The following is a 72,089-nucleotide window of genomic DNA, read 5'->3' as shown; positions in this document are numbered from 1 at the left end:
TTTACAGTACTCGAAAAGGATGCTCATATTTACATACAATTATATAATGTATTTCTGGTTCTAGATCAGCCATAGATTACCACACATCTGTCACTTTTTTTTTCTGCATCGTCTTCTTGTAGGATTTACATTTGTTAGAGGGATTGAAAATTCTATTTATAAGCAATTACAATTTAATTTATTTGCAAAAAAATAAATATTCCTAAAGTTTTGTGAGAAATAGTTTTTTATATGTATTGAAATCGATAACTAAAACCAAATATTAGCAAAATTCGTATGTACCAATCATACATTCATTATATAAAGCCAAGACAAGTTTCATAATTTATATTGCATACTTTTGTATCCGATTACGAATTCTATGTTTCTTAAATTATTGTACAAATTTATCGTATTAAATTATAACATGGTGTTTTTATTTTGAAATTCAAGAATAAATTTGCATTTTATTATACTCTTATATTTATAAAAAAAAAAAAAAAAAACTTAATATATTGATGTTTTTGGATATACAAAATTTCTATATGTTCTATTAAATATTTTTTTCAGTTTTATCTAAGAAAAATATATAAATTTGAATTACATGAGAAGTTAATTACCAAGAATTCTTTTATGCTTTAAATTTTTATTACTTGTTATTATATTACGGGGTTGAGGCTTTTTTATAATAAAAATTTCCGTAAAGATTCTAAGATGAATTTAACATTTCTATTTTTTCATGTGATTAAGCACTACAAAAATCAATACTCTTATCCTAAAATCTGACAAAATTTGCTCGTGATTCGTTTTATATACCAATAATTTTGAAACTCTGATGTCGCAGTAAAAATTTTAAAACACCCATATCTTATATGGTGTTAAAGTACGTATATGTTCTATCTAGCCACAGACTTATTTCATCACGAAAACCTTGGAAAAATGATTTGTGTACTCAGGGAAGAAATTAAAGGGATCAAATAAATACGAGATGCAAGATTCCTATTTCCAGCTATATAATTATACATCAATCATATATAATAATTACAAAATAAAGTAGCTAAAAGTTTAGAATAAATAGTTCAAAATAAAAAATTTACATCAAGTTTTAACTTAGTCGGTTTTATGATTAGATTTATAACCGTTTACATTATTTAATTTAAGATATTTTTTAAACATTTTATATTATATTATGAATAAAGAAATATCAGAATTTTTATTGATTTTGACAAACTATTTACGTTCTAAAAACTAGTTTTTAATTTAAACACTCTCTTCATCAAACTCTTAAAATCAACAACTTACAATTATACAAATTGGAACAAAAATAATGCATATAATTATTTTTTACAAATACGTTTGCTCCTATATATAATATTCCTAAATACAACTTTTTACTAAATAACATTCGATTAGTGTTTTTAAATAGAGTGAAGCTTATATAATTATGCAAAATGTATTTATAACATATTCAATATTATTATTTTTTCTTGATAAAATAAAAAAGGAAAACTTTAGGGTTTTAATATTAAAAATTTAAATAAATAAACTTATAGTATATATGACCCTTTACTGTAGAACAACTCTAAAGTAGGATTTTAATAGCTATATCCTAGAAATAGTTTTTTTTTGCAAAAAAAAATATATTTTTCGCAACAAAAAAGAAATCTTATATATTCCAAACAGTATATAATCATTCTTTTACGCCTTTATATATATGGATCGTATGAAAAATACAAAAAAATATGTATAATTATGCACGTTATACCACATAAAAAACACTCCCTTTATGGATCCAGTTTCATAAATATATCCAATTCCTTCTATATTTAAAGACTATAGAGATTTTTGTCTAATATTATTATATATTTTTTTTTACTACGGAAAGGTGTGTAAATTTATTTTTACAGACAGTATATGCTAATTAAATTCATATAAGACGAAATTAGATATAAAAATGGAGTTTTTCAATTGTAAAAAAGCACTGAAATATTAAAATGGTACAAACAATTTATATCTTATGCTTTCTCATGTACTCTTAAATTATGGACAACAAATAAATCAAAATATAATGACTTAAGAAAAACAAAAAAAAATTAACTTCCCTGGTGTGATTTATAAAGAATGGCTTTCAAATATTCACTATATATTTGCAAAAAAAATATCGCAATATTCTACTGTTAATCCATCTACTTAAAATCTTATAAAGAAAAGAAAGATTCTACGTGTTTATGCTAAAATTATAGTATTTATGCGAATATAACCAGGCAAAATGCAGAATGCCATTTTCTTATCTTTCTGTTTACAATAATAAATCTTTCTATTTATTAATTTTGTAAAGTATAATGCTTTTTAAATTAAGAAAAAAAATTGTATCATGGATTTTTTTTTAACACATGTTCTTAGTGCGTATATAAAGATGTTTTTACAAAAGTAAAACAATATAATTTAATGTATTCGCCACCTTTACAATTCTTAATATATCTCAAATATAAAAATGGCTATTTTACTTGCATTATTTGTGTAAAGTAGATAGGTGTAAAATATTGGAAAAAAATGTAACTTTTCATATTACTAATTGCTTCTCTAAATTTATATACAAGAAGAAGGATTAGTCTTATGCAATATTATGTATAAAGCTAAGATATCGCAATTATAAATTGTGAAATAGATAAATCTTCTAAATTTTTGTGCAGTACTACTGTAACAATTTTATTAAAGTAAAAATATCGATTTATTAATTTACGTATACTTTTTTTTTAAATTATGATTAAGTTCACATTATCTTATTTTTATTTGTTATGTTTATCTTAGCCAAAAAAATATATTTAAACCTATTTTCTAAAATCTAAACACTTAATAAACGCAATTCTATTAACCATAAATAATACTATTTTTTAACTATCCCTTTTGCGAAATTTTATGTTTTTAATACAAAATCCAGTAGTTTCAATTATTAATGCTATATAATACAACGGTAAATGCCGCACATCCTAATAAATTCATTTTTTCCATATAATGATATTTTTAAGGAGCTATAAAATCTCTAATTATATTAATTCTAAGTGCTATTCTGTTTAAGATTACGGTTTTGATATAGAAATAAACTAAAGAATTATAAGAATTAATAGTTCTATGCTGTAAAAGATTTAGGTTTTATAGCGAAATAAATGCAAGAATCTATAAGATTATTAACTTTCATGCAAGGATCATATGAAATGGACGCCATTCAATAAGAAAATAAAGAAAACAAACAAATATTTAGATTTTTAAATAATAAAAGGGCTTGTGAAATCAGATTGTGTGTTGTTTAGATGATTTTGCTGGTTTTTATATGAAAGTATTTTTAATTACAGAATAATACCTTTTTTTATAAACTTTATAATATTCTTTTGCATAAAAGTTGTAATTCAATTAATACAATTTCTTTTCAAATATATTGTTAGCATCTCCAAATACGACTATATTTCTAGCAAAGATCTTAAGAAATCCGTCTTTATTTCTTTTTTTGTTAATATAATTCGTTTCAACCCTGCAACATAAATAAACAGTGTATCATCAAAAAATATAATAAAATATTTTCCGGTCAAAGATATTTTTTATTTAATATAATTCAAAAAACACATAAAAATACCATCAAACCTTTTTATATGATATATAATTTGTTATTTAAGATTTTTTGTATTTAAAAATTAGTTTTGGCTTTTTTGTTGTATATAATATATATAATTATATCTATTATTAATTATTACACAATCGATTAATTTATGCAAATTATGTGCAATTAATTCTAAAAAACTTGTTAAATCTATACTTTTTTTACATTTTTAGTTTTAGAAAAATAGATAAAAACTAAGTTAGAACATATAAATTATTATTTACGGGTACCAAATTTTTTTCAAACTTCTTAATTGTTATTTATAAAATAATCTAAAAATTATAGAAGCGTTTAAATAAATTAGAATTTTAAATAGTATAAAATATTGAGTTAATACTTATTACAATACGAATCCATTAAATTTTTTTATGGGAAGTATTTAAAAATTTGGAATAATATAAACGAAAATATATTTCAGTTTGTAAAAAAAAAGATCTGTCAATACAATATAGAAGCACCACATAGTAAAGCATTAGATTTAACTTTGCATTTTATCGAATAATTAAACAATTTTGAAACAATTTATGCACTACTTTCTGACACTCTATACAGGTCTTTTATTTATGCACTACTTTCTGACACTCTATACAGGTCTTTTATTTATGAATACCTGACGTGTTATGAAAAAACTAACATCTGTGATTATAAGAGCTCTAAAGGATGTTGAGTGCAATGCAAGTGCATATAATTTATCCTCTAAAAATAATAAGGAATAAAGAAAGAGCAGTGTACGATTATCGTAAGAAACGTAGCAGCTGTTAAGGACATTGAAGTGTGCAATTGTAGAATTTTGGCCGTATTTAAAAGCCTTAAAACTACATAATATTGTAAATATTAATCGGGTTAATAATTAAAACAGTTTGTAAATATGTATATAAAAGATATGCATTTTTTTGTTATAACACAAATACAAAACAATATTATTTTTTCAAATGTAAATTGTACACGGACATTTTTATCACATAAAAAATAATTAAATATAAGCTATTGAATATCTATTATATTTAGATCTTCAATTTTTTAAATAATTATTGACCATAAGTTCGCTAAATTTTTCTAGATATCCTTTGTATATTACGGATCGTAAACAAACTAAAAAAAATGTAAAATTGTATTGCATATCTTTATATACAACTTTGTGTTTTGTAAATTTATTATTAGTTGAATTATTTTTTTGAAAAATGATATAAATTTATCAATGGATAGAGTACATTGAATTATGATTAGTTCTTAATATAAGCTATTCATACTGTCGATACGTAAATCTTTTATAAGAAAAACTTGTTAATCGTGTTTATTAAAACATCTTTTATATTTTTTTATTACTTTTATGAATTAAAAAACTTTAATGGATGTACTTATAACTTAGAACAATCTTTAATTTTCATATTTAAACGCAAACTGCATTAGAAATTTCCCATCATATTTGAAAACTTCAGCATATTTTTTCTGTAGTAAACTTCTATAAAACTCAACAAAGAAATCAACGGAGGGCTTCGAATTTGGTGTGTTCTCCGATATACCTTTTTTGAAAAGGAGACTTCGTACTGTATACGGATTAAATGGATTCCCTTTATTTTTATTTAGAAGCAACATGTAAATGTATTTTTGCCTTTCCGTCATCTCTTTCAATTTTTCTGCAACGATTATATATTTTTTTCGTTTCAAAATGCTTTTTTTGCAGTTTTCCTCCATAACGTCTTTATCGTGAATTTCTTGTGAATTCTTAATTTCCTTGCTGGAATCTGTTAATTTTTCATATTGCTTTGCTGTTTTTTCCATAAACTCTATGAACGTATCTAAAAATTCATTGATTAAATCATCGCTTTCATTCTTGTGTGGGCTGTTACTATTTTTTATTTTCTTTTCTTGCTGAATAGCTTCAGTCTGTGATTCTGTAATTGTATTTTGTAGCGCTTCTTCAATTTTTGCGTCTTCTAATACCGGTTCGACAATAAAGCTATATTTAAACCAGTTTTCTTTATGAATTCCTCTAAACTTATTTTCTTTTTTGTCAAAAATGTACATAATATCATTTTTTTTGTCAGTAATACTCTCTTTACTTGATTGCGATTCATTGTCTTTTTTCAATTCATGTGAGCTCGATGATTCATTTTCACCACTTATAAAAGAATCAATACTTTTCTGACTTTCACTTCCATCTGTAGATTTTTTTTTATTAATTTTTCTATTTTTTCTTGCTTGTATGCTATCTGACGATTCTTCTTTTCCCTTTTTCATTTTAAAACAAATTTACGACGATTAACTATAATATATAAATATATTTGTGTAAGAGCCATTGGTTTTTTTTTGAACTAATAATAATCGAATCTTAAAAGGAGTAGACGGTTTTTCATGTTTATCTTTGATCTCAAATGATTTTTTTATCTGATTCAGATGAAATCAATAAAAAAAAGGACTTGGAGTTTCGCATAAATGCATTGTCTTGGTATTCATCATTTAAAAAAATTATACCGTCTAATAGAAATCATTGTTAAAGTATTAAATCACTTATGAACCTATGAATTCTGGTGAGACAAACAAAAAACAGTTAATACTAGTGAATATACGCTATAAACCGACGTTAGGTGATGTATCCGACGATAAAGAAAATAACACACATACATACAACAAATCTAACATGCTTGTTTAGGTAAAACAGTTTTAGGCAAATATGTTATATTATGTACATTTACCCGTATTATATGCCATATTTTATATTAGAAAGATAAAGAAAAATATAAGATAAAATATAGAAATAAGTTACCATCTGCTTTTATATGGAGCAAATCAGGTTCGAAATATCTTTTAAGTCATTCACAGCAAAGCGAATAAATTTGAATTGTTAAATTTTAAAAAATTATAAGAGAAATGTATATGTCAGATCATTGCTGTATGATATTGGCACGCTACAATATTGTAAAAAAAAGTTGTCTTTTATATAAATATTTTTAAGAATATACAAACAAATTTACTCGATGCAAAATTACAAAATGGCATATAGCAAACGCTTTTATATAAAGTTTTTAAATCGTATATAGCATTTATAAAAAACATGTTATGGAGCATTTTGATTTTTCATTCATTTATAATACTGTAGAATTATAAAATAAGACATTTTCGGCTGTTTATTACACTATGTTTCTATGCATAAAGACAGTTATTTTTAATTTTTTTAGAATCTTATTAGAGCAAAAAAATTATTTGTCATTTATGCAAATTGATTTTTTTTAAAATGGCATCAAATTTTTACAATATGCATTTTGCAAACTAAATACACAACAAAATTCCGACATGTAACATATATTGTCATGATAAGGATTTTTTGTGCTTTCATGTACTTCTAAAGCCAAAAAAACAAATTTTTTTAGTGTGCTTTATGCTTTAATAAAATTATTTATACAGTATATATACCTGAACGCCAGCGACGATTTGTAATGGATTTTTGTTAAAACACACCAAGATATTTAATTTGTATGTATATTAAACTCTTTTTATTATAAAATATACTATATATATAACTGCATTTAAATTATTGCTGTATTGTGTCTAAAATTATTAGAACTTATATATTGCATAAATGCAGAAATAACCTTCGAAAGCCACTTTTAAAGCATAAATTTTTGGCATTTGAGTGTTTTTAATACAACAACATATGCAGTCTTCAAATATTAAGTTATATTCTTTTTGCCGACAGAAAATTTAAAATATATAAATAAAAAATTTATCATTCTTTAAATGTGAAATCTTATTATCAAAAAAATGAATTGAAACTAACAAAAGCAATATTGAGCTATTATTATATATTTTGTTATAACTTAATATTTTCTAAATGTATTTTGTTCTTATGAATGTATTTTTTCATAAGATAATATTTATATAATCAGAATACTATATAATTTGTATCAAAAGGCAGCTTTCTAGATCCAATCAAAAATCTTATATCTTGTATCTCCTACATAACAACAAGATATGTGACACTTGATTTTTTTTTGATTTATGGCCCCTTTTATGTATAACGACTATCATAACTCCTTTTCTTTGCAAAAATAAGTATTTAAAATGTCTTTTTTTCGCGTATTCAAAGATGGAAATAAGTTTTATTATAAATAAAATTGAAGAAGAGAAAAAAATTACAGGACTTGTGGGACATATATACGAATTGCGCAGGAAAATGTTCGATGAGGACAATGTTATGCTTCCGTTTCTGCAACATAAATTACCCGGATTTAAAAAAAATTCACATTCAGTGGTTGATCTGGTTATTCTATCTATGCTGATCGAAACTAATATACGTCTAGAACAACCGTTTGAACTTTATAATGCTTTGATCTATAATGAAAAATATAAAAAATCTATTACAATCATCTTTTTAAAAGATGGTTCTGAACTTACAACGCCAAGAATATCATATTCTTGTACAGAAAATAATGCCTATAAATTGAAAAAGACATTAAATCCGATTGATATCTACAGTTGGTTCATAAATTTGCATGAAAAAAAGAAAATCAATTTTTTCTTTTGTATTGAAGATGATATGGAGTTAAGCGATCTCTATGATACTGTAAAATTTACTGATGATGTAAGAATATGGAATGAAATGCATCAATATACAAGGGATGCATATTTAAGTGATTTTCAAAATGATGAATTGTTTTCTATGAGAAATGCTGGAATTATTGTAAACAAAAAAGTGGAATTTAAAAAAATAATCAATAATATCACGAAAAGCTTTGATTTAGATGGTCTAAGTGGTGCTTTTAAGATAAGTGAATTTAACAAGATAATAGTAAATCCAGTCGTAAACATAAATATATGTGCCAATACGCAAAAAATATATAACCGAAAAATCTTGACAAAAAATTATTTTGTGTTTACTAAGAATGGCTCTATCAATGCAAGAAACTTGGGACATTTCTTTCTAGGATCGTTAAATATTTTATCAACTGAATATCAACTTTGGATTTTCATTCCACTTTGTAGTAATAAAGATGAGTTAGATAAAAAACATACAGAATTCGCAAATGAGTGTGCAGAATTTAAAAATTACTGCGAAAACTCGAATCAAATAAATTCACGCAATATTGTTGATAATATTTTGATTGATAAAAAGAAATGCACAGATGTTAAAAATAGCATAAGTATAAACGCAAACTTAAATGGAACCGAATTCTTACAGCTTATGTCATTTTATTTTAAAAAGAATGACTTGTCTCTCATAGACAAAAAGGAAGCATTCTTTTTCATCGAATCTTATGGTTCAAAAAATAAAATAAGGGCTGACAGCTTGTTAGAGCTAATAAAAATTTGTAGAAGCTCATTTTTGTTTGATTTAAATCACATATTCTATCTGGATATTGCTCTTAGTATTACACAGAAAACTAAAAGAAAGAAGGAGCGACATGTGGTGTTAGCATTAGCAGCTGAAAATTTTCATTATGATACAAAACAGCACATACACCATATTTTTGTATCAGAATTGATCACGAACTTCAACAAAAAGTTTATCAACCAAGGAAGAAAAAAGGATCAAGATTCAATATATCCAGAAACTTATTGGTGTCAATTATCTCGAGAAGGCTTTTTAAAGTTGAATTTGTATCAATCGCTAGGCTCATTTATTTGCCCTAGATCTTATAGACAGAATCTTATTAAAAAAAATAGTTTAAATAAATGTTTGGCGCTTGTTTTAAGCAATCCAAAATATGATTGTCTGAAGTCCCTAGATGATGTAAGAAAACAAATAGAAGTTGCGAGCAAAACACAAAATGAGTTAAGAATTGAAGTTTGCATTGATTCCATGGGATATGTAGAAACCGAATCAATTTTCAATGATATTTGCGATAAAGCAATTATTAATATTATAGACGCTGAAATTTTGTTTAATAGTATCAAAAAAAGTTTTGAGACAGTTTCGTCTGAACTGTATCATGATTATTCTACCATTGATTGTTTGCAGTATTTAATTGTTCTAGAAAACTTTTTTGTTGAAAAATACATCAAAGATTCTAGAAATCCAAAATATTTGGATAATTATTTTATGCCACTTTTTAATAAAGCAAATATCAAGAACGACGTTTTTGAAATTAACGAAAAACTGCTTAATGACGTAAAACGATTATGTGATGATGATTATGTGTTCAAAAAAAGATATGTAAATGTAAAAAATATAGTAATGCATTCAATAAGCACTGATATGAAGGTTCGAAATATGGCCATTGCAAACTTAGATTTACTTGACAATGATATTAATGTTATATATGATCTGATATATAAACAACTCGTTATAGAATTTACAGCAGCTTATCAAATAGATTTTGATCGCATATACCAACACGATGCAGATTATATTTCAAGTTTTATAGATGTTACTCAAATTTTAAGTGTATCTGATTATTTTCTTGAACTAATTTCTACCAATAAGAAAAATACGATTACGTTGTTTAATCAGCAAATTGAACTCATTCGCAAGGAAAAAAAACAAAACAACACCGCCATATTGTTGGGGCTGAAAAAAGCGCTATTAAAAAGAAACCATTTCTTTGGATTCAAAGTTTATAAGAGGGATCAAAATGATAGATATTTTTTGGTTAAATTGTCTACGAATGAAGTTTCAATTGATGTAAATTCGACTATTCAAATATTTCAAGACTGGGTTGTGTCTAATAAAAGACAAGATTTTGATTCAAGAGCTTTTTATCCACAAGAAATCAAGTTAAATGCATGGCTTGGATATAACAAATATGTCTGCAACATCGATAGTGAAATAGAACAAAAAAAAAGAATTAATTATACACCTATACTAAATGATATTAGATTAGGTATGTGCGGTCTTATGAACTCTCGCAAAGTAAGAAACATAATTCGACCTATCAGCGATACGCGAGTACAAACAGTCAAATCGATACGAGAAATAAGAAGAAAAGCTTCTTTAATCGATATCGATTCAATAAATTTTCGTGAAGTGATTAGAAAATATACCCCTTATCTTAACATGCCATTAAAAATGAGTCTTCAACTTGCACAAATGATTGATGCCTATATATGTAAACTTTCTCAGAGATGTTTTGAACCAAAAAATGAAATTTGGTATAGACATGAATTGCATTTTCTAAATATCGAATTAGAGGATGAGATAACCGTTGAAGAGTCGAATTCGTATCCATATGGTGATCAGCAGGAAACCGAACAGCTTTTAGTAAATCAGAATATGTTTAATTTACACGAAACAAGAAGTTATAGTTCCCCCGGATCACAATAAGAGAAGTAAATTCAGATAATATTAATTCTTTAGAACAGAACACAGGAACAATGTCGAATTTTACAGGAATAGCTTTTATGAACATGAACATATATGATCATATAGAATTAATCGATAATCATGATTATGATGATAGTACTAGAGAAATAGAGATAGATCATTCTTATGATTTCGACTGTAACATTACCAATGAAAAGATTGAATACGAACCGATTAGAGAAATTGCAACAAATGCAGATGAAAACTTTACAATTTCAAACATATCTAATTTTAAGACCCACGATATTGATCAAGAAATTAAAATGACAAAAGAAGCAAATGATATAACTGGGGACAAAGACGATGTTATAAAATTACTGCCAGAACATTTAAGAGGCGTAGAAAATATAAATGTGGGTGATATTAATTCCAATAATAGATCTTATTTACTGCCTACATCTACGCCGATTAACGAGTTCAATTGTATGAATTATAATGAAAGTGATATTATTAATACAGATAGAATAATAAACCAAGAAATCGAGTCGGAAAAGAATCGAACGTTTTCAACTTCGGATTGCGTAAATGTTCCAAAGAAACAAGAAAATTATGATAATAAAATAGCAGAATATCAACTAGATAAGAGTGCTGTTATCTATAATCGTGAAATATATGAAAAAAATGAAAATAAATCAATTGAGAATCTGCCATTATCGAGTACATCACGCAACACTGTTTACAAATCTGAGAATGAAGATCATCGTATTAAAAATTCAAAAACCAAACCAAAGCGTGTTAAACCCCGAGAAAAACAGAAATTTGCAAAAATTGATAGACTAAAAAGTTCTAGGAATAAAAAAACAATAAAATATTTAAAACAAATGAAGCGTCAAATTGGTGTAAAAGGAAAGCAACTCATGGAATTACTAAAAAATAAAACAATTAGTAACATTGATGACGCTCTAATAAATTTGGTTTTTTTTGAAGAATTCAGTCACATAGATAAATGTATTAAGCGATTAGAACAGGAGAAAAAGACAATATCATTTATTCCAACTCATGATCAGCCTAGTGATACAAGTGATAAAAATAGTGATAAAGATACAAATAATGTAAAAGATCGTAACATAATATTTATAGAAAATACCCCGAATACATATGAACGAGTTATTGACAACCTATCAGAACAAGAAAAACGAGAACAGGGACTTAAAAGAAATGATACTGAAAGCAAAAATATTGTTGCTATTTCAGAAAACCAAGAGCGTAGCAATATGAAAGATGTTATAGAAAAAAATCCCAGAAAAATTATTGTAGACTGTAAAGATATTTCTGAATCTGACTTAACAAATTTAAATGATTCATTTGAAAGTGCATCTCTGCATAAAAAATCATGTGACAATGAAACATTCTGTAATGAACTAGGCTGCTATGATGAATCTGTAATTGAATACATGAAATCTCCCAGGTCAAAAAATGTACATTTTTATTCAAATATATCTCGTTTAAGTTCCGTATATTTATCTAGAATAACTAACTTTTTCCATAGAAAAGGCGTTTATTTTTATAATGAAAAATCTTTATATCGTGCTTTTTTTAGATCAAGAGGAAAATTAGAATCTGTCGCGAATGCAATACCTCGTGAAACTTGGATACTCGTCTTGAATGAACTGAATTCTAAAGATTATATAGTATATGACAATGAAAATATTTTTATATCCGATGAGAAATAATGCACATGGAATTAAAATATATTATTCAAACTCTAAGAAATTCAAACATCGATAGAATTATTTCAAATCTATTTATCTATTTCTAAACTATATATCGGAAAATTTGATTATTAAATGTCTTTATTATAAATTTTAAGATATAGGTAAGAATAAAAAATTTTTGAATTCATAAGAAAATGATTGAATTAAGTTCATCCACAAAAAAAAAATAAAAGGGAACCTTTCGGGAATAATCATGCCTGTTTTAAATTTTAGAACAGTATAAAATTTTGCATTTATATAGCACTTTCAAGCTAATATAAATGTCATCTACTGAGATAGAAACAGCATTTTTATAGTGTTTCTACAGATCTATATATATTGTTTTTTACTTTACTTTTTTATTGCCAGTTATATAGTCGTTTATATAACTATCGTGAGTATTAGTGCATTAGCATGTGTTTCGACCTGTATATTTTTATGCTTTTAACCCATTTTGTAAAACTGCGCATTAGCATATTTAGTAATAAATTTCCACTTATAAATTCACATTATCAGTGTGTCGGTAAATTTCAATTACGATCTATAAAGGTAAACAAGTTCATTGTAATAATCTGTTGTATTAAGTATATGAAGCCTCGATTTAGCCGATTTTAATATAGAATCATGCGTTGTGATATTTTCATATTACATCCAGATTCTTGGCGTATATATAATTTTCTAATTTTATAATGATAAGATTAATTCATAAGACTCAACAATTAAAATCTTCTAAACATCGAAACTTACTTATTTAATTACAAAATACCATAGTTTATGTGTTCAGATAACTTAAAACGAATATTAAAATCACACGTGAGAATTCTTTAGATGGCGCTATGTTAACATACATAATTATATGGTCCAAAGGCAGCATAGTGGACATGTATTCTTAAAAAAAATGCATTATATAATGTTATTTGATTTCGAGTTTTTTTTGTTGCAGAATAAATCGCAATAGAAATAATATGTTGCATTAATCAATATAAATATGTTTATATAGCGGAGATTCTGTAAATATTTTAAATAAGCCGCATAAGAAATTTATTGGTTTTTTTGTAAATGATTTTTGATAGTTTATCGTTTACAGTCCACAACGGCGAAAGTCTTTTTAAAAACTTATTTTATAATCCAGAAAATGTTTGTTTTAAATTAAAAATCCGTAAATTACAGTTCATCGTTTTGCACAGCATAAAAGAACACTGTTTGTGTTGACAACATTTAAAAAGCAGCACTAAAAATTTAAAATTACATATAGAAGTTTACATGCCTATAAGTTGAATGCATGTAAACATTACAAATAAAGCGCATAAAACTACTCTAAAATTATATTGAATTTTTATTAAATTTTATAATTGCATGTCTTATTGTGTGGTCTAAGATATATCTTGTAATGGTTGTAGAAAAAGCATAAAATCAAGTCAAAAACATAATTTGGCATAAGAAAAGTATGTGTATTTGGTCTAACATATAGCGTTAAGGAAGTCTTGCTATATTTAGTATATATATCAGCGTTTGATACGATAAAGTTATCTTTTTAACTATAATATCTGTTCCAGACTATTTTTAATTTATATGAAATAAAATAGAATGTAATTTATTATAAAAAATTTTACATATTTTAAAATGTTTTTTCACTATTTTTTATTAATAAAAAGTTTTTTTACGTTTTTAAATGCGAAAACGACACATCAATTCCTTTCGCTTATGCATGCAGCACAAAAGAATAAATACCAAAATTTAAATAGCTTTTACAGTAGCATATTAAAAAATGGATATAAAACATACAATTCTGGAATCAGTTTTTTCACGCTAGCAGAAATGACGAGAAGATTTCTCTTTGTTGGTATAATAAATTATAAAAACAAACAATAAAAATTGTTTTAAAAATATGTAAATGTGTGTTACTACACATATAATCTGTAATCCCTAAAGAATGTTGCGTTAGTATAACAAAATGTTTTCTTGACGGAGATACACTCTAAATATTTTCTATCAGCTTTAGTAATTAAAGTCGTCAACATAAGATTACATATATTTTATAGATCGATTTACAATGAATTTGATTCTCAAAGAAAGAGGGATAAAAGATTTTTTTTACATTTATTATACGAAAATTTTTCCATCTTTAAGGCTTAGATCGCTGTATTAATATCTCTTTTTCCTTTAATATTCTCGGTTTTTCTAGAGACAGAATCTTTTTCATTTATAATATTGCAGGCTAAAAAATGGCCAAAGGTTACAAATATTTTTTCTGAACATATATAATTAATATTTTTTGATTATGAATGCAAATACAGTAATGTCTTCGATAAAAAATAATAGAAATCCTTAAACATTTTAATATACAAAATTAAAAAAAAATAATCTTAACAGAATATGGAAAGCTTTTTTTTTGCAAATATTACACAGAAAATATATTTAATGTTAATTGAATCCAATCTAAAAATATTTTGATCTCATAAAATATTTTGTTTTAAATATCAAGGTCTATGTATCACATCTATCAGTATTAAAATAAATATTGCACAATTAAACTAAAAATACATAGATATCATACTTGTAAAGTCCATTAGCTTCATTACATAAAGTGTGAAGTTTTTTTTACATATTAATTATTGCGTATAACATATGATAATATTATATTATTGCGAGCGAGAAGCAGTTATGACATCGAAATTTATTAATACGAAAAAATCTTTTCGTTTTGTAATATTCAAGCTGTATCGAACAGCACACAACAGACATGATTCTTAGTTAAAGGCGTTATAGAATTTTGTTTATTTATAAATTTAAAACAGAGCGTACTTGCAGATATAATAGAAAAATAATAAGTCGATAAGAAATGAGCAGTAAAAAAAATTCAGTTCACATAATTTATTTTGTATGTATAATTGAAGGATTAGACAATTTACAAATTTCTATATGCCTCTAAATATAAATTTATTGGTTTAATATATGTAAAATATTTATTAGAACTACATAAATCTTAAATTTTAACGAGATTTTATGTATATTATTTTTGTATTTTTGTTCTCTTACATAGCTAATTGCTTTACATGCTTAGAAAAGAAAAAAAATCATCTGATTATATAGACTAGATTACTAGTACCAATATTTAAACTCTTTACAAAGTCTATGCTATAGATGTCACAAAAAGTAATCATGATCTATAAAAAAATGATTGCATTATCTGAGACAGGGGAGTCCATAACAGTATAAAAAATATTATCATTTATAGCAATCAATAGAATATGAATCTATAAAGTTCCATTTCATTTTTCTTAGAAAACACAAAATTAACCATGCTAATAAATTATACATCTTTTTGAGACCAAATTTTGCATTTTTATTTAGATGATAAACATTCTTATTATGGCATAATAAATACATATATGTAATCCGATTATCATGGTAAAGGTTTTTTGTGTATATTACATAAACGTATATCGAAAATAACCATTTGTTTTGCGTAAATTACAAGATCGAAGGCATTTTAACATGTGGTTATTTCCAATTCAATACTCTTAACATTTCAAATCTCGATACTGCGCCACTTAGATAAGAAAAATTTCTATGGTTTCATAATCCATGTTAAACTATGTATCATAAAAGTTATCTCTTGGTGTTATCGTGTATAAGGAAATCTACCTAGTAATATAGAAAATGTAAAAATAAGGATTTTTTGCTGTAATTTTTATAATTTGTGATCTTCTCATGGATCTATTCCAAATCTAATATGTTATATATTACAAAATTGCAGTTTAATTTTAAATTTATAGACGATATTGCATACAACTACAGTAACAAATAATTAAAATTTAAGATTACGAGAATTTTAAATAATTTAATATTAGATCTAAAAATTATATCAAAATAATAAAAGAAATTTTCCTTGTTTTTTTATACGTATATAAAACATAAAATCTATGGAAATTATAGAATAAAATAACAAACTTAAAAAAAAATTTCTGAAACAAACTAAGCAATAAAAATTAATTTTTAATTATATATTATACAATTAGAAACGCTATTATAGAATTTTATGAATAAAAATTTTATAAGAATGACCATCTATTTTTTCATTTGTTTTTATTATAATTTGTAATATATACAATGTAATTTATAAAGATCTGTTTTGATTTTTAATACGAGATCTTCTTTTTTATATTAGAAGCATCATAAAAGGATTGAATAACCTAACACTATTTATAACATATGAAATTAAACACTATTGGATAGGTTTAAATTTTTTATGTATGTGAAAATCTCTTGTGTTTTGTTTGATCTGTTTTTTTTAAATAAAAACATCTTAATTTTTATTATAAATAGTATAATTTGAAATAAAATTGAGTGCACATATAGAAATAGATTACACTGTTTATGTATATTATGGTAGTTAATGCGAGTAATATATAAAAATAGCGTTAATATTTGTAAAATACCGCATAAACGTTTGATTTTAGTTTCTAAGCTTTTATATATAAATTTAGCTATAATTCGCTTTGTTTTGCAATTGATGTATTTAAAAATATCTTTTTTTTCTAATATACAGATTGATGACAAGAATATTTTATATTTGTATAATTTAACACTATTTTTCCGTGATGTGCGAATAAAAAAACATAATATTTAGGGTATAAATAAACTGCTAATAAAATAGTATGTAAAAATAAGTTTCCATCATGCGAAATGGAATTTTTATTATAATTATATATTTTTCATGAATATACATATCAATCTTCATATACAGTGAACAGCCAAGTAAGTTTTATTTTACTAAACAAAATTTATAATAAGTATTTATACTTTTGTAAGCGAAAAAAATTTGAATTTGCTGTATCGCTATCCTTTATGCTAAATTTTGCTAGAAAATTTCGTGCAGATGTTTTGTTATAAAAAGATAAACATAATAACATTTAGTTAATACATATATCTATTTTTATTGCTTTTTTGACAACTTTTAAGTCGAGATACTTTTACAAGGGTTCATTATATTGATGACTAGACATTCAATTAATAAATATCAAGTTTCTATGTGTCTAACTCGAATATAAACCTTCTACGGATAAGATACTTAGTCAAGCGTTAATACAATATTGCACAATAAAATCGCCAGCGCATAGTATATTTCCTTTATTTCGCATTATTAAAAAACAGCTAAATTATCTATTGTGAATATATTGATTTTGAAAAAGTTTTACATTCTTTTTGATGTTTAAAATTGAATGTTAAATGAATATTTTATTTCATTACGTTGCATTATTTGACAGGACTAATTTTCAAAGCAAATATAGAAATCTAGTCAGAGTTTTTCATTTTTAGGTTTCATATTGTTGCATGTGAAAATGACATGAATATATTAGAGTATAATAGCATAAGGTACATGATTTTCCCATGTGAAAACAATGCCTCATATAGGTTTCTATCAAGACAAAGTGTTATATTATTATAAGCGTATGTTAAACAAGTAACACACTTTTAATACTTATAATGTTTTTTTGTTGCACGTTCGATTCCTTTACAAGATATATTGCTTTATACTTTTAAGGTACCTATATTCGCGTGCGATATAGGAATCTTGATATTTTTTTATACTTTTAAGGTATCGTTATTCGCGTGCGAAATAGGAATCTTGATATTTTTTTATACTTTTAAGGTATCGTTATTCGCGTGCGAAATAGGAATCTTGATATTTTTTTATACTTTTAAGGTATCGTTATTCGCGTGCGAAATAGGAATCTTGATATTTTTTTATACTTTTAAGGTATCGTTATTCGCGTGCGAAATAGGAATCTTGATATTTTTTTATACTTTTAAGGTATCGTTATTCGCGTGCGAAATAGGAATCTTGATATTTTTTTATACTTTTAAGGTATCGTTATTCGCGTGCGAAATAGGAATCTTGATATTTTTTTATACTTTTAAGGTATCGTTATTCGCGTGCGAAATAGGAATCTTGAAATTCTTGTAAGCATTTAAGGTACCAATATTCGCGTGCGATAATGGAATCTTGTTCTGGTAATATACTTTTAAGGTACCAATATTCGCGTGCGAAATAGGAATCTTGATATTTTTTTATGCTTTATAGTTACCAATTCTCGCGTGCGAAATAGGAATCTTGTTCTGGTAATATACTTTTAAGGTACTGGTATTCGCGTGCGAAATAGGAATCTTGTTCTGGTAATAAGCTTTATAGGTACCGTTATTCGCGTGCGATAATAAGCACGTCCCCTTTGGATGTCCCCTTTGGAATGTCCCCTTTGGAATGTCCCCTTTGAAAATGTCCCTTTTGGAATGTCCCCTTTGGAATGTCCCCTTTGGAATGTCCCCTTTGAAAATGTCCCCTTTGGAATGTCCCCTTTGAAAATGTCCCCTTTGGAATGTCCCCTTTGAAAATGTCCCCTTTGGAATGTCCCCTTTGGAATGTCCCCTTTGGAATGTCCCCTTTGAAAATGTCCCCTTTGGAATGTCCCCTTTGAAAATGTCCCCTTTGGAATGTCCCCTTTGGAATGTCCCCTTTGGAATGTCCCCTTTGAAAATGTCCCCTTTGAAAATGTCCCCTTTGGAATGTCCCCTTTGAAAATGTCCCCTTTAGAATGTCCCCTTTGGAATGTCCCCTTTGGAATGTCCCCTTTGGAATGTCCCCTTTGGAATGTCCCCTTTGGAATGTCCCCCCTAAACCCTAAGCCCTAGGCCTACCCTAGATGGTATTTTTTTCCCCCTTTATTTTATTTTTGAAATTTTATAAACATGGATTTTGTCAGAAGATTCAAATTTTACAATGATTATAGACATGGGTTAAATAAAATCCATTTTGGACTTTTTTTTATAATATTTTTTTTTGCCTGATTTAATCGAAAGTTAAAATTTTATAATAATTATAGACAAGGAAATAAATTAAATATACACTGCAAATTAAATGATTATTTGATATTCTATATCAACATTAGCTGTTTTGTTTTCATGTTTTACGTTTTTCGTTGGATATAAAAGTATTTGTGATAATTATTTGCTAAGTATATATGTAAATTTGAATCTTAATATATTAATTATCTTTCGCTTCTATAAGTAGTTCAATCTTATATAATCAATATTTGCTTTGCTATATTTTACATATAATATTCTTGATTTTTGAATTTTTAATAAGAATTCATATAAAGATTATATATTGTTACTTTGTATGAAACTATAATTTATTATAAATATCACTGCTAATACTAGAATATCTTTCTTTCATTTATTTATTTTTTGTAATAAAGCGCGATTCTTATAAAAAAATTATATATTTACTAGAATTGATGAATAGAAATATATGAATCGTGTAATTTTTTAGTCTTTATAAACCTGTGTTATATTCTCAACAGGTTTCTTTTGAATATAATATAACACAACTGATCAAAAATGATCATTGATCGTATTTACCCCTTTTTCTAGATAAGAAAATAATAATAAAAAATTTTACCATGGTATTTCTCTCTATTTTACCGAAATTTTTTCTATAGAATTGATATTCTATTACATTTGTTTTTAATTATGCGTTTTTTCCTGAAAATATGACATATATTCGAAAAAAAAACAAAGCACTGTATATCCTTTTTCATATTTTCTATTTTAGTTTATCTTCTTAATCATCTCTATGATAACATTAAAATCTGAAAGTTAATGTCTTTATATTCTTATGTAATTAAGAATAAGAAAATTAAACTTAATAGAGATAATGCTATCATTTATAGGATATTTTCATGTTTTTATCTTTTTCAATGGTAACTATACTATTATTTTTATAGTTTTTTTGATTCTTTACTTTTTACGATCGCTTAATCCACAAAGTAGTTAATAATTTACTTTATTCTTGTAATAGCTATATAAATACTTTTTTTTTCTCCTTTATATTCTTTTAAAATTTTATATGATGCTTGTTTCAGTGTATTAAAAACAAAAAATATATTCATCCTGTTAAGGTTTTTTTGTTATAATTGAATATATTATCTTTGGATTGAAATATTCGAAAATTACGCAATTTAAGTAAACAACTCTTTAATAAAATTTTATGCTGAAGTATCGTTTTTTTATTTAAAATTAGAACTCCTGGATACCAAATGCTGTTATCAAATCATTCGATTTTTAATTATAATTGGATTATGAGAAAGAATAACTGCAAAGAAGAACATTTTTTATCCATTTTTTTACGGCAAATTGTACTTTTTTATTAATTATTTATAATAAAATATTCTTCTAATTTTATTTAAATTTTCATGCAGAATCTATATATTTATAAATCACCATAAAATTGTTAATGTTGGCTCAAATTATTATAATAATACATATATAAGTCTATAATATGCATCAAACTAGATTTTCTGGCTTTTAAAGATCTTCTCATTAATTGTTCTTTATAATATTTAAAACCATAAATTTTTTATATTGTTAAGATTATTTATTAAAAAAGCAATAATATGACTATTTTTATGTTTTTTATAATATACATATCTATTTCCTATTTATTTTTTTTTTAAGATTCTCTTGTTAAGAAATTATTATCTTTTTAAGTTTTTATTTTATTTTTCATATATATATATATATAAATATACTGGTCAAATCGAAATAGTTTTAGTGTTTAGTAATTAATAATATAAAATTTATTGGATTTATCTTATAATAAAATGAAATTTTGAAGTAACATATAAATAGATTGAAAATACAAAAGATATATTTTTCTATTTTCGACACCGGATATTATTATTTTTAGTAAATATTTTCGGTTTAATGCACTAATATAAGAATATTGTTATAAAAATTACGTCTCTGATAGAAATTTATGTTTGATTGTCTTATTTTACTTTATATAAATTGTTATTTGCTTAATTTTTGTGGCTTAATTCTCATATTGCTGCCAATCTTTTGGTTTTTTTTTATTTTTATAGACGGTTTTTAGATTTTCTGATTGTAAATATAAAACCTTTATGCTAAAAAAAACAGCTTTTTTATGATAATATTCAATTTTATTATAAATATTTCATGTGACATGTTATATTATCGATTTTCTATCCTATTTAAATATAATATGTCTGCAGCGAGAAGAGAAAAACCATATTATGGATCTTTTTTACGGCAAAAAGAAATAAAAATTGTATTTTAAACAAAATTTTACAACTTTTAGCTGAATTATGTCGCTGAATAGCCGAATAAGGGGTGATAAATATGTCTGCTAGCATAGAAAGAAATCCTACAATGATAATTTATGACATGATAAATACATTATCTATAGCTGGAATATATAAAAATCATCTTTTTGTGGATATATAGCCATAACCAACTTAAGTTATATTCAAGATTTTTTTGCCTTATAATGGATATTTATATATTCTACTAGACATAGCGAATATTTGTACATTTGTTTTGTTATTCAGATCAGGTGAATTAATTGATTTTTTGGTCAATTCCAAGTTTTATGTGTTGCCATATTTTTTTCTGTCTTAAAAGAAAACCTAGAGCCAAGGCCTGTTTGGTAAAAAAACCAATTTTATCTTGCTGATCGTATGTAGCTAAGCTAACAAACACATTCATACTATCTTATATTTCTCATTATCTGCGATTTTTTTATTAATTTATATATATCACAAAAAAAGGGATATTTTTTCTTATAATAAAATTAAGTTTTCTTATGCTGATTATCTTATAGAAACGCAAAATACGCAGAAAATCATATATTTTATTTTTTTCTTGTTTCTGAAACTTTTATGTGTGGATTAAGTCGACTATTTTTTTTCTTTATTTTAGTGGGTTTTTTGTGTGATAATAACTATCATATACACCAAATCGAAAAAATATGTTTTGAATATTAAATCAATATAGATTATGCTTGATTTATTTTGATTTGGGATTTTAGTAGAAAGTTTAAGGGTCCTATTATTTTTTTTCTGTTAATGATCAATTACATAAAATATTGAATATATTTTTATATCTTATATAATATTCAATTATAAAAAAAGATATTGATATCATTTAATTGAGTTTGATGTCTTTTAAATAGGATTTTTTAAGTATGTTTCTTATATACAAAAAAAAGGGATTGATAATACTAAACTCAGTAATTTATATGATTTGAACAATAGGTTTAGCTTTTATTTTATCTGGTAAAACAAGATAGTTGTTTTTTCTTCTTTTTTTTTCAATTATATGAAATTTTTTTGTCGTTCTAATCATCTAAAATACTAACTTGATCGATATCTTATAACATTGAGATAAAATAATTACTGAATATAGGAATTTATGTAAACTATACACACTCTTAGATAATATATTTCATCAAAAAAAGGCAGGATTTTGAGTTTCAATCTGCCTGCTAAAGTTTTAAAAACGTCAAATTTTATGATTTCTAATCTGAAGAAAGGTATTTTTGCAAAGCTATTCCAAGATTTATATGCTATTTGATATATATAGTCGCCCAAGCAGCTATAAAAGGTGCTTATTCTGTAAGTAGCTAAAAGAAAAAAGATTTTTTATTGGATTGAACTGCCGCAGATTACCTAATATAGGTTTCGTGATCATAAATTATACATTTTTCACTAAATACTGCTAAAAAAATTCAAAATGTGCTAAAAAGTTCAGCTAGGATAAAGAAAAAATGTACATTTTAGAATACAGTGTTAGTTAAATACATTGTCTAATGTAAATGATTGAAATGACATTTTTTCAGATTATCTATATATTTAAGTAGATTCATTTTCTGTTTTTTTGCCATATTAAATTTATTTATAATGTATTATCTATATGATAAAATAGTAACTAGCCATATTTTTATATTTTTCATGTTTAAAAAATGCATAATAATACAAAAATAATGAACATTTATATAAAATACGCAGTGCAAAGTAAATATAAATTACATTCCATTGGATTTGTGTATTTATAAACAAAAAATATTATAATTTGTATATAATAATCTATTATTATATTTATCACATGTTTATGTCCGTTTTTTGCAATCTTTTATTACGATTTATATATATTACTGACTCATATGTTCATTAATCATTTAATTTTCTTTAAATATCTATAATTTTAGTGAATAAAATAAAAATCGTTGACATATTTTACAAACTCAATAGCCTTTTTCACTTATTTTCAAATAAAAAAAAACATCCAAATCTATGCCAGATCGCATAAATATAACATAAATAAGTCATTTAATTGCAAGATTCAACCACTCTTTTGCTTAAAATTTCTTTAAATTTTCAAAAATTATAATATTATATCGAAAAAGCATTATTTACGTTTTTCGTCTTTTCTTGGCAGCTAAAAATCTGGATTTTATAACAATTTTTATTATTTAAATTGTAGTATATATGATGTTTTTTATTTTTATTGCTAATAGAATAAAATGTTTACAAAAGTAAATACGAGTGTGTATCTTATACATCAAAAGCTTATGTCAATTCGTGATGTGAAATTCTATTCGATTGACATAAAAAATAAACATCTTTGTTGTAAAGAAATATTGAAACACTAATAATCTCGTAGTTTTATACAAAATGTATATAAAGGGTTTTTTTTTTGCTAAATATCGAAGCTTTTTTTTTTAAATCCATGAATAATAAAAAAAAGTTTATCTATTGTATCGTATTGTAAAAAAACATCGAAAAGATAATGTTTTTTTCCTGTTTATGCTGATCGTGTTTTATTTCTTTATAAATCGCTTTCTAAGTCAAGCCAGAATAAATAGGTTTTTTTTTCGTTGTCAAAAATAATTTATTTCGATTTACATGTATAACTATCTCAAAATTTATATTTAATTGTATAATAGTATCTAACTCCTATTTTTTTTCTTAATAAAAAAGTTTGAATATTACTAAATAGATTATTGTATTTTTAACAGTTTCAAACGTTTCTTCGTATGTTTGACTATGTATGCCTTATAGATTCTACCTTGTTATTTTAAAAGACTGTGTATATTCGTATGCATAAAAGGTTGTTATCTATCTTTTAAAAAACAAAAAAATCGGATCTATATTTCTAGAGAAACCTCTTTACATGTTAAATCATAAATTTTTATACATGATATACTGATGAACTGTTTAATATGTCTTAAATGTACATTAAATATTATTTTGATCTATTGTTGGTAAAAGATTGTTTTTACCCATTTCTAATCGATATAACTATTTTTATTGCAGAATTTGTATACTGTTTCTGTTTTTATATAAATAAAATCAAAAATCGAATGTTGTTTAGAATTCATTTCTATGTGTAAATATAAATAAATATCTTGGTTTTTTGTACAAATTGATGAAAACTAGAAAATTTATTATTATATTTTACAACAATTTTATGTGCATTAGGTCCACTTTTTTTTATAAAGGACTTTATATTTATTGAATTATCTTCCATTTTCCAAAAATTTAATAGTTAGCCATTCAAATGTGAACATAAATTTTACATTTCTAGATTTAAAAATTCATGGTTTTATCCACATAAATTATTGAATTGTCATACATTTACTGTTCCACTAGAATATTATAGTGGAATTTACATATTTATAGAATTTTATTCAAGAATTATGGTATACTCCGAAGATTTATATTTTATAATTATTTTAGACGTGGGTTGAATAAAATATACATTGTAAATATAAAACTCTAAATATTATTTATATGATATGTTAAATCAAGATTAGCTGTTTTATTTTTATGATATACGTTTTTCATTCGAAATAATTAGATTTGTAATATTTATTTGCTAACTATTTATTCAAATTTACATTTTATATTTTAATAATATTTAGCTTCTATAAGACGTTTAATCTGTATAATTAATACTTTTTTGCTCTATTTTATAGATAATAATCTTGATTTGTTCATTTTTTTTAATAAGATTGCATATGAAGTTTACATATTGTTTCTTTAAATGATATTAATAAATAACCTAATGCAGGAGGTTTTATTTATTTATTTTTCTCTAAAAGGTGCGATTCTTTTAACAAAATTATATTATCTCTACTTTAAACGAATTGAATAAATGAATCGTTATATTTTTTGGTTTTTCAAATCCTGGTGGATATTCTTCAACCGGTTTCTTTTATATATCGAGGAATACTACTGAACATAAATAATTATCGTACATTTTATACTTTTTCTTGATACAAGGATAAATGTAATATAAATTTTACTATGATTTTTCTCTATATTTCACTAAATTTTATTTTTTTACGTTTTATATTTTTCTTTAGTTTTTAAATATCGCGTTATTTTTATTAAAATATGGAATATATTCATAAAATGAACAAAGCACTATATATCTTCGCCATATTTTATTTTGAGTAGATCCCATATAATCAATATGATGGATTAGTAAATCTACAAGTTGGTATCTTTGAATACAAAATACTATATTCTTATGCGATCGAGATCATGTAAATACGACTTCATTGTAACTATGTCTTTATTTTCTATGTTTTTTATCGGTTTTTTTGGTAACTATTCTATCATTTATTGTTTTTTTCTTGATTATATACTTTTTACGTGCTCTTATCCATAATTTTATTAATATCTTACCATTTTTATTTGTCTATTTTGCTGTAAAAGTATAATTAATTCTTATTGCTTTCTTTTTTATAATTTGTATTTAAAAATTTTGCACATTTTATGTTCATTTCTTTGAAAATGTAAATTTTTTGCGCCTTTTTGGATATTTTTTGCTATTAAAGAATATATTATCTTTATATTGAGATATTCGAGTATTACGCGATGCATAAAATCTGTTTTGATAAATAAAAGCCAGAATATTGTTTTCGTAATGCAAATTCATACTCTGTCTATATATAAAATCAAATAATTGTATATTTTAATCAAATTAGTATACGAGGAGAATGACAAAAAAAATGTTACTTTTTAACCCATAATAAGACAAAATATTTGTATTTAATTGGTATAATATGGTTTTATAATTTTTAAATGAAAATACTCTTCAGATTTTATTTATAGATGCTTTAGTATATAATATTCGATTTATTTAATTTGGATTTTAAATCTATCAATTAATGAATCTCCAAAAAAATCTTTAGATTGACATAATTTTCAATAATATATACATGTCTAAAATATAAATTATACTGGATTTTCTAACTTTAAAGAACTTCTCATTGTTTATTCTTTATAATCTTTTTCGCATAAATATTTTTATACCGTTAAATATTTATAAAAAAAAGTGATAGATAAATTATATTTGAGAGTTATATTGTGCAAATCTTTGTTTAAGATTCTTTTGTTAAGAAATAATTATTTTTTTAAGAATTTTTTTTTCTTTTGCACATATAGAAAAAAGCTGGTAAAATAGATAAAGTTTATATGTTTATACATTTATAACAAAAAATTGACAAGTTTATTAAAAGAGATACAAAATGTATAAAAACGTATAAATGTTTAAAAAACGAAAAATATCATCTTCTATTGTCATAACCTTTTATTTGGTTATTACTAAACTTTTAGTTCTATAACTACTATAGTATGATTTCTAATAGTATTAGTTCTTTTTTAATAAAATTATATCGTTTTTTTCTATTTTAAATAGCGTAATCTGTAATTTTATTGATTTTTATTCTTTCATTCTCACATTTTAAGAAGCTTTTTTTGTTTTATTATCTTTTATATATAAAATTTTTCTTCTTTCTGGTTATAAGTAAATCCTGTATGTTAAAATAAACAGCTTATTCCGTGATAAATTTATGATAATAGTCGATTTTTTTATAAATATTTCACGTGTTATGTTATATAATTAATTTTTTATGCTCTATTGAAGAAAAAGATGTCTGCGATGGAAGAGAAAAAAACATATTTTGGATATCTTTCGTGCAAAGAAACGTCGTCTTTGTCTTTTTTACGTTTATTTTTATACTTTTAGCTGGATTGAGTCACCTGAAAAGCCGAATAAGTTCAGTTGAATATGTCCGCTAATATAGAAAAACTACGACAATGATAATATTGACATAATAAATACGATATTTGAAGTTATTTAAAAGAAAAATCAAATTTTAGGATATATTATACCATGAAATTAGCTATATTAAGTTTTTTTTTGCATTATAACAGATATTTTGTGTACTCTCTTAGCCATGGCGAATATCTGTAAATATGTTTTGATATGTTTAATTATTCAGAAAAGGTATATTTTTCGATTTTCGGTCGATTTTAAGTTTTATGTGTTGCCATATCTATTTCTGTTTCGAAAAAAAAACCTAAGACCGAGCCAAGTTTGTTTAAAAAAGAAGACTTTAATGCTTCAATAATATCAAAATCATAAAGAAGGCTTTTTTTCAATTCATATGACATATTATTTGCGAATTTCGTTATAATTTTATGAACATCGCAAAAAAAGGGGATTTTTTTTTCTTAGAATAGAAAAATATTTTATATGAAAACAATCTTTTTTAACTGCTAAATACTGAGAAAAACATAGATATTGTCTTTTTCTTGTTTCTGAAAATTTTATGTGTGGATTTAGGCTACTATTTTTTTTCTTCTTTTTAGTGGCTTTTCTATGTATAATTATCTTTCCTACAATAAAAAAAATGATATAATTGGTTTGACAAACAATGACATACATATTAAATTTATTTCATTAATATTTGAGAATTCAGTAAACAGTTTAAGGGTCCTATTATTTTTTTCTTTTTTGCAAAATCAATTATATAATCTATTTAACATATATTTATATCTTATAAAAACAGTAATCTATGATTAAGATGTCTTTTTTTATTTTATGTACTTCGATGTACATTTATATTTTATTTTAGGCATGTTTCTTATGTACGGAAATAAAAGGTGGATAATGCTATAATAGGTAATTTTTATGTGTTAAATGATATAGAAAGCTTTAAAATTTATTAAGTTAATATATATTAATGTTTTTTTTCTTCTTTTTTTTTAAATTTTATGTAATTTTTTTATATTTCTAATCATCTAAAATACTAACTTTTTCGATTTCTTATAACACAGAGATGTAATTAAAACCCAATATAATGTATTTTGTAAATTATTCACAATCATCTATAACACATTTCGGTAAAATAGACATGATTTTGAGCTTAAATCTGACAGCTAATGTTAAAAAAGACCATTTTTATCTTTATAAATCTGGGAAAGGTATTTTTTATTTACCAGTCAGGTGAGTTATATGCTATTTGATACATATAGTGCCCAAAATACTATAAAGAGGTGCTAATTCTGTTAGATAGCTGCTAGAAAAAGGATTTTTTTGATATTTTACTAGCGCAAATTAAAACATCTAATGTAAAATATACTATAATAGTAGAAAAATATCAAATTGTGTTAAAACTAATCATAAATTGTATAATAGTTCAGCTAGGTTATGAAAAAATGTCTATTTTAGAATACAGTGTTTGTTAAATACTATTTCTTTAATATATAATAATATAAATTAGCATTTTTTTTAATTAGCTAGTTATATATAGTTTTATTTTCTGTTTTTTTCTAATAACATTTATTTATAATGCATTTATCATATAATAAAAAAGTAGTTAGCCTTTTTATTTTATTTGTCATGTTTAAAAAGTATATATACATACAGAAATAATATACATATTGCTCTGATATCAAGTGCAAAATGCATAAATACTTGATTTTATTGTAAAAAGTGTATTTTTTAGCGAAACATTCGACAATTTATATATGATAATCTATGTTTGATGGTTCTATAAAAATAATAGATTTCTCTTTCTTTAATTACGATGCAATGAACACAACAATAGAGTCGCCCTTCTAGGGTAGGGGCGACTCTATTATTATATTTATCACTCGTTTATGATATTATTTCTTATCATGTTTTCAATGATCAGTTAATCTTCATCTAAAGTCTTTCAGTTTGTGTGAATAAAATGAAAAGCCATTGATGTCTTTTACAAATAAATAGCCTTTTATCACTTTTTTGTAATGGAAAAAAACATCAAAATCTGTGCTAGATTACAAAATAAAACATAAATAAGAGATATAATTGCAAGATATAATCACACTTCGATTTTAAGATTGTTTCAACAGCCAAATATTCTAAAATATTTTCTAAAAATGTAATGAACACCTTTTTCGTCTTTTCTTGACAACATAAAATCCCGATTGTATATAATTTACACGATTCAAGTAGTTTTATTTGTGATATTTTCTATATTAGATTTAATATAATGAATTGTTTACATAAGTTTACACAAATAAGTTCTGATGCTTTGTATATATATTAAAAGTTGGCATCTATTTGTGATGTTAAATCCATTCGATTGAAATATAAAAATCACATATCTGTGTTTTAAAAAACCGTATAAAATCATATTAGTTATATGAAACAATATAAAAAGGGTTTTTTTGCAATTCCTTCTGCTATAATTTGAAGTTTTTTTTTTTAAAATCCATGAACAGTAACAATAAAAACTTATCTTCTGTATCGTATTCAGAGTTAAACATCGAAAATGCAAAACTTTTTTCCCTATTTTTTAACTGTGTTTTATTTCTTTATAAATCGCTTTCTAAGTCTTGTCAGACTAAATGAAGGTTTTTTTTGCATTTGTATAGATAATTTTGTTCGAATTTTATGTTTAACTATTTCAAGATATATTAAATTGCATAATAATATCTTCATTTCTATTTTCTTTCTTATAGCTAGTTTGAATATCACGCAATAAATTTTAATATGTTTAACTATTTAAAAACGATTTTTTTTACTATATATACCTTTTTAGAATCTATCTCTGTATTTATCAAGATTGATTTTATTGATATGCGTAATAGTTTTTTTCGTCATTTAAATAACATCAAACAGTAATGATTTCTAGCGAAACCTCTTATATATGTACAATTTTATTATATTATACTATATTATTTTGAATTGAAATGTGTAATATACTGTTTTTATATATATTCTCAAATCGATATTACTATTACATTATGATAAATTTTGTATACTTTTTCTGTTTTATTCAAATAAAATCAAATAACAAAAACCATTTTAGGTTTTATTTTATTTGTTAAGATAAATGAATAAATTTAATGTGTTTTTTGAAAATCGATAAAAGTATAAAGATTATTAAATTTTGAAACAATTTTATGTGTATTTGGTCCACTTTTTTCAATTTTATTATCTTCTATTTTATAAAAATCTAATATATATATTTTCACATGTGAACATATAATTTATATTTCTAGATTTGAAAATTGATGGTTTTATGCACAAAAAGGACGAAAATTTTGGATTGGTATACATTGACTGTTTCACAAAGATATTATGGTGGAATTTTCATATTATTGGATTACTATTCCCGAAATATGATATATTCCGAAGATTTATATTTTATAATGATTTTTGACGTGGGTTAAATAATTTTATTTTTGAAATTTTATAAACATGGATTTTGTCAGAAGATTCAAATTTTACAATGATTATAGACATGGGTTAAATAAAATCCATTTTGGACTTTTTTTTATAATATTTTTTTTTGCCTGATTTAATCGAAAGTTAAAATTTTATAATAATTATAGACAAGGAAATAAATTAAATATACACTGCAAATTAAATGATTATTTGATATTCTATATCAACATTAGCTGTTTTGTTTTCATGTTTTACGTTTTTCGTTGGATATAAAAGTATTTGTGATAATTATTTGCTAAGTATATATGTAAATTTGAATCTTAATATATTAATTATCTTTCGCTTCTATAAGTAGTTCAATCTTATATAATCAATATTTGCTTTGCTATATTTTACATATAATATTCTTGATTTTTGAATTTTTAATAAGAATTCATATAAAGATTATATATTGTTACTTTGTATGAAACTATAATTTATTATAAATATCACTGCTAATACTAGAATATCTTTCTTTCATTTATTTATTTTTTGTAATAAAGCGCGATTCTTATAAAAAAATTATATATTTACTAGAATTGATGAATAGAAATATATGAATCGTGTAATTTTTTAGTTTTTATAAACCTGTGTTATATTCTCAACAGGTTTCTTTTGAATATAATATAACACAACTGATCAAAAATGATCATTGATCGTATTTACCCCTTTTTCTAGATAAGAAAATAATAATAAAAAATTTTACCATGGTATTTCTCTCTATTTTACCGAAATTTTTTCTATAGAATTGATATTCTATTACATTTGTTTTTAATTATGCGTTTTTTCCTGAAAATATGACATATATTCGAAAAAAAAACAAAGCACTGTATATCCTTTTTCATATTTTCTATTTTAGTTTATCTTCTTAATCATCTCTATGATAACATTAAAATCTGAAAGTTAATGTCTTTATATTCTTATGTAATTAAGAATAAGAAAATTAAACTTAATAGAGATAATGCTATCATTTATAGGATATTTTCATGTTTTTATCTTTTTCAATGGTAACTATACTATTATTTTTATAGTTTTTTTGATTCTTTACTTTTTACGATCGCTTAATCCACAAAGTAGTTAATAATTTACTTTATTCTTGTAATAGCTATATAAATACTTTTTTTTTCTCCTTTATATTCTTTTAAAATTTTATATGATGCTTGTTTCAGTGTATTAAAAACAAAAAATATATTCATCCTGTTAAGGTTTTTTTGTTATAATTGAATATATTATCTTTGGATTGAAATATTCGAAAATTACGCAATTTAAGTAAACAACTCTTTAATAAAATTTTATGCTGAAGTATCGTTTTTTTATTTAAAATTAGAACTCCTGGATACCAAATGCTGTTATCAAATCATTCGATTTTTAATTATAATTGGATTATGAGAAAGAATAACTGCAAAGAAGAACATTTTTTATCCATTTTTTTACGGCAAATTGTACTTTTTTATTAATTATTTATAATAAAATATTCTTCTAATTTTATTTAAATTTTCATGCAGAATCTATATATTTATAAATCACCATAAAATTGTTAATGTTGGCTCAAATTATTATAATAATACATATATAAGTCTATAATATGCATCAAACTAGATTTTCTGGCTTTTAAAGATCTTCTCATTAATTGTTCTTTATAATATTTAAAACCATAAATTTTTTATATTGTTAAGATTATTTATTAAAAAAGCAATAATATGACTATTTTTATGTTTTTTATAATATACATATCTATTTCCTATTTATTTTTTTTTTAAGATTCTCTTGTTAAGAAATTATTATCTTTTTAAGTTTTTATTTTATTTTTCATATATATATATATATAAATATACTGGTCAAATCGAAATAGTTTTAGTGTTTAGTAATTAATAATATAAAATTTATTGGATTTATCTTATAATAAAATGAAATTTTGAAGTAACATATAAATAGATTGAAAATACAAAAGATATATTTTTCTATTTTCGACACCGGATATTATTATTTTTAGTAAATATTTTCGGTTTAATGCACTAATATAAGAATATTGTTATAAAAATTACGGCTCTGATAGAAATTTATGTTTGATTGTCTTATTTTACTTTATATAAATTGTTATTTGCTTAATTTTTGTGGCTTAATTCTCATATTGCTGCCAATCTTTTGGTTTTTTTTTATTTTTATAGACGGTTTTTAGATTTTCTGATTGTAAATATAAAACCTTTATGCTAAAAAAAACAGCTTTTTTATGATAATATTCAATTTTATTATAAATATTTCATGTGACATGTTATATTATCGATTTTCTATCCTATTTAAATATAATATGTCTGCAGCGAGAAGAGAAAAACCATATTATGGATCTTTTTTACGGCAAAAAGAAATAAAAATTGTATTTTAAACAAAATTTTACAACTTTTAGCTGAATTATGTCGCTGAATAGCCGAATAAGGGGTGATAAATATGTCTGCTAGCATAGAAAGAAATCCTACAATGATAATTTATGACATGATAAATACATTATCTATAGCTGGAATATATAAAAATCATCTTTTTGTGGATATATAGCCATAACCAACTTAAGTTATATTCAAGATTTTTTTGCCTTATAATGGATATTTATATATTCTACTAGACATAGCGAATATTTGTACATTTGTTTTGTTATTCAGATCAGGTGAATTAATTGATTTTTTGGTCAATTCCAAGTTTTATGTGTTGCCATATTTTTTTCTGTCTTAAAAGAAAACCTAGAGCCAAGGCCTGTTTGGTAAAAAAACCAATTTTATCTTGCTGATCGTATGTAGCTAAGCTAACAAACACATTCATACTATCTTATATTTCTCATTATCTGCGATTTTTTTATTAATTTATATATATCACAAAAAAAGGGATATTTTTTCTTATAATAAAATTAAGTTTTCTTATGCTGATTATCTTATAGAAACGCAAAATACGCAGAAAATCATATATTTTATTTTTTTCTTGTTTCTGAAACTTTTATGTGTGGATTAAGTCGACTATTTTTTTTCTTTATTTTAGTGGGTTTTTTGTGTGATAATAACTATCATATACACCAAATCGAAAAAATATGTTTTGAATATTAAATCAATATAGATTATGCTTGATTTATTTTGATTTGGGATTTTAGTAGAAAGTTTAAGGGTCCTATTATTTTTTTTCTGTTAATGATCAATTACATAAAATATTGAATATATTTTTATATCTTATATAATATTCAATTATAAAAAAAGATATTGATATCATTTAATTGAGTTTGATGTCTTTTAAATAGGATTTTTTAAGTATGTTTCTTATATACAAAAAAAAGGGATTGATAATACTAAACTCAGTAATTTATATGATTTGAACAATAGGTTTAGCTTTTATTTTATCTGGTAAAACAAGATAGTTGTTTTTTCTTCTTTTTTTTTCAATTATATGAAATTTTTTTGTCGTTCTAATCATCTAAAATACTAACTTGATCGATATCTTATAACATTGAGATAAAATAATTACTGAATATAGGAATTTATGTAAACTATACACACTCTTAGATAATATATTTCATCAAAAAAAGGCAGGATTTTGAGTTTCAATCTGCCTGCTAAAGTTTTAAAAACGTCAAATTTTATGATTTCTAATCTGAAGAAAGGTATTTTTGCAAAGCTATTCCAAGATTTATATGCTATTTGATATATATAGTCGCCCAAGCAGCTATAAAAGGTGCTTATTCTGTAAGTAGCTAAAAGAAAAAAGATTTTTTATTGGATTGAACTGCCGCAGATTACCTAATATAGGTTTCGTGATCATAAATTATACATTTTTCACTAAATACTGCTAAAAAAATTCAAAATGTGCTAAAAAGTTCAGCTAGGATAAAGAAAAAATGTACATTTTAGAATACAGTGTTAGTTAAATACATTGTCTAATGTAAATGATTGAAATGACATTTTTTCAGATTATCTATATATTTAAGTAGATTCATTTTCTGTTTTTTTGCCATATTAAATTTATTTATAATGTATTATCTATATGATAAAATAGTAACTAGCCATATTTTTATATTTTTCATGTTTAAAAAATGCATAATAATACAAAAATAATGAACATTTATATAAAATACGCAGTGCAAAGTAAATATAAATTACATTCCATTGGATTTGTGTATTTATAAACAAAAAATATTATAATTTGTATATAATAATCTATTATTATATTTATCACATGTTTATGTCCGTTTTTTGCAATCTTTTATTACGATTTATATATATTACTGACTCATATGTTCATTAATCATTTAATTTTCTTTAAATATCTATAATTTTAGTGAATAAAATAAAAATCGTTGACATATTTTACAAACTCAATAGCCTTTTTCACTTATTTTCAAATAAAAAAAAACATCCAAATCTATGCCAGATCGCATAAATATAACATAAATAAGTCATTTAATTGCAAGATTCAACCACTCTTTTGCTTAAAATTTCTTTAAATTTTCAAAAATTATAATATTATATCGAAAAAGCATTATTTACGTTTTTCGTCTTTTCTTGGCAGCTAAAAATCTGGATTTTATAACAATTTTTATTATTTAAATTGTAGTATATATGATGTTTTTTATTTTTATTGCTAATAGAATAAAATGTTTACAAAAGTAAATACGAGTGTGTATCTTATACATCAAAAGCTTATGTCAATTCGTGATGTGAAATTCTATTCGATTGACATAAAAAATAAACATCTTTGTTGTAAAGAAATATTGAAACACTAATAATCTCGTAGTTTTATACAAAATGTATATAAAGGGTTTTTTTTTTGCTAAATATCGAAGCTTTTTTTTTTAAATCCATGAATAATAAAAAAAAGTTTATCTATTGTATCGTATTGTAAAAAAACATCGAAAAGATAATGTTTTTTTCCTGTTTATGCTGATCGTGTTTTATTTCTTTATAAATCGCTTTCTAAGTCAAGCCAGAATAAATAGGTTTTTTTTTCGTTGTCAAAAATAATTTATTTCGATTTACATGTATAACTATCTCAAAATTTATATTTAATTGTATAATAGTATCTAACTCCTATTTTTTTTCTTAATAAAAAAGTTTGAATATTACTAAATAGATTATTGTATTTTTAACAGTTTCAAACGTTTCTTCGTATGTTTGACTATGTATGCCTTATAGATTCTACCTTGTTATTTTAAAAGACTGTGTATATTCGTATGCATAAAAGGTTGTTATCTATCTTTTAAAAAACAAAAAAATCGGATCTATATTTCTAGAGAAACCTCTTTACATGTTAAATCATAAATTTTTATACATGATATACTGATGAACTGTTTAATATGTCTTAAATGTACATTAAATATTATTTTGATCTATTGTTGGTAAAAGATTGTTTTTACCCATTTCTAATCGATATAACTATTTTTATTGCAGAATTTGTATACTGTTTCTGTTTTTATATAAATAAAATCAAAAATCGAATGTTGTTTAGAATTCATTTCTATGTGTAAATATAAATAAATATCTTGGTTTTTTGTACAAATTGATGAAAACTAGAAAATTTATTATTATATTTTACAACAATTTTATGTGCATTAGGTCCACTTTTTTTTATAAAGGACTTTATATTTATTGAATTATCTTCCATTTTCCAAAAATTTAATAGTTAGCCATTCAAATGTGAACATAAATTTTACATTTCTAGATTTAAAAATTCATGGTTTTATCCACATAAATTATTGAATTGTCATACATTTACTGTTCCACTAGAATATTATAGTGGAATTTACATATTTATAGAATTTTATTCAAGAATTATGGTATACTCCGAAGATTTATATTTTATAATTATTTTAGACGTGGGTTGAATAAAATATACATTGTAAATATAAAACTCTAAATATTATTTATATGATATGTTAAATCAAGATTAGCTGTTTTATTTTTATGATATACGTTTTTCATTCGAAATAATTAGATTTGTAATATTTATTTGCTAACTATTTATTCAAATTTACATTTTATATTTTAATAATATTTAGCTTCTATAAGACGTTTAATCTGTATAATTAATACTTTTTTGCTCTATTTTAGATAATAATCTTGATTTGTTCATTTTTTTTAATAAGATTGCATATGAAGTTTACATATTGTTTCTTTAAATGATATTAATAAATAACCTAATGCAGGAGGTTTTATTTATTTATTTTTCTCTAAAAGGTGCGATTCTTTTAACAAAATTATATTATCTCTACTTTAAACGAATTGAATAAATGAATCGTTATATTTTTTGGTTTTTCAAATCCTGGTGGATATTCTTCAACCGGTTTCTTTTATATATCGAGGAATACTACTGAACATAAATAATTATCGTACATTTTATACTTTTTCTTGATACAAGGATAAATGTAATATAAATTTTACTATGATTTTTCTCTATATTTCACTAAATTTTATTTTTTTACGTTTTATATTTTTCTTTAGTTTTTAAATATCGCGTTATTTTTATTAAAATATGGAATATATTCATAAAATGAACAAAGCACTATATATCTTCGCCATATTTTATTTTGAGTAGATCCCATATAATCAATATGATGGATTAGTAAATCTACAAGTTGGTATCTTTGAATACAAAATACTATATTCTTATGCGATCGAGATCATGTAAATACGACTTCATTGTAACTATGTCTTTATTTTCTATGTTTTTTATCGGTTTTTTTGGTAACTATTCTATCATTTATTGTTTTTTTCTTGATTATATACTTTTTACGTGCTCTTATCCATAATTTTATTAATATCTTACCATTTTTATTTGTCTATTTTGCTGTAAAAGTATAATTAATTCTTATTGCTTTCTTTTTTATAATTTGTATTTAAAAATTTTGCACATTTTATGTTCATTTCTTTGAAAATGTAAATTTTTTGCGCCTTTTTGGATATTTTTTGCTATTAAAGAATATATTATCTTTATATTGAGATATTCGAGTATTACGCGATGCATAAAATCTGTTTTGATAAATAAAAGCCAGAATATTGTTTTCGTAATGCAAATTCATACTCTGTCTATATATAAAATCAAATAATTGTATATTTTAATCAAATTAGTATACGAGGAGAATGACAAAAAAAATGTTACTTTTTAACCCATAATAAGACAAAATATTTGTATTTAATTGGTATAATATGGTTTTATAATTTTTAAATGAAAATACTCTTCAGATTTTATTTATAGATGCTTTAGTATATAATATTCGATTTATTTAATTTGGATTTTAAATCTATCAATTAATGAATCTCCAAAAAAATCTTTAGATTGACATAATTTTCAATAATATATACATGTCTAAAATATAAATTATACTGGATTTTCTAACTTTAAAGAACTTCTCATTGTTTATTCTTTATAATCTTTTTCGCATAAATATTTTTATACCGTTAAATATTTATAAAAAAAAGTGATAGATAAATTATATTTGAGAGTTATATTGTGCAAATCTTTGTTTAAGATTCTTTTGTTAAGAAATAATTATTTTTTTAAGAATTTTTTTTTCTTTTGCACATATAGAAAAAAGCTGGTAAAATAGATAAAGTTTATATGTTTATACATTTATAACAAAAAATTGACAAGTTTATTAAAAGAGATACAAAATGTATAAAAACGTATAAATGTTTAAAAAACGAAAAATATCATCTTCTATTGTCATAACCTTTTATTTGGTTATTACTAAACTTTTAGTTCTATAACTACTATAGTATGATTTCTAATAGTATTAGTTCTTTTTTAATAAAATTATATCGTTTTTTTCTATTTTAAATAGCGTAATCTGTAATTTTATTGATTTTTATTCTTTCATTCTCACATTTTAAGAAGCTTTTTTTGTTTTATTATCTTTTATATATAAAATTTTTCTTCTTTCTGGTTATAAGTAAATCCTGTATGTTAAAATAAACAGCTTATTCCGTGATAAATTTATGATAATAGTCGATTTTTTTATAAATATTTCACGTGTTATGTTATATAATTAATTTTTTATGCTCTATTGAAGAAAAAGATGTCTGCGATGGAAGAGAAAAAAACATATTTTGGATATCTTTCGTGCAAAGAAACGTCGTCTTTGTCTTTTTTACGTTTATTTTTATACTTTTAGCTGGATTGAGTCACCTGAAAAGCCGAATAAGTTCAGTTGAATATGTCCGCTAATATAGAAAAACTACGACAATGATAATATTGACATAATAAATACGATATTTGAAGTTATTTAAAAGAAAAATCAAATTTTAGGATATATTATACCATGAAATTAGCTATATTAAGTTTTTTTTTGCATTATAACAGATATTTTGTGTACTCTCTTAGCCATGGCGAATATCTGTAAATATGTTTTGATATGTTTAATTATTCAGAAAAGGTATATTTTTCGATTTTCGGTCGATTTTAAGTTTTATGTGTTGCCATATCTATTTCTGTTTCGAAAAAAAAACCTAAGACCGAGCCAAGTTTGTTTAAAAAAGAAGACTTTAATGCTTCAATAATATCAAAATCATAAAGAAGGCTTTTTTTCAATTCATATGACATATTATTTGCGAATTTCGTTATAATTTTATGAACATCGCAAAAAAAGGGGATTTTTTTTTCTTAGAATAGAAAAATATTTTATATGAAAACAATCTTTTTTAACTGCTAAATACTGAGAAAAACATAGATATTGTCTTTTTCTTGTTTCTGAAAATTTTATGTGTGGATTTAGGCTACTATTTTTTTTCTTCTTTTTAGTGGCTTTTCTATGTATAATTATCTTTCCTACAATAAAAAAAATGATATAATTGGTTTGACAAACAATGACATACATATTAAATTTATTTCATTTTTATTTGAGAATTCAGTAAACAGTTTAAGGGTCCTATTATTTTTTTCTTTTTTGCAAAATCAATTATATAATCTATTTAACATATATTTATATCTTATAAAAACAGTAATCTATGATTAAGATGTCTTTTTTTATTTTATGTACTTCGATGTACATTTATATTTTATTTTAGGCATGTTTCTTATGTACGGAAATAAAAGGTGGATAATGCTATAATAGGTAATTTTTATGTGTTAAATGATATAGAAAGCTTTTAAATTTATTAAGTTAATATATATTAATGTTTTTTTTCTTCTTTTTTTTTAAATTTTATGTAATTTTTTTATATTTCTAATCATCTAAAATACTAACTTTTTCGATTTCTTATAACACAGAGATGTAATTAAAACCCAATATAATGTATTTTGTAAATTATTCACAATCATCTATAACACATTTCGGTAAAATAGACATGATTTTGAGCTTAAATCTGACAGCTAATGTTAAAAAAGACCATTTTTATCTTTATAAATCTGGGAAAGGTATTTTTTATTTACCAGTCAGGTGAGTTATATGCTATTTGATACATATAGTGCCCAAAATACTATAAAGAGGTGCTAATTCTGTTAGATAGCTGCTAGAAAAAGGATTTTTTTGATATTTTACTAGCGCAAATTAAAACATCTAATGTAAAATATACTATAATAGTAGAAAAATATCAAATTGTGTTAAAACTAATCATAAATTGTATAATAGTTCAGCTAGGTTATGAAAAAATGTCTATTTTAGAATACAGTGTTTGTTAAATACTATTTCTTATATATATAATAATATAAATTAGCATTTTTTTTAATTAGCTAGTTATATATAGTTTTATTTTCTGTTTTTTTCTAATAACATTTATTTATAATGCATTTATCATATAATAAAAAAGTAGTTAGCCTTTTTATTTTATTTGTCATGTTTAAAAAGTATATATACATACAGAAATAATATACATATTGCTCTGATATCAAGTGCAAAATGCATAAATACTTGATTTTATTGTAAAAAGTGTATTTTTTAGCGAAACATTCGACAATTTATATATGATAATCTATGTTTGATGGTTCTATAAAAATAATAGATTTCTCTTTCTTTAATTACGATGCAATGAACACAACAATAGAGTCGCCCTTCTAGGGTAGGGGCGACTCTATTATTATATTTATCACTCGTTTATGATATTATTTCTTATCATGTTTTCAATGATCAGTTAATCTTCATCTAAAGTCTTTCAGTTTGTGTGAATAAAATGAAAAGCCATTGATGTCTTTTACAAATAAATAGCCTTTTATCACTTTTTTGTAATGGAAAAAAACATCAAAATCTGTGCTAGATTACAAAATAAAACATAAATAAGAGATATAATTGCAAGATATAATCACACTTCGATTTTAAGATTGTTTCAACAGCCAAATATTCTAAAATATTTTCTAAAAATGTAATGAACACCTTTTTCGTCTTTTCTTGACAACATAAAATCCCGATTGTATATAATTTACACGATTCAAGTAGTTTTATTTGTGATATTTTCTATATTAGATTTAATATAATGAATTGTTTACATAAGTTTACACAAATAAGTTCTGATGCTTTGTATATATATTAAAAGTTGGCATCTATTTGTGATGTTAAATCCATTCGATTGAAATATAAAAATCACATATCTGTGTTTTAAAAAACCGTATAAAATCATATTAGTTATATGAAACAATATAAAAAGGGTTTTTTTGCAATTCCTTCTGCTATAATTTGAAGTTTTTTTTTTTAAAATCCATGAACAGTAACAATAAAAACTTATCTTCTGTATCGTATTCAGAGTTAAACATCGAAAATGCAAAACTTTTTTCCCTATTTTTTAACTGTGTTTTATTTCTTTATAAATCGCTTTCTAAGTCTTGTCAGACTAAATGAAGGTTTTTTTTGCATTTGTATAGATAATTTTGTTCGAATTTTATGTTTAACTATTTCAAGATATATTAAATTGCATAATAATATCTTCATTTCTATTTTCTTTCTTATAGCTAGTTTGAATATCACGCAATAAATTTTAATATGTTTAACTATTTAAAAACGATTTTTTTTACTATATATACCTTTTTAGAATCTATCTCTGTATTTATCAAGATTGATTTTATTGATATGCGTAATAGTTTTTTTCGTCATTTAAATAACATCAAACAGTAATGATTTCTAGCGAAACCTCTTATATATGTACAATTTTATTATATTATACTATATTATTTTGAATTGAAATGTGTAATATACTGTTTTTATATATATTCTCAAATCGATATTACTATTACATTATGATAAATTTTGTATACTTTTTCTGTTTTATTCAAATAAAATCAAATAACAAAAACCATTTTAGGTTTTATTTTATTTGTTAAGATAAATGAATAAATTTAATGTGTTTTTTGAAAATCGATAAAAGTATAAAGATTATTAAATTTTGAAACAATTTTATGTGTATTTGGTCCACTTTTTTCAATTTTATTATCTTCTATTTTATAAAAATCTAATATATATATTTTCACATGTGAACATATAATTTATATTTCTAGATTTGAAAATTGATGGTTTTATGCACAAAAAGGACGAAAATTTTGGATTGGTATACATTGACTGTTTCACAAAGATATTATGGTGGAATTTTCATATTATTGGATTACTATTCCCGAAATATGATATATTCCGAAGATTTATATTTTATAATGATTTTTGACGTGGGTTAAATAATTTTATTTTTGAAATTTTATAAACATGGATTTTGTCAGAAGATTCAAATTTTACAATGATTATAGACATGGGTTAAATAAAATCCATTTTGGACTTTTTTTTATAATATTTTTTTTTGCCTGATTTAATCGAAAGTTAAAATTTTATAATAATTATAGACAAGGAAATAAATTAAATATACACTGCAAATTAAATGATTATTTGATATTCTATATCAACATTAGCTGTTTTGTTTTCATGTTTTACGTTTTTCGTTGGATATAAAAGTATTTGTGATAATTATTTGCTAAGTATATATGTAAATTTGAATCTTAATATATTAATTATCTTTCGCTTCTATAAGTAGTTCAATCTTATATAATCAATATTTGCTTTGCTATATTTTACATATAATATTCTTGATTTTTGAATTTTTAATAAGAATTCATATAAAGATTATATATTGTTACTTTGTATGAAACTATAATTTATTATAAATATCACTGCTAATACTAGAATATCTTTCTTTCATTTATTTATTTTTTGTAATAAAGCGCGATTCTTATAAAAAAATTATATATTTACTAGAATTGATGAATAGAAATATATGAATCGTGTAATTTTTTAGTTTTTATAAACCTGTGTTATATTCTCAACAGGTTTCTTTTGAATATAATATAACACAACTGATCAAAAATGATCATTGATCGTATTTACCCCTTTTTCTAGATAAGAAAATAATAATAAAAAATTTTACCATGGTATTTCTCTCTATTTTACCGAAATTTTTTCTATAGAATTGATATTCTATTACATTTGTTTTTAATTATGCGTTTTTTCCTGAAAATATGACATATATTCGAAAAAAAAACAAAGCACTGTATATCCTTTTTCATATTTTCTATTTTAGTTTATCTTCTTAATCATCTCTATGATAACATTAAAATCTGAAAGTTAATGTCTTTATATTCTTATGTAATTAAGAATAAGAAAATTAAACTTAATAGAGATAATGCTATCATTTATAGGATATTTTCATGTTTTTATCTTTTTCAATGGTAACTATACTATTATTTTTATAGTTTTTTTGATTCTTTACTTTTTACGATCGCTTAATCCACAAAGTAGTTAATAATTTACTTTATTCTTGTAATAGCTATATAAATACTTTTTTTTTCTCCTTTATATTCTTTTAAAATTTTATATGATGCTTGTTTCAGTGTATTAAAAACAAAAAATATATTCATCCTGTTAAGGTTTTTTTGTTATAATTGAATATATTATCTTTGGATTGAAATATTCGAAAATTACGCAATTTAAGTAAACAACTCTTTAATAAAATTTTATGCTGAAGTATCGTTTTTTTATTTAAAATTAGAACTCCTGGATACCAAATGCTGTTATCAAATCATTCGATTTTTAATTATAATTGGATTATGAGAAAGAATAACTGCAAAGAAGAACATTTTTTATCCATTTTTTTACGGCAAATTGTACTTTTTTATTAATTATTTATAATAAAATATTCTTCTAATTTTATTTAAATTTTCATGCAGAATCTATATATTTATAAATCACCATAAAATTGTTAATGTTGGCTCAAATTATTATAATAATACATATATAAGTCTATAATATGCATCAAACTAGATTTTCTGGCTTTTAAAGATCTTCTCATTAATTGTTCTTTATAATATTTAAAACCATAAATTTTTTATATTGTTAAGATTATTTATTAAAAAAGCAATAATATGACTATTTTTATGTTTTTTATAATATACATATCTATTTCCTATTTATTTTTTTTTTAAGATTCTCTTGTTAAGAAATTATTATCTTTTTAAGTTTTTATTTTATTTTTCATATATATATATATATAAATATACTGGTCAAATCGAAATAGTTTTAGTGTTTAGTAATTAATAATATAAAATTTATTGGATTTATCTTATAATAAAATGAAATTTTGAAGTAACATATAAATAGATTGAAAATACAAAAGATATATTTTTCTATTTTCGACACCGGATATTATTATTTTTAGTAAATATTTTCGGTTTAATGCACTAATATAAGAATATTGTTATAAAAATTACGTCTCTGATAGAAATTTATGTTTGATTGTCTTATTTTACTTTATATAAATTGTTATTTGCTTAATTTTTGTGGCTTAATTCTCATATTGCTGCCAATCTTTTGGTTTTTTTTTATTTTTATAGACGGTTTTTAGATTTTCTGATTGTAAATATAAAACCTTTATGCTAAAAAAAACAGCTTTTTTATGATAATATTCAATTTTATTATAAATATTTCATGTGACATGTTATATTATCGATTTTCTATCCTATTTAAATATAATATGTCTGCAGCGAGAAGAGAAAAACCATATTATGGATCTTTTTTACGGCAAAAAGAAATAAAAATTGTATTTTAAACAAAATTTTACAACTTTTAGCTGAATTATGTCGCTGAATAGCCGAATAAGGGGTGATAAATATGTCTGCTAGCATAGAAAGAAATCCTACAATGATAATTTATGACATGATAAATACATTATCTATAGCTGGAATATATAAAAATCATCTTTTTGTGGATATATAGCCATAACCAACTTAAGTTATATTCAAGATTTTTTTGCCTTATAATGGATATTTATATATTCTACTAGACATAGCGAATATTTGTACATTTGTTTTGTTATTCAGATCAGGTGAATTAATTGATTTTTTGGTCAATTCCAAGTTTTATGTGTTGCCATATTTTTTTCTGTCTTAAAAGAAAACCTAGAGCCAAGGCCTGTTTGGTAAAAAAACCAATTTTATCTTGCTGATCATATTTAGATAAGCTAACAAACACATTCATACTATCTTATATTTCTCATTATCTGCGATTTTTTTATTAATTTATATATATCACAAAAAAAGGGATATTTTTTCTTATAATAAAATTAAGTTTTCTTATGCTGATTATCTTATAGAAACGCAAAATACGCAGAAAATCATATATTTTATTTTTTTCTTGTTTCTGAAACTTTTATGTGTGGATTAAGTCGACTATTTTTTTTCTTTATTTTAGTGGGTTTTTTGTGTGATAATAACTATCATATACACCAAATCGAAAAAATATGTTTTGAATATTAAATCAATATAGATTATGCTTGATTTATTTTGATTTGGGATTTTAGTAGAAAGTTTAAGGGTCCTATTATTTTTTTTCTGTTAATGATCAATTACATAAAATATTGAATATATTTTTATATCTTATATAATATTCAATTATAAAAAAAGATATTGATATCATTTAATTGAGTTTGATGTCTTTTAAATAGGATTTTTTAAGTATGTTTCTTATATACAAAAAAAAGGGATTGATAATACTAAACTCAGTAATTTATATGATTTGAACAATAGGTTTAGCTTTTATTTTATCTGGTAAAACAAGATAGTTGTTTTTTCTTCTTTTTTTTTCAATTATATGAAATTTTTTTGTCGTTCTAATCATCTAAAATACTAACTTGATCGATATCTTATAACATTGAGATAAAATAATTACTGAATATAGGAATTTATGTAAACTATACACACTCTTAGATAATATATTTCATCAAAAAAAGGCAGGATTTTGAGTTTCAATCTGCCTGCTAAAGTTTTAAAAACGTCAAATTTTATGATTTCTAATCTGAAGAAAGGTATTTTTGCAAAGCTATTCCAAGATTTATATGCTATTTGATATATATAGTCGCCCAAGCAGCTATAAAAGGTGCTTATTCTGTAAGTAGCTAAAAGAAAAAAGATTTTTTATTGGATTGAACTGCCGCAGATTACCTAATATAGGTTTCGTGATCATAAATTATACATTTTTCACTAAATACTGCTAAAAAAATTCAAAATGTGCTAAAAAGTTCAGCTAGGATAAAGAAAAAATGTACATTTTAGAATACAGTGTTAGTTAAATACATTGTCTAATGTAAATGATTGAAATGACATTTTTTCAGATTATCTATATATTTAAGTAGATTCATTTTCTGTTTTTTTGCCATATTAAATTTATTTATAATGTATTATCTATATGATAAAATAGTAACTAGCCATATTTTTATATTTTTCATGTTTAAAAAATGCATATAATACAAAAATAATGAACATTTATATAAAATACGCAGTGCAAAGTAAATATAAATTACATTCCATTGGATTTGTGTATTTATAAACAAAAAATATTATAATTTGTATATAATAATCTATTATTATATTTATCACATGTTTATGTCCGTTTTTTGCAATCTTTTATTACGATTTATATATATTACTGACTCATATGTTCATTAATCATTTAATTTTCTTTAAATATCTATAATTTTAGTGAATAAAATAAAAATCGTTGACATATTTTACAAACTCAATAGCCTTTTTCACTTATTTTCAAATAAAAAAAAACATCCAAATCTATGCCAGATCGCATAAATATAACATAAATAAGTCATTTAATTGCAAGATTCAACCATTCTTTTGCTTAAAATTTCTTTAAATTTTCAAAAATTATAATATTATATCGAAAAAGCATTATTTACGTTTTTCGTCTTTTCTTGGCAGCTAAAAATCTGGATTTTATAACAATTTTTATTATTTAAATTGTAGTATATATGATGTTTTTTATTTTTATTGCTAATAGAATAAAATGTTTACAAAAGTAAATACGAGTGTGTATCTTATACATCAAAAGCTTATGTCAATTCGTGATGTGAAATTCTATTCGATTGACATAAAAAATAAATATCTTTGTTGTAAAGAAATATTGAAACACTAATAATCTCGTAGTTTTATACAAAATGTATATAAAGGGTTTTTTTTTTGCTAAATATCGAAGCTTTTTTTTTTAAATCCATGAATAATAAAAAAAAGTTTATCTATTGTATCGTATTGTAAAAAAACATCGAAAAGATAATGTTTTTTTCCTGTTTATGCTGATCGTGTTTTATTTCTTTATAAATCGCTTTCTAAGTCAAGCCAGAATAAATAGGTTTTTTTTTCGTTGTCAAAAATAATTTATTTCGATTTACATGTATAACTATCTCAAAATTTATATTTAATTGTATAATAGTATCTAACTCCTATTTTTTTTCTTAATAAAAAAGTTTGAATATTACTAAATAGATTATTGTATTTTTAACAGTTTCAAACGTTTCTTCGTATGTTTGACTATGTATGCCTTATAGATTCTACCTTGTTATTTTAAAAGACTGTGTATATTCGTATGCATAAAAGGTTGTTATCTATCTTTTAAAAAACAAAAAAATCGGATCTATATTTCTAGAGAAACCTCTTTACATGTTAAATCATAAATTTTTATACATGATATACTGATGAACTGTTTAATATGTCTTAAATGTACATTAAATATTATTTTGATCTATTGTTGGTAAAAGATTGTTTTTACCCATTTCTAATCGATATAACTATTTTTATTGCAGAATTTGTATACTGTTTCTGTTTTTATATAAATAAAATCAAAAATCGAATGTTGTTTAGAATTCATTTCTATGTGTAAATATAAATAAATATCTTGGTTTTTTGTACAAATTGATGAAAACTAGAAAATTTATTATTATATTTTACAACAATTTTATGTGCATTAGGTCCACTTTTTTTTATAAAGGACTTTATATTTATTGAATTATCTTCCATTTTCCAAAAATTTAATAGTTAGCCATTCAAATGTGAACATAAATTTTACATTTCTAGATTTAAAAATTCATGGTTTTATCCACATAAATTATTGAATTGTCATACATTTACTGTTCCACTAGAATATTATAGTGGAATTTACATATTTATAGAATTTTATTCAAGAATTATGGTATACTCCGAAGATTTATATTTTATAATTATTTTAGACGTGGGTTGAATAAAATATACATTGTAAATATAAAACTCTAAATATTATTTATATGATATGTTAAATCAAGATTAGCTGTTTTATTTTTATGATATACGTTTTTCATTCGAAATAATTAGATTTGTAATATTTATTTGCTAACTATTTATTCAAATTTACATTTTATATTTTAATAATATTTAGCTTCTATAAGACGTTTAATCTGTATAATTAATACTTTTTTGCTCTATTTTATAGATAATAATCTTGATTTGTTCATTTTTTTTAATAAGATTGCATATGAAGTTTACATATTGTTTCTTTAAATGATATTAATAAATAACCTAATGCAGGAGGTTTTATTTATTTATTTTTCTCTAAAAGGTGCGATTCTTTTAACAAAATTATATTATCTCTACTTTAAACGAATTGAATAAATGAATCGTTATATTTTTTGGTTTTTCAAATCCTGGTGGATATTCTTCAACCGGTTTCTTTTATATATCGAGGAATACTACTGAACATAAATAATTATCGTACATTTTATACTTTTTCTTGATACAAGGATAAATGTAATATAAATTTTACTATGATTTTTCTCTATATTTCACTAAATTTTATTTTTTTACGTTTTATATTTTTCTTTAGTTTTTAAATATCGCGTTATTTTTATTAAAATATGGAATATATTCATAAAATGAACAAAGCACTATATATCTTCGCCATATTTTATTTTGAGTAGATCCCATATAATCAATATGATGGATTAGTAAATCTACAAGTTGGTATCTTTGAATACAAAATACTATATTCTTATGCGATCGAGATCATGTAAATACGACTTCATTGTAACTATGTCTTTATTTTCTATGTTTTTTATCGGTTTTTTTGGTAACTATTCTATCATTTATTGTTTTTTTCTTGATTATATACTTTTTACGTGCTCTTATCCATAATTTTATTAATATCTTACCATTTTTATTTGTCTATTTTGCTGTAAAAGTATAATTAATTCTTATTGCTTTCTTTTTTATAATTTGTATTTAAAAATTTTGCACATTTTATGTTCATTTCTTTGAAAATGTAAATTTTTTGCGCCTTTTTGGATATTTTTTGCTATTAAAGAATATATTATCTTTATATTGAGATATTCGAGTATTACGCGATGCATAAAATCTGTTTTGATAAATAAAAGCCAGAATATTGTTTTCGTAATGCAAATTCATACTCTGTCTATATATAAAATCAAATAATTGTATATTTTAATCAAATTAGTATACGAGGAGAATGACAAAAAAAATGTTACTTTTTAACCCATAATAAGACAAAATATTTGTATTTAATTGGTATAATATGGTTTTATAATTTTTAAATGAAAATACTCTTCAGATTTTATTTATAGATGCTTTAGTATATAATATTCGATTTATTTAATTTGGATTTTAAATCTATCAATTAATGAATCTCCAAAAAAATCTTTAGATTGACATAATTTTCAATAATATATACATGTCTAAAATATAAATTATACTGGATTTTCTAACTTTAAAGAACTTCTCATTGTTTATTCTTTATAATCTTTTTCGCATAAATATTTTTATACCGTTAAATATTTATAAAAAAAAGTGATAGATAAATTATATTTGAGAGTTATATTGTGCAAATCTTTGTTTAAGATTCTTTTGTTAAGAAATAATTATTTTTTTAAGAATTTTTTTTTCTTTTGCACATATAGAAAAAAGCTGGTAAAATAGATAAAGTTTATATGTTTATACATTTATAACAAAAAATTGACAAGTTTATTAAAAGAGATACAAAATGTATAAAAACGTATAAATGTTTAAAAAACGAAAAATATCATCTTCTATTGTCATAACCTTTTATTTGGTTATTACTAAACTTTTAGTTCTATAACTACTATAGTATGATTTCTAATAGTATTAGTTCTTTTTTAATAAAATTATATCGTTTTTTTCTATTTTAAATAGCGTAATCTGTAATTTTATTGATTTTTATTCTTTCATTCTCACATTTTAAGAAGCTTTTTTTGTTTTATTATCTTTTATATATAAAATTTTTCTTCTTTCTGGTTATAAGTAAATCCTGTATGTTAAAATAAACAGCTTATTCCGTGATAAATTTATGATAATAGTCGATTTTTTTATAAATATTTCACGTGTTATGTTATATAATTAATTTTTTATGCTCTATTGAAGAAAAAGATGTCTGCGATGGAAGAGAAAAAAACATATTTTGGATATCTTTCGTGCAAAGAAACGTCGTCTTTGTCTTTTTTACGTTTATTTTTATACTTTTAGCTGGATTGAGTCACCTGAAAAGCCGAATAAGTTCAGTTGAATATGTCCGCTAATATAGAAAAACTACGACAATGATAATATTGACATAATAAATACGATATTTGAAGTTATTTAAAAGAAAAATCAAATTTTAGGATATATTATACCATGAAATTAGCTATATTAAGTTTTTTTTTGCATTATAACAGATATTTTGTGTACTCTCTTAGCCATGGCGAATATCTGTAAATATGTTTTGATATGTTTAATTATTCAGAAAAGGTATATTTTTCGATTTTCGGTCGATTTTAAGTTTTATGTGTTGCCATATCTATTTCTGTTTCGAAAAAAAAACCTAAGACCGAGCCAAGTTTGTTTAAAAAAGAAGACTTTAATGCTTCAATAATATCAAAATCATAAAGAAGGCTTTTTTTCAATTCATATGACATATTATTTGCGAATTTCGTTATAATTTTATGAACATCGCAAAAAAAGGGGATTTTTTTTTCTTAGAATAGAAAAATATTTTATATGAAAACAATCTTTTTTAACTGCTAAATACTGAGAAAAACATAGATATTGTCTTTTTCTTGTTTCTGAAAATTTTATGTGTGGATTTAGGCTACTATTTTTTTTCTTCTTTTTAGTGGCTTTTCTATGTATAATTATCTTTCCTACAATAAAAAAAATGATATAATTGGTTTGACAAACAATGACATACATATTAAATTTATTTCATTTTTATTTGAGAATTCAGTAAACAGTTTAAGGGTCCTATTATTTTTTTCTTTTTTGCAAAATCAATTATATAATCTATTTAACATATATTTATATCTTATAAAAACAGTAATCTATGATTAAGATGTCTTTTTTTATTTTATGTACTTCGATGTACATTTATATTTTATTTTAGGCATGTTTCTTATGTACGGAAATAAAAGGTGGATAATGCTATAATAGGTAATTTTTATGTGTTAAATGATATAGAAAGCTTTTAAATTTATTAAGTTAATATATATTAATGTTTTTTTTCTTCTTTTTTTTTAAATTTTATGTAATTTTTTTATATTTCTAATCATCTAAAATACTAACTTTTTCGATTTCTTATAACACAGAGATGTAATTAAAACCCAATATAATGTATTTTGTAAATTATTCACAATCATCTATAACACATTTCGGTAAAATAGACATGATTTTGAGCTTAAATCTGACAGCTAATGTTAAAAAAGACCATTTTTATCTTTATAAATCTGGGAAAGGTATTTTTTATTTACCAGTCAGGTGAGTTATATGCTATTTGATACATATAGTGCCCAAAATACTATAAAGAGGTGCTAATTCTGTTAGATAGCTGCTAGAAAAAGGATTTTTTTGATATTTTACTAGCGCAAATTAAAACATCTAATGTAAAATATACTATAATAGTAGAAAAATATCAAATTGTGTTAAAACTAATCATAAATTGTATAATAGTTCAGCTAGGTTATGAAAAAATGTCTATTTTAGAATACAGTGTTTGTTAAATACTATTTCTTATATATATAATAATATAAATTAGCATTTTTTTTAATTAGCTAGTTATATATAGTTTTATTTTCTGTTTTTTTCTAATAACATTTATTTATAATGCATTTATCATATAATAAAAAAGTAGTTAGCCTTTTTATTTTATTTGTCATGTTTAAAAAGTATATATACATACAGAAATAATATACATATTGCTCTGATATCAAGTGCAAAATGCATAAATACTTGATTTTATTGTAAAAAGTGTATTTTTTAGCGAAACATTCGACAATTTATATATGATAATCTATGTTTGATGGTTCTATAAAAATAATAGATTTCTCTTTCTTTAATTACGATGCAATGAACACAACAATAGAGTCGCCCTTCTAGGGTAGGGGCGACTCTATTATTATATTTATCACTCGTTTATGATATTATTTCTTATCATGTTTTCAATGATCAGTTAATCTTCATCTAAAGTCTTTCAGTTTGTGTGAATAAAATGAAAAGCCATTGATGTCTTTTACAAATAAATAGCCTTTTATCACTTTTTTGTAATGGAAAAAAACATCAAAATCTGTGCTAGATTACAAAATAAAACATAAATAAGAGATATAATTGCAAGATATAATCACACTTCGATTTTAAGATTGTTTCAACAGCCAAATATTCTAAAATATTTTCTAAAAATGTAATGAACACCTTTTTCGTCTTTTCTTGACAACATAAAATCCCGATTGTATATAATTTACACGATTCAAGTAGTTTTATTTGTGATATTTTCTATATTAGATTTAATATAATGAATTGTTTACATAAGTTTACACAAATAAGTTCTGATGCTTTGTATATATATTAAAAGTTGGCATCTATTTGTGATGTTAAATCCATTCGATTGAAATATAAAAATCACATATCTGTGTTTTAAAAAACCGTATAAAATCATATTAGTTATATGAAACAATATAAAAAGGGTTTTTTTGCAATTCCTTCTGCTATAATTTGAAGTTTTTTTTTTTAAAATCCATGAACAGTAACAATAAAAACTTATCTTCTGTATCGTATTCAGAGTTAAACATCGAAAATGCAAAACTTTTTTCCCTATTTTTTAACTGTGTTTTATTTCTTTATAAATCGCTTTCTAAGTCTTGTCAGACTAAATGAAGGTTTTTTTTGCATTTGTATAGATAATTTTGTTCGAATTTTATGTTTAACTATTTCAAGATATATTAAATTGCATAATAATATCTTCATTTCTATTTTCTTTCTTATAGCTAGTTTGAATATCACGCAATAAATTTTAATATGTTTAACTATTTAAAAACGATTTTTTTTACTATATATACCTTTTTAGAATCTATCTCTGTATTTATCAAGATTGATTTTATTGATATGCGTAATAGTTTTTTTCGTCATTTAAATAACATCAAACAGTAATGATTTCTAGCGAAACCTCTTATATATGTACAATTTTATTATATTATACTATATTATTTTGAATTGAAATGTGTAATATACTGTTTTTATATATATTCTCAAATCGATATTACTATTACATTATGATAAATTTTGTATACTTTTTCTGTTTTATTCAAATAAAATCAAATAACAAAAACCATTTTAGGTTTTATTTTATTTTATTTGTTAAGATAAATGAATAAATTTAATGTGTTTTTTGAAAATCGATAAAAGTATAAAGATTATTAAATTTTGAAACAATTTTATGTGTATTTGGTCCACTTTTTTCAATTTTATTATCTTCTATTTTATAAAAATCTAATATATATATTTTCACATGTGAACATATAATTTATATTTCTAGATTTGAAAATTGATGGTTTTATGCACAAAAAGGACGAAAATTTTGGATTGGTATACATTGACTGTTTCACAAAGATATTATGGTGGAATTTTCATATTATTGGATTACTATTCCCGAAATATGATATATTCCGAAGATTTATATTTTATAATGATTTTTGACGTGGGTTAAATAATTTTATTTTTGAAATTTTATAAACATGGATTTTGTCAGAAGATTCAAATTTTACAATGATTATAGACATGGGTTAAATAAAATCCATTTTGGACTTTTTTTTATAATATTTTTTTTTGCCTGATTTAATCGAAAGTTAAAATTTTATAATAATTATAGACAAGGAAATAAATTAAATATACACTGCAAATTAAATGATTATTTGATATTCTATATCAACATTAGCTGTTTTGTTTTCATGTTTTACGTTTTTCGTTGGATATAAAAGTATTTGTGATAATTATTTGCTAAGTATATATGTAAATTTGAATCTTAATATATTAATTATCTTTCGCTTCTATAAGTAGTTCAATCTTATATAATCAATATTTGCTTTGCTATATTTTACATATAATATTCTTGATTTTTGAATTTTTAATAAGAATTCATATAAAGATTATATATTGTTACTTTGTATGAAACTATAATTTATTATAAATATCACTGCTAATACTAGAATATCTTTCTTTCATTTATTTATTTTTTGTAATAAAGCGCGATTCTTATAAAAAAATTATATATTTACTAGAATTGATGAATAGAAATATATGAATCGTGTAATTTTTTAGTTTTTATAAACCTGTGTTATATTCTCAACAGGTTTCTTTTGAATATAATATAACACAACTGATCAAAAATGATCATTGATCGTATTTACCCCTTTTTCTAGATAAGAAAATAATAATAAAAAATTTTACCATGGTATTTCTCTCTATTTTACCGAAATTTTTTCTATAGAATTGATATTCTATTACATTTGTTTTTAATTATGCGTTTTTTCCTGAAAATATGACATATATTCGAAAAAAAAACAAAGCACTGTATATCCTTTTTCATATTTTCTATTTTAGTTTATCTTCTTAATCATCTCTATGATAACATTAAAATCTGAAAGTTAATGTCTTTATATTCTTATGTAATTAAGAATAAGAAAATTAAACTTAATAGAGATAATGCTATCATTTATAGGATATTTTCATGTTTTTATCTTTTTCAATGGTAACTATACTATTATTTTTATAGTTTTTTTGATTCTTTACTTTTTACGATCGCTTAATCCACAAAGTAGTTAATAATTTACTTTATTCTTGTAATAGCTATATAAATACTTTTTTTTTCTCCTTTATATTCTTTTAAAATTTTATATGATGCTTGTTTCAGTGTATTAAAAACAAAAAATATATTCATCCTGTTAAGGTTTTTTTGTTATAATTGAATATATTATCTTTGGATTGAAATATTCGAAAATTACGCAATTTAAGTAAACAACTCTTTAATAAAATTTTATGCTGAAGTATCGTTTTTTTATTTAAAATTAGAACTCCTGGATACCAAATGCTGTTATCAAATCATTCGATTTTTAATTATAATTGGATTATGAGAAAGAATAACTGCAAAGAAGAACATTTTTTATCCATTTTTTTACGGCAAATTGTACTTTTTTATTAATTATTTATAATAAAATATTCTTCTAATTTTATTTAAATTTTCATGCAGAATCTATATATTTATAAATCACCATAAAATTGTTAATGTTGGCTCAAATTATTATAATAATACATATATAAGTCTATAATATGCATCAAACTAGATTTTCTGGCTTTTAAAGATCTTCTCATTAATTGTTCTTTATAATATTTAAAACCATAAATTTTTTATATTGTTAAGATTATTTATTAAAAAAGCAATAATATGACTATTTTTATGTTTTTTATAATATACATATCTATTTCCTATTTATTTTTTTTTTAAGATTCTCTTGTTAAGAAATTATTATCTTTTTAAGTTTTTATTTTATTTTTCATATATATATATATATAAATATACTGGTCAAATCGAAATAGTTTTAGTGTTTAGTAATTAATAATATAAAATTTATTGGATTTATCTTATAATAAAATGAAATTTTGAAGTAACATATAAATAGATTGAAAATACAAAAGATATATTTTTCTATTTTCGACACCGGATATTATTATTTTTAGTAAATATTTTCGGTTTAATGCACTAATATAAGAATATTGTTATAAAAATTACGTCTCTGATAGAAATTTATGTTTGATTGTCTTATTTTACTTTATATAAATTGTTATTTGCTTAATTTTTGTGGCTTAATTCTCATATTGCTGCCAATCTTTTGGTTTTTTTTTATTTTTATAGACGGTTTTTAGATTTTCTGATTGTAAATATAAAACCTTTATGCTAAAAAAAACAGCTTTTTTATGATAATATTCAATTTTATTATAAATATTTCATGTGACATGTTATATTATCGATTTTCTATCCTATTTAAATATAATATGTCTGCAGCGAGAAGAGAAAAACCATATTATGGATCTTTTTTACGGCAAAAAGAAATAAAAATTGTATTTTAAACAAAATTTTACAACTTTTAGCTGAATTATGTCGCTGAATAGCCGAATAAGGGGTGATAAATATGTCTGCTAGCATAGAAAGAAATCCTACAATGATAATTTATGACATGATAAATACATTATCTATAGCTGGAATATATAAAAATCATCTTTTTGTGGATATATAGCCATAACCAACTTAAGTTATATTCAAGATTTTTTTGCCTTATAATGGATATTTATATATTCTACTAGACATAGCGAATATTTGTACATTTGTTTTGTTATTCAGATCAGGTGAATTAATTGATTTTTTGGTCAATTCCAAGTTTTATGTGTTGCCATATTTTTTTCTGTCTTAAAAGAAAACCTAGAGCCAAGGCCTGTTTGGTAAAAAAACCAATTTTATCTTGCTGATCGTATGTAGCTAAGCTAACAAACACATTCATACTATCTTATATTTCTCATTATCTGCGATTTTTTTATTAATTTATATATATCACAAAAAAAGGGATATTTTTTCTTATAATAAAATTAAGTTTTCTTATGCTGATTATCTTATAGAAACGCAAAATACGCAGAAAATCATATATTTTATTTTTTTCTTGTTTCTGAAACTTTTATGTGTGGATTAAGTCGACTATTTTTTTTCTTTATTTTAGTGGGTTTTTTGTGTGATAATAACTATCATATACACCAAATCGAAAAAATATGTTTTGAATATTAAATCAATATAGATTATGCTTGATTTATTTTGATTTGGGATTTTAGTAGAAAGTTTAAGGGTCCTATTATTTTTTTTCTGTTAATGATCAATTACATAAAATATTGAATATATTTTTATATCTTATATAATATTCAATTATAAAAAAAGATATTGATATCATTTAATTGAGTTTGATGTCTTTTAAATAGGATTTTTTAAGTATGTTTCTTATATACAAAAAAAAGGGATTGATAATACTAAACTCAGTAATTTATATGATTTGAACAATAGGTTTAGCTTTTATTTTATCTGGTAAAACAAGATAGTTGTTTTTTCTTCTTTTTTTTTCAATTATATGAAATTTTTTTGTCGTTCTAATCATCTAAAATACTAACTTGATCGATATCTTATAACATTGAGATAAAATAATTACTGAATATAGGAATTTATGTAAACTATACACACTCTTAGATAATATATTTCATCAAAAAAAGGCAGGATTTTGAGTTTCAATCTGCCTGCTAAAGTTTTAAAAACGTCAAATTTTATGATTTCTAATCTGAAGAAAGGTATTTTTGCAAAGCTATTCCAAGATTTATATGCTATTTGATATATATAGTCGCCCAAGCAGCTATAAAAGGTGCTTATTCTGTAAGTAGCTAAAAGAAAAAAGATTTTTTATTGGATTGAACTGCCGCAGATTACCTAATATAGGTTTCGTGATCATAAATTATACATTTTTCACTAAATACTGCTAAAAAAATTCAAAATGTGCTAAAAAGTTCAGCTAGGATAAAGAAAAAATGTACATTTTAGAATACAGTGTTAGTTAAATACATTGTCTAATGTAAATGATTGAAATGACATTTTTTCAGATTATCTATATATTTAAGTAGATTCATTTTCTGTTTTTTTGCCATATTAAATTTATTTATAATGTATTATCTATATGATAAAATAGTAACTAGCCATATTTTTATATTTTTCATGTTTAAAAAATGCATAATAATACAAAAATAATGAACATTTATATAAAATACGCAGTGCAAAGTAAATATAAATTACATTCCATTGGATTTGTGTATTTATAAACAAAAAATATTATAATTTGTATATAATAATCTATTATTATATTTATCACATGTTTATGTCCGTTTTTTGCAATCTTTTATTACGATTTATATATATTACTGACTCATATGTTCATTAATCATTTAATTTTCTTTAAATATCTATAATTTTAGTGAATAAAATAAAAATCGTTGACATATTTTACAAACTCAATAGCCTTTTTCACTTATTTTCAAATAAAAAAAAACATCCAAATCTATGCCAGATCGCATAAATATAACATAAATAAGTCATTTAATTGCAAGATTCAACCACTCTTTTGCTTAAAATTTCTTTAAATTTTCAAAAATTATAATATTATATCGAAAAAGCATTATTTACGTTTTTCGTCTTTTCTTGGCAGCTAAAAATCTGGATTTTATAACAATTTTTATTATTTAAATTGTAGTATATATGATGTTTTTTATTTTTATTGCTAATAGAATAAAATGTTTACAAAAGTAAATACGAGTGTGTATCTTATACATCAAAAGCTTATGTCAATTCGTGATGTGAAATTCTATTCGATTGACATAAAAAATAAACATCTTTGTTGTAAAGAAATATTGAAACACTAATAATCTCGTAGTTTTATACAAAATGTATATAAAGGGTTTTTTTTTTGCTAAATATCGAAGCTTTTTTTTTTAAATCCATGAATAATAAAAAAAAGTTTATCTATTGTATCGTATTGTAAAAAAACATCGAAAAGATAATGTTTTTTTCCTGTTTATGCTGATCGTGTTTTATTTCTTTATAAATCGCTTTCTAAGTCAAGCCAGAATAAATAGGTTTTTTTTTCGTTGTCAAAAATAATTTATTTCGATTTACATGTATAACTATCTCAAAATTTATATTTAATTGTATAATAGTATCTAACTCCTATTTTTTTTCTTAATAAAAAAGTTTGAATATTACTAAATAGATTATTGTATTTTTAACAGTTTCAAACGTTTCTTCGTATGTTTGACTATGTATGCCTTATAGATTCTACCTTGTTATTTTAAAAGACTGTGTATATTCGTATGCATAAAAGGTTGTTATCTATCTTTTAAAAAACAAAAAAATCGGATCTATATTTCTAGAGAAACCTCTTTACATGTTAAATCATAAATTTTTATACATGATATACTGATGAACTGTTTAATATGTCTTAAATGTACATTAAATATTATTTTGATCTATTGTTGGTAAAAGATTGTTTTTACCCATTTCTAATCGATATAACTATTTTTATTGCAGAATTTGTATACTGTTTCTGTTTTTATATAAATAAAATCAAAAATCGAATGTTGTTTAGAATTCATTTCTATGTGTAAATATAAATAAATATCTTGGTTTTTTGTACAAATTGATGAAAACTAGAAAATTTATTATTATATTTTACAACAATTTTATGTGCATTAGGTCCACTTTTTTTTATAAAGGACTTTATATTTATTGAATTATCTTCCATTTTCCAAAAATTTAATAGTTAGCCATTCAAATGTGAACATAAATTTTACATTTCTAGATTTAAAAATTCATGGTTTTATCCACATAAATTATTGAATTGTCATACATTTACTGTTCCACTAGAATATTATAGTGGAATTTACATATTTATAGAATTTTATTCAAGAATTATGGTATACTCCGAAGATTTATATTTTATAATTATTTTAGACGTGGGTTGAATAAAATATACATTGTAAATATAAAACTCTAAATATTATTTATATGATATGTTAAATCAAGATTAGCTGTTTTATTTTTATGATATACGTTTTTCATTCGAAATAATTAGATTTGTAATATTTATTTGCTAACTATTTATTCAAATTTACATTTTATATTTTAATAATATTTAGCTTCTATAAGACGTTTAATCTGTATATTTAATACTTTTTTGCTCTATTTTATAGATAATAATCTTGATTTGTTCATTTTTTTTAATAAGATTGCATATGAAGTTTACATATTGTTTCTTTAAATGATATTAATAAATAACCTAATGCAGGAGGTTTTATTTATTTATTTTTCTCTAAAAGGTGCGATTCTTTTAACAAAATTATATTATCTCTACTTTAAACGAATTGAATAAATGAATCGTTATATTTTTTGGTTTTTCAAATCCTGGTGGATATTCTTCAACCGGTTTCTTTTATATATCGAGGAATACTACTGAACATAAATAATTATCGTACATTTTATACTTTTTCTTGATACAAGGATAAATGTAATATAAATTTTACTATGATTTTTCTCTATATTTCACTAAATTTTATTTTTTTACGTTTTATATTTTTCTTTAGTTTTTAAATATCGCGTTATTTTTATTAAAATATGGAATATATTCATAAAATGAACAAAGCACTATATATCTTCGCCATATTTTATTTTGAGTAGATCCCATATAATCAATATGATGGATTAGTAAATCTACAAGTTGGTATCTTTGAATACAAAATACTATATTCTTATGCGATCGAGATCATGTAAATACGACTTCATTGTAACTATGTCTTTATTTTCTATGTTTTTTATCGGTTTTTTTGGTAACTATTCTATCATTTATTGTTTTTTTCTTGATTATATACTTTTTACGTGCTCTTATCCATAATTTTATTAATATCTTACCATTTTTATTTGTCTATTTTGCTGTAAAAGTATAATTAATTCTTATTGCTTTCTTTTTTATAATTTGTATTTAAAAATTTTGCACATTTTATGTTCATTTCTTTGAAAATGTAAATTTTTTGCGCCTTTTTGGATATTTTTTGCTATTAAAGAATATATTATCTTTATATTGAGATATTCGAGTATTACGCGATGCATAAAATCTGTTTTGATAAATAAAAGCCAGAATATTGTTTTCGTAATGCAAATTCATACTCTGTCTATATATAAAATCAAATAATTGTATATTTTAATCAAATTAGTATACGAGGAGAATGACAAAAAAAATGTTACTTTTTAACCCATAATAAGACAAAATATTTGTATTTAATTGGTATAATATGGTTTTATAATTTTTAAATGAAAATACTCTTCAGATTTTATTTATAGATGCTTTAGTATATAATATTCGATTTATTTAATTTGGATTTTAAATCTATCAATTAATGAATCTCCAAAAAAATCTTTAGATTGACATAATTTTCAATAATATATACATGTCTAAAATATAAATTATACTGGATTTTCTAACTTTAAAGAACTTCTCATTGTTTATTCTTTATAATCTTTTTCGCATAAATATTTTTATACCGTTAAATATTTATAAAAAAAAGTGATAGATAAATTATATTTGAGAGTTATATTGTGCAAATCTTTGTTTAAGATTCTTTTGTTAAGAAATAATTATTTTTTTAAGAATTTTTTTTTCTTTTGCACATATAGAAAAAAGCTGGTAAAATAGATAAAGTTTATATGTTTATACATTTATAACAAAAAATTGACAAGTTTATTAAAAGAGATACAAAATGTATAAAAACGTATAAATGTTTAAAAAACGAAAAATATCATCTTCTATTGTCATAACCTTTTATTTGGTTATTACTAAACTTTTAGTTCTATAACTACTATAGTATGATTTCTAATAGTATTAGTTCTTTTTTAATAAAATTATATCGTTTTTTTCTATTTTAAATAGCGTAATCTGTAATTTTATTGATTTTTATTCTTTCATTCTCACATTTTAAGAAGCTTTTTTTGTTTTATTATCTTTTATATATAAAATTTTTCTTCTTTCTGGTTATAAGTAAATCCTGTATGTTAAAATAAACAGCTTATTCCGTGATAAATTTATGATAATAGTCGATTTTTTTATAAATATTTCACGTGTTATGTTATATAATTAATTTTTTATGCTCTATTGAAGAAAAAGATGTCTGCGATGGAAGAGAAAAAAACATATTTTGGATATCTTTCGTGCAAAGAAACGTCGTCTTTGTCTTTTTTACGTTTATTTTTATACTTTTAGCTGGATTGAGTCACCTGAAAAGCCGAATAAGTTCAGTTGAATATGTCCGCTAATATAGAAAAACTACGACAATGATAATATTGACATAATAAATACGATATTTGAAGTTATTTAAAAGAAAAATCAAATTTTAGGATATATTATACCATGAAATTAGCTATATTAAGTTTTTTTTTGCATTATAACAGATATTTTGTGTACTCTCTTAGCCATGGCGAATATCTGTAAATATGTTTTGATATGTTTAATTATTCAGAAAAGGTATATTTTTCGATTTTCGGTCGATTTTAAGTTTTATGTGTTGCCATATCTATTTCTGTTTCGAAAAAAAAACCTAAGACCGAGCCAAGTTTGTTTAAAAAAGAAGACTTTAATGCTTCAATAATATCAAAATCATAAAGAAGGCTTTTTTTCAATTCATATGACATATTATTTGCGAATTTCGTTATAATTTTATGAACATCGCAAAAAAAGGGGTTTTTTTTTTCTTAGAATAGAAAAATATTTTATATGAAAACAATCTTTTTTAACTGCTAAATACTGAGAAAAACATAGATATTGTCTTTTTCTTGTTTCTGAAAATTTTATGTGTGGATTTAGGCTACTATTTTTTTTCTTCTTTTTAGTGGCTTTTCTATGTATAATTATCTTTCCTACAATAAAAAAAATGATATAATTGGTTTGACAAACAATGACATACATATTAAATTTATTTCATTTTTATTTGAGAATTCAGTAAACAGTTTAAGGGTCCTATTATTTTTTTCTTTTTTGCAAAATCAATTATATAATCTATTTAACATATATTTATATCTTATAAAAACAGTAATCTATGATTAAGATGTCTTTTTTTATTTTATGTACTTCGATGTACATTTATATTTTATTTTAGGCATGTTTCTTATGTACGGAAATAAAAGGTGGATAATGCTATAATAGGTAATTTTTATGTGTTAAATGATATAGAAAGCTTTTAAATTTATTAAGTTAATATATATTAATGTTTTTTTTCTTCTTTTTTTTTAAATTTTATGTAATTTTTTTATATTTCTAATCATCTAAAATACTAACTTTTTCGATTTCTTATAACACAGAGATGTAATTAAAACCCAATATAATGTATTTTGTAAATTATTCACAATCATCTATAACACATTTCGGTAAAATAGACATGATTTTGAGCTTAAATCTGACAGCTAATGTTAAAAAAGACCATTTTTATCTTTATAAATCTGGGAAAGGTATTTTTTATTTACCAGTCAGGTGAGTTATATGCTATTTGATACATATAGTGCCCAAAATACTATAAAGAGGTGCTAATTCTGTTAGATAGCTGCTAGAAAAAGGATTTTTTTGATATTTTACTAGCGCAAATTAAAACATCTAATGTAAAATATACTATAATAGTAGAAAAATATCAAATTGTGTTAAAACTAATCATAAATTGTATAATAGTTCAGCTAGGTTATGAAAAAATGTCTATTTTAGAATACAGTGTTTGTTAAATACTATTTCTTATATATATAATAATATAAATTAGCATTTTTTTTAATTAGCTAGTTATATATAGTTTTATTTTCTGTTTTTTTCTAATAACATTTATTTATAATGCATTTATCATATAATAAAAAAGTAGTTAGCCTTTTTATTTTATTTGTCATGTTTAAAAAGTATATATACATACAGAAATAATATACATATTGCTCTGATATCAAGTGCAAAATGCATAAATACTTGATTTTATTGTAAAAAGTGTATTTTTTAGCGAAACATTCGACAATTTATATATGATAATCTATGTTTGATGGTTCTATAAAAATAATAGATTTCTCTTTCTTTAATTACGATGCAATGAACACAACAATAGAGTCGCCCTTCTAGGGTAGGGGCGACTCTATTATTATATTTATCACTCGTTTATGATATTATTTCTTATCATGTTTTCAATGATCAGTTAATCTTCATCTAAAGTCTTTCAGTTTGTGTGAATAAAATGAAAAGCCATTGATGTCTTTTACAAATAAATAGCCTTTTATCACTTTTTTGTAATGGAAAAAAACATCAAAATCTGTGCTAGATTACAAAATAAAACATAAATAAGAGATATAATTGCAAGATATAATCACACTTCGATTTTAAGATTGTTTCAACAGCCAAATATTCTAAAATATTTTCTAAAAATGTAATGAACACCTTTTTCGTCTTTTCTTGACAACATAAAATCCCGATTGTATATAATTTACACGATTCAAGTAGTTTTATTTGTGATATTTTCTATATTAGATTTAATATAATGAATTGTTTACATAAGTTTACACAAATAAGTTCTGATGCTTTGTATATATATTAAAAGTTGGCATCTATTTGTGATGTTAAATCCATTCGATTGAAATATAAAAATCACATATCTGTGTTTTAAAAAACCGTATAAAATCATATTAGTTATATGAAACAATATAAAAAGGGTTTTTTTGCAATTCCTTCTGCTATAATTTGAAGTTTTTTTTTTTAAAATCCATGAACAGTAACAATAAAAACTTATCTTCTGTATCGTATTCAGAGTTAAACATCGAAAATGCAAAACTTTTTTCCCTATTTTTTAACTGTGTTTTATTTCTTTATAAATCGCTTTCTAAGTCTTGTCAGACTAAATGAAGGTTTTTTTTGCATTTGTATAGATAATTTTGTTCGAATTTTATGTTTAACTATTTCAAGATATATTAAATTGCATAATAATATCTTCATTTCTATTTTCTTTCTTATAGCTAGTTTGAATATCACGCAATAAATTTTAATATGTTTAACTATTTAAAAACGATTTTTTTTACTATATATACCTTTTTAGAATCTATCTCTGTATTTATCAAGATTGATTTTATTGATATGCGTAATAGTTTTTTTCGTCATTTAAATAACATCAAACAGTAATGATTTCTAGCGAAACCTCTTATATATGTACAATTTTATTATATTATACTATATTATTTTGAATTGAAATGTGTAATATACTGTTTTTATATATATTCTCAAATCGATATTACTATTACATTATGATAAATTTTGTATACTTTTTCTGTTTTATTCAAATAAAATCAAATAACAAAAACCATTTTAGGTTTTATTTTATTTTATTTGTTAAGATAAATGAATAAATTTAATGTGTTTTTTGAAAATCGATAAAAGTATAAAGATTATTAAATTTTGAAACAATTTTATGTGTATTTGGTCCACTTTTTTCAATTTTATTATCTTCTATTTTATAAAAATCTAATATATATATTTTCACATGTGAACATATAATTTATATTTCTAGATTTGAAAATTGATGGTTTTATGCACAAAAAGGACGAAAATTTTGGATTGGTATACATTGACTGTTTCACAAAGATATTATGGTGGAATTTTCATATTATTGGATTACTATTCCCGAAATATGATATATTCCGAAGATTTATATTTTATAATGATTTTTGACGTGGGTTAAATAATTTTATTTTTGAAATTTTATAAACATGGATTTTGTCAGAAGATTCAAATTTTACAATGATTATAGACATGGGTTAAATAAAATCCATTTTGGACTTTTTTTTATAATATTTTTTTTTGCCTGATTTAATCGAAAGTTAAAATTTTATAATAATTATAGACAAGGAAATAAATTAAATATACACTGCAAATTAAATGATTATTTGATATTCTATATCAACATTAGCTGTTTTGTTTTCATGTTTTACGTTTTTCGTTGGATATAAAAGTATTTGTGATAATTATTTGCTAAGTATATATGTAAATTTGAATCTTAATATATTAATTATCTTTCGCTTCTATAAGTAGTTCAATCTTATATAATCAATATTTGCTTTGCTATATTTTACATATAATATTCTTGATTTTTGAATTTTTAATAAGAATTCATATAAAGATTATATATTGTTACTTTGTATGAAACTATAATTTATTATAAATATCACTGCTAATACTAGAATATCTTTCTTTCATTTATTTATTTTTTGTAATAAAGCGCGATTCTTATAAAAAAATTATATATTTACTAGAATTGATGAATAGAAATATATGAATCGTGTAATTTTTTAGTTTTTATAAACCTGTGTTATATTCTCAACAGGTTTCTTTTGAATATAATATAACACAACTGATCAAAAATGATCATTGATCGTATTTACCCCTTTTTCTAGATAAGAAAATAATAATAAAAAATTTTACCATGGTATTTCTCTCTATTTTACCGAAATTTTTTCTATAGAATTGATATTCTATTACATTTGTTTTTAATTATGCGTTTTTTCCTGAAAATATGACATATATTCGAAAAAAAAACAAAGCACTGTATATCCTTTTTCATATTTTCTATTTTAGTTTATCTTCTTAATCATCTCTATGATAACATTAAAATCTGAAAGTTAATGTCTTTATATTCTTATGTAATTAAGAATAAGAAAATTAAACTTAATAGAGATAATGCTATCATTTATAGGATATTTTCATGTTTTTATCTTTTTCAATGGTAACTATACTATTATTTTTATAGTTTTTTTGATTCTTTACTTTTTACGATCGCTTAATCCACAAAGTAGTTAATAATTTACTTTATTCTTGTAATAGCTATATAAATACTTTTTTTTTCTCCTTTATATTCTTTTAAAATTTTATATGATGCTTGTTTCAGTGTATTAAAAACAAAAAATATATTCATCCTGTTAAGGTTTTTTTGTTATAATTGAATATATTATCTTTGGATTGAAATATTCGAAAATTACGCAATTTAAGTAAACAACTCTTTAATAAAATTTTATGCTGAAGTATCGTTTTTTTATTTAAAATTAGAACTCCTGGATACCAAATGCTGTTATCAAATCATTCGATTTTTAATTATAATTGGATTATGAGAAAGAATAACTGCAAAGAAGAACATTTTTTATCCATTTTTTTACGGCAAATTGTACTTTTTTATTAATTATTTATAATAAAATATTCTTCTAATTTTATTTAAATTTTCATGCAGAATCTATATATTTATAAATCACCATAAAATTGTTAATGTTGGCTCAAATTATTATAATAATACATATATAAGTCTATAATATGCATCAAACTAGATTTTCTGGCTTTTAAAGATCTTCTCATTAATTGTTCTTTATAATATTTAAAACCATAAATTTTTTATATTGTTAAGATTATTTATTAAAAAAGCAATAATATGACTATTTTTATGTTTTTTATAATATACATATCTATTTCCTATTTATTTTTTTTTTAAGATTCTCTTGTTAAGAAATTATTATCTTTTTAAGTTTTTATTTTATTTTTCATATATATATATATATAAATATACTGGTCAAATCGAAATAGTTTTAGTGTTTAGTAATTAATAATATAAAATTTATTGGATTTATCTTATAATAAAATGAAATTTTGAAGTAACATATAAATAGATTGAAAATACAAAAGATATATTTTTCTATTTTCGACACCGGATATTATTATTTTTAGTAAATATTTTCGGTTTAATGCACTAATATAAGAATATTGTTATAAAAATTACGTCTCTGATAGAAATTTATGTTTGATTGTCTTATTTTACTTTATATAAATTGTTATTTGCTTAATTTTTGTGGCTTAATTCTCATATTGCTGCCAATCTTTTGGTTTTTTTTTATTTTTATAGACGGTTTTTAGATTTTCTGATTGTAAATATAAAACCTTTATGCTAAAAAAAACAGCTTTTTTATGATAATATTCAATTTTATTATAAATATTTCATGTGACATGTTATATTATCGATTTTCTATCCTATTTAAATATAATATGTCTGCAGCGAGAAGAGAAAAACCATATTATGGATCTTTTTTACGGCAAAAAGAAATAAAAATTGTATTTTAAACAAAATTTTACAACTTTTAGCTGAATTATGTCGCTGAATAGCCGAATAAGGGGTGATAAATATGTCTGCTAGCATAGAAAGAAATCCTACAATGATAATTTATGACATGATAAATACATTATCTATAGCTGGAATATATAAAAATCATCTTTTTGTGGATATATAGCCATAACCAACTTAAGTTATATTCAAGATTTTTTTGCCTTATAATGGATATTTATATATTCTACTAGACATAGCGAATATTTGTACATTTGTTTTGTTATTCAGATCAGGTGAATTTATTGATTTTTTGGTCAATTCCAAGTTTTATGTGTTGCCATATTTTTTTCTGTCTTAAAAAAAACCTAGAGCCAAGGCCTGTTTGGTAAAAAAACCAATTTTTACTTGCTGATCATATTTAGATAAGCTAACAAACACATTCTGGCTATCTCATATTTCTCATTATCTGCGATTTTTTTATTAATTTATATATATCACAAAAAAAGGGATATTTTTTCTTATAATAAAATTAAGTTTTCAAATGAAAATTATCTTTTTGAAACGCAAAATACTTAGAAAATCATAGATTTTATTTTTTTCTTGTTTCTGAAACTTTTTTGTGTGGATTTAGTCGACTATTTTTTTTCTTTATTTTAGTGGGTTTTTTGTGTGATAATAACTATCATATACACCAAATCGAAAAAATATGTTTTGAATTATAAATCAATATAGATTATGCTTGATGTATTTTGATTTGGGATTTTAGTAGAAAGTTTAAGGGTCCTATTATTTTTTTTTCTTTTAATGATCAATTACATAAAATATGAATATATTTTTATATCTTATTAAAATATTCAAATATAAAAAAAGATTATATTATCATTTAATTGACTTTAATGTCTTTTAAATAGGATTTTTTAAGTATGTTTCTTATATACGGAAAAAAGGGTGGATAATACTAAACTCAGTAATTTATATGATTTGAACAATAGGTTTAGCTTTTATTTTTTCTGGTAAAACAAGATAGTTGTTTTTTCTTCTTTTTTTTTCAATTATATGAAATTTTTTTGTAATTCTAATCATCTAAAATACTAACTTGATCGATATCTTATAACATTGAGATAGAATAATTACTGAATATAGGAATTTATGTAAACTATACACACTCTTAGATAATATATTTCAGTAAAAAAGGCAAGATTTTGAGTTTCAATCTGCCTGCTAAAGTTTTAAAAAAACCAAATTTTATGATTTCTAATCTGAAGAAAGGTATTTTTGCAAAGCTATTCCAAGATTTATATGCTATTTGAACTATATAGTCGCCCAAGCAGCTATAAAAGGTGCTTATTCTGTAAGTAGCTAAAAGAAAAAAGATTTTTTATTGCATTGAACTGCTGCAGATTACCTAATATAGGTTTCGTGATCATAAATTATACATTTTTTACTAAATACTGCTAAAAAAATTCAAAAGGTGCTAAAAAGTTCAGCTACGATAAAGAAAAAATGTACATTTTAGAATACAGTGTTAGTTAAATACATTGTCTAATGTAAATGATTGAAATGACATTTTTATGATTATCACTATATTTAAGTAGATTCATCTTCTGTTTTTTGCCATATTAAATTTATTTATAATGTATTATCTATATGATAAAATAGTAACTAGCCATATTTTTATATTTTTCATGTTTAAAAAATAAATAATAATACAAAAATAATGAACATTTATATAAAATACGCAGTGCAAAGTAAATATAAATTACATTCTATTACATTTGTGTATTTATAAACAAAAAATATTATAATTTGTATATAATAATCTATTATTATATTTATCACATGTTTATTTCGGTTTTTTGCAATCTTTTATTACGATTTATATATATTACTGACTCATATGTTCATTAATCATTTAATTTTCTTTAAATATCTATAATTTTAGTGAATAAAATAAAAATCGTTGACATATTTTACAAACTCAATAGCCTTTTTCACTTATTTTCAAATAAAAAAAAACATCCAAATCTATGCCAGATCGCATAAATATAACATAAATAAGTCATTTAATTGCAAGATTCAACCACTCTTTTGCTTAAAATTTCTTTAAATTTTCAAAAATTATAATATTATATCGAAAAAGCATTATTTACGTTTTTCGTCTTTTCTTGGCAGCTAAAAATCTGGATTTTATATAATTTTTATTATTTAAATTGTAGTATATATGATGTTTTTTATTTTTATTGCTAATAGAATAAAATGTTTACAAAAGTAAATACGAGTGTGTATCTTATACATCAAAAGCTTATATCAATTCGTGATGTGAAATTCTATTCTATTTGTTGCAAAAAATACATATCTTTGGTTTAAAGAAATATTGAAACATAAATAATCTCGTAGTTTTATACAAAATGTATATAAAGGGTTTTTTTTTTGCTAAATATCGAAGCTTTTTTTTTTAAATCCATGAACAATAAAAAAAAGTTTATCTATTGTATCGTATTGTAAAAAAACATCGAAAAGATAGTGTTTTTTTCCTGTTTATGCTGATCGTGTTTTATTTCTTTATAAATCGCTTTCTAAGTCAAGCCAGAATAAATAAGTTTTTTTTTCGTTGTCAAAAATAATTTATTTCGATTTACATGTACAACTATCTCAAAATTTATATTTAATTGTATAATAGTATCTAACTCCTATTTTTTTTCTTAATAAAAAAGTTTGAATATTACTAAATAGATTATTGTATTTTTAACTATTTCAAACGAATCTTCGTATGTTTGACTATGTATGCCTTATAGATTCTATCTTGTTATTTTAAAAGACTGTGTATATTCGTATGCATAAAAGGTTGTTATCTATCTTTTAAAAAACAAAAAAATCGGATCTATATTTCTAGAAAAACCTCTTTACATGTTAAATCATAAATTTTTATACATGCTATACTGATGAACTGTTTAATATGTCTTAAATGTACATTAAATATTATTTTGATCTATTGTTGGTAAAAGATTGTTTTTACCATTTTTAATCGATATAACTATTTTTATTGCTGAATTTGTATACTGTTCCTGTTTTTATATAAATAAAATCAAAAATCGAATATTATTTTAGAATTTATTTCTATGTGTAAATATAAATAAATATCTTGGTTTTTTGTACAAATTGATGAAAACTAGAAAATTTATTATTATATTTTAAAACTATTTTATGTGCATTCGGTCCTCTTTTTTTTATAAATGAAGCTTTATTAATTTAATTATCTTTCATTTTTTAAAAATTTAATAGTTAGCCATTCAAATGTGAACATAAATTTTACATTTCTAGATTCAAAAATTCATGGTTTTATCCACATAAATTATTGAATTGTCATACATTTACTGTGTCACTGGAATATTATAGTGGAATTTTCATATTTATAGAATTTTATTCATGAATTATGGTATACTCCGAAGATTTATATTTTATAATTATTTTAGACGTGGGTCGAATAAAATATACATTGTAAATATTAAACTCTAAATATTATTTATTTGATATTATAAATCAAGATTTGCTGTTTTATTTTTATGTTATACGTTTTTCATTCGAAATAAAAGGATTTGTGATGTTTATTTGCTAACTATTTATTCAAGCTTGAATCCTATATTTTAATAATATTTAGCTTCTATAAGACGTTAGATTTGTATAATAAATACTTTTTTGCTCTATTTTATAG

This window comes from Rhyacophila brunnea, unplaced genomic scaffold (assembly GCF_057557595.1).
Source record: "Rhyacophila brunnea isolate RB1 unplaced genomic scaffold, BYU_Rbru_1.0 scaffold_132, whole genome shotgun sequence".
In the NCBI taxonomy this organism is placed as follows: Eukaryota; Metazoa; Arthropoda; class Insecta; order Trichoptera; family Rhyacophilidae; genus Rhyacophila; species Rhyacophila brunnea.
The sequence above is the reverse complement of the archived record's forward strand: the minus strand, read 5'-3'. Positions refer to the sequence as shown.